General features: G+C 35.9%; 1 protein-coding gene across 3 annotated transcripts; it reads right to left on the minus strand.

The window, feature by feature from the left end:
* Positions 1 to 448: 448 nt before the first annotated feature.
* TMEM161B (transmembrane protein 161B) lies at positions 449 to 56,960 on the minus strand. Of its 3 annotated transcripts, XM_084882022.1 has the most exons (12): positions 56,726 to 56,960; positions 48,905 to 49,008; positions 35,277 to 35,360; positions 32,373 to 32,470; positions 27,901 to 28,057; positions 15,802 to 15,953; positions 15,213 to 15,273; positions 14,624 to 14,764; positions 11,756 to 11,869; positions 7,530 to 7,704; positions 6,180 to 6,276; positions 449 to 5,046 (listed from the first exon to the last, which is right to left on the minus strand). In XM_084882022.1, exons 1-12 carry the CDS (start codon positions 56,726 to 56,728, stop codon positions 4,769 to 4,771), a joined length of 1,464 nt encoding a protein of 487 aa, XP_084738148.1. In that variant the 5' UTR covers positions 56,729 to 56,960; the 3' UTR covers positions 449 to 4,768. The 3 variants fall into 3 exon arrangements, with proteins under 3 accessions (XP_084738148.1, XP_084738149.1, XP_084738150.1); XM_084882023.1 differs by lacking the exons at positions 32,373 to 32,470; positions 35,277 to 35,360; positions 48,905 to 49,008; positions 56,726 to 56,960 and adding an exon at positions 29,839 to 29,914; XM_084882024.1 differs by lacking the exons at positions 32,373 to 32,470; positions 35,277 to 35,360; positions 48,905 to 49,008; positions 56,726 to 56,960 and having other exon boundaries at positions 15,802 to 15,915; positions 27,901 to 28,028.
* Positions 56,961 to 72,089: the final 15,129 nt, after the last annotated feature.

Below are 72,089 nucleotides of genomic sequence, written 5' to 3' on the forward strand. Positions count from 1 at the left end.
TTCTCCTGCCTCCATGTCAGTTGGACATCCCCTGAGGGCTACCGGACTGTGAGAGGGTACAGGCCGGGCTGAGGGACCCTCCACCCCCACTCCCGTCCCCCCACCCCCCGAGAGCACAAATTTCATGCACCAGGCCTCTAGTAGTGATATAAGAGAAGAACAGTATGATGACCCTCATGTCCTTTAAAAATCACCTTCTGAGTGAGGCATTCCTTCAGTGCTCTATTTAAAATTTTAACTTTATCCCTGCCATGCAACTTCCTATTTCCCCTTCCCTCATCCCCCTACCTTCCTCTCATGAGATCCTATCACTATCTAACATCCTATATTTGACTCATATTTATTTTTGTTTATTATCTGCATTACCCCACTAGATTTTTGGCTCTTGGAGGGCAGGGATTTTGATATTTTGTTCATAGTTGTATCAAGGGCAGTCTTTGGAACAGTATAGGTACTTAAATATTTATTGAACAAATAACAAAATGAGTACAAACAAAAATATTCCTAAAGAAAATACTTTTTCCCAATTAAAAATAAGTGAATGCTTCTAACATAATCTATAAACACCCCTGAAGCCAAAAGTAGTAATTTTATTTTTCTCATGCCAACACAAAGCAAAACTCATTGCTAACTTAGAAATATCTAGCCTTACTTTTAATATAAACTCTTTAATTTATCTAACATGGTAAAACTGAGGCAATAGTGATAGTTCAGTTCTATTTAATTAGCATGGGTTGAATACTTAATAAATAACAAAATAGTATCTAATGGGACAAGATGTTTCTTAAATCTTAACATTCTATCTACAAAATTATACTACTTTATTTAAGAAAATCAAACATTTTGCCAAATAGGAGAAAGGAGAGGAATAAGCATGTAGAGGGAAAAACAAACAAACAAATGGAATAGAAAAATACAAATTCTTTGACCCATTAAAGAAAGGCCCATTCAACATGAACAGTTTGTAGCTAAAAGGAGAACCTTAGTAAGAGAAAACAAGCATATGTACAGGCTATATCTGTTTTTTTCTTATAAAGAAAACAATAAATACGTAAAAATGTTTATCATTTTAAAGAAGAGAAAGATTGACATTAGCCTTTTGACCATCCTTAGTGTCCATGTCAAGGTATTCATGGCATATAACCAGCAAAGTTATAAACCAAAGGTACAGACATGAGATGCATGGGAATTAAAAGATGAGACTACGTGACTATTTGAGACATTGGGTTCAAGCTCTAAGATCATAAGTGTGTTTAAGTCTGATTCTTTAAGCCACTTAAAGCACTGTGAATACACAAGATGATCCACATTAAAAAATCACTTGGTTTTATTTTGCTGAATAGAGAGAGCCATAGACCATGATAGACCATTTTCAATTATGAGATGGCTCAGAAAGTATGTATGAATTCAGAGAATGCTGAGACCCTATATTTTGTAGTACTGAGAATTTAATCTTTCATTAGAAAGAATAAAATCTAACCAGTGAATTTCCAATTATAGATTTCATAATGAATTCTAGTTATTGCTTCCCGGACCTATCAATTCCATTAATAGATGAATATCTTTTCTGAATCATAACTCAAAAAGAAATGTCAGTATTGTATCAATGATATTTATATTAAAAATAATAAGACAATGAACCCATTCTACTTGGATGCACTGGTCATTTATACACAATTGGAATTCTGGGGAAAATATCAAAGATAATCAATATGCATATAGATATTAGGATAAAATTATATGCTTTTCATTTCAGACAAGGGTAGGAGTGAGAATAAAGTTCTGATTTTTAAAGAGCAATGGGCAGGGATGGGGAAGAGAAATGAATAAATTATCAAATAAAATTCCACAAATGATACAAAACGAGATTATTAGGATTCCTAATTTGGAAAAATATATAATAAAAGTAACTCTCCACTGAAGCATAGTATGTTGATTAGAGTCTGACATGAAAAATAAAATAATTTTACTAAATTCTAATTTAGGCTATTGAAATATTTAGAATAATTTTGCAATAAATACATAAATCAAATCATTATGTTGTACACCTAAAACGAATACAATGTTATATGTCAATTATATCTCAATTAAAAAATATTATTTGGTTTACATAAAGTACAAACCCTTTTACACGTAAAGAATATAACTCTTGGAACAAAGACATCATGCATAAATAAACCAGTTAGTAGTTACAACCATCATTTCTCTTTGCTTTGAAAGGTTAAAAAAACTAAACCAAATAAATTAGTTAATGTTCAGCTTCTGTAAAATCAGAGTGCTTAGGAAAATTCAAATTTAAAAAGAGTAAATCAATAGTATTTTTAGAAATACATGTTATGCTACCCAATAATGAATTCTATGCCTCCCTCTCCCATAAATCCATAGTACAATCTTTGAAACTAAAAATAATAACTTTAATAATTTTTAAAATGCAGTGTTGTTGTTTTTTTTTTTGGTATTTTTAAAGAGAGAGAAAGAGAAAAACATTGAGGTAAAGGAGAAAATCCATTGGCTGCCTCCTGCACGCTCCCTACGGGAGATCGAGCCCAAAACCTGGGCATGTGCCCTGACCAGTAATTGATCCCGGTTCCCTTTTGGTGCACAGGATGATGCTCAACCAACGGAGCCATACCAACCAGGCCTAAAATATAGTTCTTTAAGAAAATGGTCATACCAGGTGAGATTCTTTTCAAGTCCAATATGGGAAAATTCTTACATACAGTTTTGCTGTAATCAATTTTAGTGATGCTAATATATCTCAATATATATGATATGCTTCTTTGGAAATACACATGAAGTATTATTAGGCTATAGTCACACTTCATTTTCAACCATTTTATCCATCTTAAGCACTATTATTCAGTCTTTTAAAATATCAACTACTTGCAAAACATTTAATCTATACCAAAATGCAGGAATTTGCTGTACTGAGATTATTCAAGTCAAAGTGAATCACAAGCCTTGAAAGTAATTCCAAAAGAAGTTTCAAAATTGCTTTCAATAATAAGTAACAATAGAATTGAAACACAATATATAGCCTCTAGAGACAGTTATATGAAAGAATATTTATTGATAAATTCTACTATTTGTTAGAAAAAACAAACCTGTTTAATTTATACTAATTTCCTTTATAGCTGTAACCCTTCATTTGGGTTTTAGATGTAAAAAGCATGAAAAAGAATTTTATTTTTTCACTAGAGGCCCGATGTACTGGTGGGGTTCCTCAGCCTGGCCTGCAGGGATTGGGCCAAAACTGGCAGCCTGACATCCCCTGAGGGGTCCCAGAGTGCAAGAGGGCTTGGCAGCTCCTGCAATGAGCATCTGCCCCCTGGAGGTCAGTGTACGTCATAGCTACCAGCCAGTTGGCCAGTCAGCCCATCGGCTGGTCACTTGGGCATATCTATCTATCTATCTATCTATCTATCTATCTATCTATCTACCTACCTACCTACCTACCTACCTACCTACCTACCTACCAATTAATCATCTATCTATCTATCTATCTAAATTGTGTTTAAATTTTTCAATTAAATCACCTCAATTTCTGAACTATAAAATAAAAATTTAACATTTCTAATTCTGGATACCAAAAATGTAAAACAAGTCCTATTTAACATGAATTTTTTAGTGTGGGAAAGATTCTGAAAATGACAGAAAAAAATTTTCATTTGGGAGAAACCAACTAAGTATAAAATATGACTATTCTCACACGGGCACCACAAATAAATTGCTTGCTCTAATAAATTCTCAAAATGTATTTTAATCTCATTCCAAAAAGAAAGAAAATTTCTAGACACAAAGACATCTCATTCAATAATGTTTTTACATTCAGCAACTTAAAATATAAGGATCCAGTATTTTCATCTTTTATAATCTCAATATATTATATATTTAATATATAATATATACAATACATACAGGTAGTCAGCAGGATTACAAAGTAATTTCTTTAAAGTCTGATCAATATAGATAAATATTTTTAGATTATTAAAAAGAAATATTTAGGATCATAAAATAAAATAAAATAAAATATGGGAGTTCCAAACCTAATAGCAAGATTGCAAATGTTCATATAGCCAGTCATTTTAAAAGATCCCTCAAGTTGGATAGAATACATTTAAAACAATACTTTTGCTACTTTCAAGCAGCAGTACTTGCAGATATTAAGCATGTACATCTTTATTACATTTAAGATTACTATGCAGCTTACTTTACTGTAATATACAGTAGCTATTTCTTCCTTTCTGTTGGGTTTTTTGTTATTATTGTTTGAAGAGTGACTAATATATTACCAACAGAAACAACTTTAGCTCCTTAACCTCCTCTAAAACATGGCTCAGTTTGAAAAGTGTTCTACAGGCAGCCACATGAATATTAACAGTACCTTAATACCACAAAGAGCAACCAATAGCTGGAGTCATATGAAAAGTTCCAAAGACTGTTTTAGAGGTTTCTGTAAAACCAAGGTAAACAGAAGCATTACCCTTGCAGATAGCCCTCTCTCACATCAGTTAACACAAGGAGTTAAATCTTCCAATGCCACAGTATAGCACTTAATCTATTGAGTAACTTTACATATAATATCATTAATTCACCCTGAGAATACAGAGGAAGCATTTCAAACAAGATATTCTGATATGTTTCTTTTCTCCTTTATATTTGCTTTCTTCTGGGTTTTTTTGTTTTGTTTGTTTTTTGTCAGCCCTTCAAGGGCACAAATACTTGAAACCCAAGTGTGACTTGGATATCCTTTTATGTTAACTGAGATTCATGCCACAGTGAGATACTGGTGGTAGAAAAGCCCAAAAAGGCTTGTAGAAAAGAGACACGCAGCAATCCACCAGGTTAGAAAAGACAGAAGTCCTCGAAAGAGCAGAGGAGTGAAAATGTTTTTTAAGCTGCTCAATGCCACTGTTATCTGTGTAACAGTTACCTTCACCTTCCCATCACCAGATGGTAATTCAGAGTAAACAGAATTGGATGGTAGACTATTATCCACTGGCAAGGTAGAGATAGATTCTGGATAAATGCCCCAGGAATGGTGACCTAGAAAATTCAAGACACAAATAAAACTTGAAGAACAACTAATTCCAAAGCTTTATATGAAAAATAATAAACTGTTTAACTTCTATTTGAAATTAAATTATTTTATGTTAAATATAAAGTAAAATAATCTTTCAACATACCTAGTAAAATATTCATTTAACTTGATCAGACTGTAATCTGGTCTCAGCAGTAAAAGTATGTATAAAAGCTACAAGTATAATTTACTTTTAATAGCTGCACTAAAATCTAAAATAATAAAAAAATTCCTTATGTAATATCTGAATCAACTATCTTTACTAAAGTGACAGAGACAGACGCAATAACTTCTTAGAAATCTTTTCTTCCTCTAGAATATCAGAATAAATTTCTTTCTCAGAAACTATCTGTGATTTCAGTATGAAAGACTATTAATAGCTCCCAGAAATTTTTTCATCATATACTTTTCAATGTTGGATAGGATATGAATCACATAATTTACAATTGAGCTACTCCTTTATGTTCCATAGATTCCTAAAGGACATTTCCATCTATCATCAGCTCTACACTACCTACTAAGTCCACTCAAATTATACTTTGTTCCTTTAGCTTCTTAACCTCCTTCCCACTAGCACCAAGGAAAATGATCAATACAATAATAGATACTTCCTGAATAACAACACACAGGGACATGATACCTTAGTTAATAGACTTTTAGGATAACTGTTTTTCCTTGGAGAAATCTCTACTCTTTTAACATAAGTTATATATAAAGTAGAACTCACAAAAGAATTCTATAATTCATATAAGTTTATAAGTACCTTGCAATAATTTAAATATTAGGCACTAACAAAACTTTAAAAAGTCCTTTTATAACATCAAATAAGATCAACAGTGCTAAGTCAAGTTATTCAATAAATCTGGGAACTAACCTTTGGTAATCAATTTTTATAAATAAAGTATAACATAAAACCATATGGGCTTGAGTTTTCAACATGAGAAATCAACTTCTAAAACTAAAAGTTTTCCATGTTTCCTATTCAAACTTTTCAAGAGAGGAATAATTTTAAGATGCATATTTCCTTGTGGGTAACAAGAAGCATTATTAACCACAGGTGGAAAGTACAACATGTTCCCAGTTGTGAGGGCACACCTACCGAGTGTTTTTAAAAGCAGAGTTGTGTGAAGCAGCATCACCAGAGGTGCCACGTACTGCAGTGCAATGACACAGAGGTAATAAAAGACCCGAGCCACCTACAACCAACAACATTCTTCAGTGTCTAATATGGCTGACATGTTACGAGTGAATTATACTTTCAAATAACTGTCAAACTGAATTGTTTAAGAGATAAGAAATCCTTTCATGGAAACGAAGCTAAATGGTAATAAGTTTGTACTTCATTATAAATGTCCCCAAACTGACTTCAGAAAGGCTCAGTTTGAAGATAAGTTTCTTTAAATGTGAAAATATTAAAACAGTTTTCTTTAAAAAGTTCTTAGTGATTAATATAAATTGGATAAAATAACCACAAAAATTCAAATAGTGTATATTCACTTACATTTCCAATATAAAACAAAATAAGCAATTTTTGTTTTAAAGTCAGACACCTAAAAAAAATAACAAACTAAATAATAGTATCAGGCAAATCTAACAGACCAATCCATGAGCAAAACCCCTTTATAAATAAAAGCATCAAGTCCCCATCCTATATGAACATATTTGACTGAAGTCAAATAATTATAGACTATGAAAATATATAAAATACGGTAACAAACAGAAAAATGTGGAATGTTGATTAATACTCCTGATTTATAAATGAAGTAAAAAACAAGGGCTCTAACACCAAATCTAAAATCAAAACAAAACAAAAAAGATGACCAGGCTAAATTTCCAGTCCACTATAACGCTTGAGGGATTCCTAGCACTTTTCTCCTCTGGAATCCCCATTAAGTTAAATATTTATGTTTCATGGTCAATTTTTGGAATAATGTTAAAAAAAAAAAATGTAGTCACTAAAATTAATATTTCCTACCCTTTAATTCATAAAGGCTTGACAATATATTGTAATGTCTTTCATTTTAGTAACAGTAGACATACCACAGCTTTACAGCACACTACTGTAAGGTGCTTAAAACACTTAAGGCAGGGAAGTGGAATTAAGACCTGTCTTACAAGGAACAGACTAATGAAGCTCAGAGGGAAGGGGGTTGGCAGTGGGAAGAGATTAACCAAAGAGCTTATATGCATTGCCCATGAACACAGACAGAAGGATGGTGAAGGCCTGGGGCAGGGCGGGAACTGGGTGGTGAAGACCATGGGGGAGGAAAAATATTTTTTTTAAAAAACCCTTTCTTCTAACACCAAAATCAGATCAAAGTCTCTTGATGTCTGTATAAAATCAACCCGTTTATTTACAATAAAAATATTATAAAATTACAACCAAATTATTTTTTTCTTATAACACAGTATTTGCTAGTTTTCATTTTAACTACAGTATAAAACTTACCATTTTCTGTAGCTCCACTGTACTTATTCGGCCTGCTTCTTTCTTCATCTGATCCACACACTTCTGGGCTAGGTTTAAGTAAGCTTGCAGGTGACTGCGCATCATGGCCAGCCGTAAAACACACAGCAGGATTATCACCCAGAGTCGCAGAGTATCGAATGTAGCTTCTGTCATTCTACAGATCAAAAAGTTGACACGGTGCTCTCAAAGATCATATTATGCTAGCACATTAGTTATGTGTTAATGTTCACCATAACCTACAGTTAGAAACATACACTTAGCTACAATTGGGAGATACAAAGCAAAAGTATCCCACTCTGCCACAGACTTGCCTACATAACGAAGTACTTTCACTGGCATAACAGAACAAGATAGATGACTGTTTCATGAAACTAAAGTAGGAACAGATATCTACAGGAAGAAAGAAAGTAGAGTAGTACTTAGAATCCTTTTCTCTATCTATCCTTCTCCATGGGAAAAAAAATTGACCGTGAAATAAAAAGAGAAGTTGGGTGCTCTTAACCTGGAGACTAGGAAGAAGAAGAGACTGTGGAACTATTGAGGTCTACAGTTGTCCATGTGGAAAACAACGCAGTATTTAATAAAAAGAACAAGCATAGACTCTGTTTTGTATGCTAACAATTGTAAACCTACTTTTGCTCTGTCCTGTATTGTGGCTAGAAGATGCAAGGCCACCCACAGCCCCGCACCTTCCAGGGGGCCTACAGACAACACTGCTCTCGGAGCTGTGCAACAAGGGGGCTTGGCCGACAGCACCCTGAGGGCAGCTACTACACAGACTTGGAGGGTGACAGATAATGGGAATGAAGGGAATAGAATAAAGAGGTGAATCAAAAAATATTTGCTCAGTTTATCAGTTCAGGATTTATAATAATAGTCATTAAGTAGTACTTCTAACTCAGATTATTTAACTAACCTCATAAAGATTTGGTAAATTGATCTAATGGATTATCTCAAGAAGAAGCCTGAGCTGGGATAAAATACCCAAGTAAAGGACAGGCAGAAGACATTTCTCCATATTCCTGAAGTCATTCTAGGTTACCCTAAATATGTTCTATGTTCACTTTTGGTTTTCTTCTTATGAGGTCACGGACATACACAAATTACCACATTTTATATTTTTGATGCTAAATAAGAACACATGGATGGATTGAAATACATTTCTGGGTTGAAACTTATTATAACCATTTTTGCTTCTGACTACAAATAAAGACCTTTCCATAAACCTTTTAGTGCATGTAATAGGCGAAAAACCTGTCACTTGCTTTCTTCTTCATCACATTTTCTTTGATGGATGGGCAGCCATTCTTTCTCAATCTACCACATGGACTTTGAATTTTAAGCAAAAATTAAAAATCACCTCTGTCTAATCATCCTATGTAATAAAAGACTAGGTGGCGTCACGTGACACCATCACAAGATGGTTGCTACAAGATAAGCTGGCGGGGGGGGGGGGGGGGGGGAGGGGGGGGAGGGGCAATTGGGGGTGAGATCAGGCCGGTAGGGGAGGCCAGCTGGGGGCGGCCAGGCTGGCAGGGCAGTTGGGGGTGAGATCAGGATGGCAGGGGAGGGCAGTTAGGGGCAATCAGGCCAGCAGGGGAGGGAAGTTGGGGGTGAGATCAGGCCTGCAGGGGAGGGAATTGGAGGCAATCAGGCTGGCAGGAGAACAGTTAGATGTTAATCAGGCGGCAAGGGAGCAATTAGGGGGCAATCAGGCTGGCAGGCAGGCGAGTGATTAGAGCCAGTGGTTCCAGATTGCGAGAGTGATGTCCAACTGTCACAGGATCAGGCCTAAACTGGCAGTCGGACACTCTTCAAGGGGTCCCAGATTGGAGAGGGAGCAGGCCGGGCTGAGGGACACCAGCCCCCCTCCCCTCCATGCACGAATTACATGCACCAGGCCTCTAGTTTAATATAATGGTCTAACAAATAGAGAACAAGATGGAGCAGAGACAAGGCTGAAATTTTGTTTGAATTGCTTATGAAATGGATCAGAAATGGGGATGAAACAAAAGAAATTAAGATATAGAAAGGCAATACTAGGTCTTCATATAAAACACATTTTTCTTATAATTTAATATACACACAAGGCAAAATTATTTATCTCCATTTCCTTTAAGCATAGTATTTGCTATTAACGTGCACAAAGTTTAGTTAGGGTAAAAGTGGGAAATGATTGTTGGTAAGTGCTGAGTGCTTTATATATTATATATCAAATCTGACTGAATAACCTTAGCCAAATTATTTAATTTCTGAGTCTATTACTTCATCTATAAAATGAGATGAGATCAGCAATCAGACACAGAATCACTGAAAGAATAAATGAGATAAAATAAGTAAAGTATCAACACATAGCATACTAACTGGTGTATGATGGATACATCATGAATACTGGTTTCCTATTTTCCGAATTAAACTAAAGCAAATATAAAATCAGAGAATATAATAATAGGAGTATAAAATCCAAAGTCTATGACCAAATTTCAAAGAAAGATGGGGAATGCTTTCAGCATCAAAGACATTAGTTAGAAGTATTTCTGAGATTTTGTCTAGAGTCCTAGGATTCTCAGGATATACACTTCCCCACCCCCCAAATACAAACAAAATTTTATTTAGAAAGACACAAAAACAGAAGTGAACTGTGGAAAAAGTGAGTCAGTAGGGCTACATGGGCTCAGGAAACAAGTTCAAAGACAAAAGAAGAGCCCTTGAGTTTAAGTTTAAGAGAAAGAAAGACATAGGCAACTCTAAGAAAGAGGAAAGTTTCGGGCCTGCTAGAGGGAGGGAAGAAGGGAAGGAGGGAAGGAAGGAGAGAAAGAAAGGAGAGGGAGAGAGAGACCCACTTTTAAATACTTATTTACCCTTAAGGCTTAATTGTGTGGGGGGGAAAAACATTCTAACTTTTACTGGTACTTCCCTAATTCAATAAGATTAACTTTTAATAAACGTTGTGGCCCTGGCTGGGGGGCTCTGTTGATTGGAGCATCTTTCCATATAACAAAAGGTTCCAGGTTCGATTCCTTGTCAGGGCACACACCTAGTTTGGGGGTTCAATCCCAGGTCGGGGTGCAGACAAGAGGCAACCAATCAATGTTTCTCGCTCAGATCACATTTCTCTCTCTAAAAATAAAAATAAAAAAAGTTATGCTTATCACTGATTATATACTCTAAGACAAATCCTGGATCTAAAAGTATACATAACATAAAATGCACACTGTGGAGTCAATGACTAGTCAAAATTTTCTATTTTAATTTTGATGAGGCAAAGCACTGAAGGGAATATTTATTAAGCACTTATTTCCAGCTGGTTGCATTACATGTGTTCTTTCATTTAATTCCAATGATAACTTTGTGAGGTGGATACTATTATCTTCATTTTCCAGATGGGGAAACAGAGGCTCAGTGAAGTTAAATAATCTCCCTCAAATGACAGTTTTAGTGAAAATCAGATCTGGGGTTTAAACCAGCTCTGTATGAATCTTTCTATTACTCTAACATCCTTTCACAAGGCTAATGAGTTAACATACCAAATACATTTATTAATGCCCTTTAGTAAATTATTTCTATGTTTCCTTACCATCTTCTTCTGTTAAAATATAGCTAAATGGAGAGATATGACCTAATATTAGATAATAATGTCAAGGCATTATTTAAAATTTTGATATACAGGAAAATGTCCTTATTTTTTAGAGGTACACACTAAAGTACATAGGAATAAAAATGTTATGCCTCTAATATACTTGAAAAACTACATAAAACAAAACAAAACAAAAAAAAGGGTGAAGCAAATATGTAAAATGTTATAACTACTATTGAGGCTTTATATATGAATTTCCATTTATTCTTATTTTTTTCCTCCATAATTTTCACAATCAAAACAATAAAAGAATTGCACAAAGTATCTTTAAAGCAGGCATAATGACAATACAAAAATATAAAATAATTTGACAATAACTGAAAAAGTAGGAAAAACTTGTAAGTATTCAAAATAATGTTAATGCAGGGTAATAATCATCCACATTCATTAATAAAGATCACAAAGAGTTAAATGAGGACTTGAGGCTTCACTTTTATAACACATTTTTAGCATTTCTATTGTTTTAAAAATAGTGTCCTAATATTCTCCTTAAAATTTTTAAATACAGTATATAGCATTTTTTAGTATATAATGAAACAAAAATTAACCCTCAAATACCCATACTTACAAAGGGACACTTTCTTTTCCCAATGGTGGGTTCATAATGTAGTCTCTGGTGATTGGTTTTACCCAGAGCAGAACCATAAATAAAGGTGCCAAGAAGTTGATATGAAGCAATGTTCTGAAAAGTATGTAAGAAATAGACATAAAAATCCAGAAACAAAATAAACTACAGAAACTTGGGACTTACATAACAAAGGTAAAAACTTATTTACAGTATTCTATATATTTAAGGTGCTACTATCACCATTATTTGATATTTATCATTAGCATTTAACACTGATTTGAACCCTTGCAAAACTACTTCATTGCCTTAATTTTTCAGATAAGATCCATGAAAGTTAAAGGACTTGCTCATAACAATTATTACATGTCAACGGCAGATCTAGCATTAAAATCTAAATCTGTTAACTTCTTTTGCAGTGTTAGAAACCCCTCCTATCTCCCTGATTTAATACACAGGTACTTAAATGTTTCTCTAACTTTACATAATCAATGAATTCATAGATTTTTTCAGTATACAGGAGTTATTGTTTGATAATTTTCAGTGTAGCTAAAACAACATGCCTCATTATTTAAAAGTTATATGGACTAGCAAGGTCCATAATATTAGAAGGCATAAAGTAGATGGAACTTATTGCAACAACTTAGGAAACTTTCAATATATAATGATCATGTATATTGTTCTTATTATGTTGTTATAATCATAAATAATTTATAAGTTTTCTTCTTGGATATTATAAAAATACATGAAATAAATTTCCCTATCCTTTACTAACCAAAGAAATTTATATTACTCCTAATAAGGCAATATACTTTAATACAGCAAAAGGTTTCAGGTATGAGCTATACCTTCATTAAGTGTTGTCCCAAATGTGTACCCTACAGAGATACAGGACTAGATTTTTCTTATTTTAGAAAAAAAGAGAAATCCTTCAGATTATTTTATTGCCATGTACTACTTTCATTATCAACCACAGTGAAGGGCTAAACCGGAAGGTTTAAAACACACACACACAGAGCTGGGAACCATGAAGACCACACACACACACACACACACACACACGGCTGGGAACCCATGAACACCTCACACACACACACACACACACACGGCTGGGAACCCATGAATACCTGACACACACACACACACACACACACACACACACACGGCAGGGAACCCATGAACACCTGACACACACACACACACACACACACACACGGCTGGGAACCCATGAACACCTGACACACACACACACACACACACACACACACACACACACACACACACACGGCTGAGAACCATGAACACCCATAGGGAAAGGTGGAACTCTGGTTCTAACTCTGGCATTAAAACAAGTACTAGTGCCTGGCCATGGGGGTGAGGAGAAAGCTGCTCTTTGTGCTAGTCATGCCACTCTCACAACAAAATAGGCTTGCCCACACCCTTGTATCAGGCAGAGTGCTACAACAGAATGTGGGGGCTACAATAAACTGAAAATAAGACTCTAAATGCCTAAAGTGAAAAATCTTAAAAAGAAGCCACGTTTTAAAAGAAAACTAAAATGTGCCTCCACGCCCACTTCAAAACACCACTAGTAAATGTTTTTAATGTTTTTATAAAGTGACTCTCTCATCTCACAGGCTGGTCAAACCTCGGGCGTGGGGAAGAAAGCAGCAGTATTAGGTATGCAGTGTTGCTAGGGAACACTCTAGTATTAAGGAGCAGCCCACAGCGGTTTCAGTAGCTGGTGAAGGACTCCCCTCCACCCACCCTTTCAGCTTATTTAAATCATAACACTGGGGTTAGTGGACTGAAGTGTGTGTGTAGAGAAGTGGGGAGAACCAGGTTTTGTTTTAAAAGAAGCCATTAGACAGATGGAATGGTGGGAGAAAGGCAGGATGTAGCCAAGAGCATGCTGAGTAAAAGGAGGAAAAAGAGGGATGAAGGAGTGTACAATGGTAGGTGAGAATAAGTGAACATACACACATATCTAAAAAAAATGGAGGTAAGGAAAAAGACTGTCAAAAAAAAAAAAAATGACATAGGTAAGAGAGATAGTAATATAAAAACACTACAGAATCAGCAATATTAAAGTATGAGTTTTTAAAGAGCAGAAATGTTAGGAAATGATCATTCAGAAACTTAATGATTATAAATGCATATATCAAAAAGACTATTCTCAACTCAGGCTTCTTTTGCAAAACAAAAAGATAAGGGAACTTGGATGTGGCTATGAGCTGGATCTATAAACCTGTCATTCTGCTAAGGTATCTGCATCAACAAAAAAAAATTTATGGTAACTACAGATTATAGTAAATGGGTTTGAACTATATATATGTTTTCAAATATTATATCTCCATTTTGAGAACTAAAATAAAATTTGATAGTTGAAAGTAGTCTGATATTTGACATTGTACAGTACTAACAATCCCCAAAATAAAACGATGCATCATTCTAACAAGAGTTGTACAAACACCTCTTATGTATACATATTTTACTTTTAAAATTTTTAATTAAAAAAAAATTAAATTTAAATAACAGTTTACATACAATTTTAATAAAATATTCCATAGATCCTCAGTTCAGTTGTAGAAATTACAATTTCAAAAACTGTCCTGGGTTAAAAAGTTAACATAAATAATGACATTTCTATTCTAACAGGTAAAACAATTTAGCAATTGATGTTATATTTTTTAAAGCCAGGACTTAAAATCTGGAAATGATTAAAATAAACTTGCTTATAGTAGAAAGAAGTAGTGTGACATCAAATTAATTTTCAATATAAAAATGTATGATTTCATCACAATAATATACCTTCATTAAGATGGAAAACATATATTTATCTGCATGTGCTTATGTACATTTTCCGCTTACTGTGTAATTTTTTCTGTTGCCAAATTCAGGGCATCCAGATGCATTTGAGCCAGCCGTAATCCGGGAAATGTCAAAAAAGCCCCAATGAGTGAACAGAAAATAGCCAGGAAAAATTTGAAAGTAAGTTTTGAAACAGGACCCCTAAAAATAAAATTTTTAAAAATCTGATAAATTTTTAAAGTTACCTTTCTAGGAATTTTTCTTTCTTCTAATCAATCATTTAAAAAACACAATAGTAATACACAAAGAACGAACTTCTACAAAAGGACTGCACTTATCCAAATATCCATAGCAGGATTTAGTGAACTATAAATTAAATTAGACATCTCTTTAGGCCACATTTGAACAATCCAACCTATTACATATTCAACATAGAATTTCTTATGTAACATGTAAAAATTCTATGAAAGATACTAATTTTATACAAATGTAAAAATTAAAAGAGTATTTCTAAAAGTGACAGTCCTATTTAAAACTCTTTCACTGATTACAAATAAAGAACCACTCATAATAAATCTATTCTACTAAAAATGGAAAAATTTAAGTAATGCTTAATTAAAAAAAAAAAAAAAAAAAAAAAAGAACTTACTGAGATTCTAAACCTTGCTTTTCAAGAAACTGCATCGCACTGTCTGAAAAATTTGTAAATCCTGTAGGGGAAAAATATTATTCTTACCACTGACATAAAATACAGAATCTTTCTTTGGAAATAAAATGCTAGAAAACAGAGCATCTTAAACTTTGAAGTGACTAGTTTAGCTCTTTCATGTGCTAATTAGCATGCCATAATGCAATAAAATTTGGTTATTAGTAGGAACAGTCTTTGAAAACATCCTTTTGATATTTGTTCATTCCATGAATGTGCATAAAATTTGCATTAAGGTTTGCATCTGTGTTTATGTGAGTAAACTTTAGCATTTCAGAAACATTTAATTATAAGGAAGAAGTGGGGAAAGAGTGCATGTCTGAAGAAAGGTAACAAAAAAACTTAGCTAAAACAAAAGAGGAAGGAAGATCTTACTTAATAACAATAAAGGTTAGTTATTTAGAACACTGCAAAATATGCACCTCTAATCTAATTTTAAAAAGTTATCGGATGTAAAACTTACTTGAGTATTGAAGTAAAAAATAGTAACACTAGATAAAGCAGAACTGATTTTTAAAGTTGTATAAATTACCTGTTTCAAGTCCAAATTCCAGATAATTTTCTGTTACAATCAAGACTGCCATTGCTTTCACGAAGAAAAAAAATCCAAAGGTAACACAGACTGATCTTTCACCACCGTCTTTTACTTTAAAATAGTGTGTAGTTAATGAAAATAGAACTTTGCTGCAGAAGGAAAAGTTCAGGAAAAACCACAAATAACTTTGCGGGAGTCAGACACAATCATCTTTACAGGACTTGAATTCCAATAAATTTTTACTACTTTTTTTTTTTTTAAATTCTACAACATGCTTATCTATAAGGTGCTCTTTGGAAGGAAATGGGGGGGGGAAACCCCACAACATAGTGAAAATTTGAAGTTTTATAGGTCATAAAAAAATGAAGCAAATCTAAGTGAAACCCGTAACATTTAAGTGCACATACACAGATTGTTGCAATTAGGAAGAGAATGTATTTCTAGTTTGTCTGACTCAAATTTTACTAGGAGATTAGTAATTTTATGACATAGGTTCTCAGTGACATGAAAAGCCAAAGTAGAGGTTATATTAGGAAACTATTTTTTATTTGGCATGTTTATTAAGTAGTTTAGATTTAGACTGAATGCACAAACACAAGTCACAGGAATCAACTATAAATCACCCAGTAACTCAAAATCTGAGAATTTCTAATACTCACTTGGTAAGCTGTGATACAAAGATATCTGGTTCACCATTTCACAGTATGGTGAACAAAACAAATTCCAATTGAATACTCAAAAACAGCCAAAGGTTCAATTAAAAATATTAAAACATTTTCATTTTATATGAAAATATTAAAGATATCATTTTATCTGAACTCACTCTCACTAACTGATCAAGATCAGATTGATAGGTGATCCAAACTAGAACCCACATTTCTAGTTATACCAAATTGTTCTCCTTGAAGGCATAAACCCACCAAACCAAATAAGGTGCTTGGCAAAAAAAATATAGAAAGCATTTTTTACCTACCACTGTATGTCGAGCATGGAAAATAATGACAACTGTCATGTAGTACTTGCTAAGTATTAGGCATTACCAATTAACTCATTTTATCCCACTAGCCAGCTATTACTACTTTTATAGATTTAAAAAAAATCTGTCACAGACAGTTTAAGTAACTGGCCCATGAACACTTAGCTAGTTTAGAGGCGGTAGGGATTTCTAGGCCATTTGGATGCAGTCTATTCACTTACCAATCCTATATAATAAAAGGCCAGCAACCATAAACATAACGACTAGAACAACTGAACCACTTTTGAGATCTGGCTATTATCTCTCTCAATGCCTGAAGGCTCCAAGTTCAGGTTGGGGGAAAAGTGCTTCATATTTTACTGAAAATGGATACTGGAATCCAGAAGTGAAAAATTTCCCATTCATTTAGTTACACTAAAGAGCAAAATAACATATTTAGCCAAAACTGATATCAAACTACCAAAATGAAATATCTCAAAGATTACACCCACCACCAAGCTTTGTTTCCATACAAATGAATTACAAAATTTGTTAACAATACCCTGGCTACTGTTAGAGCATCAGCCTGTGCACTAAAGGTTCCTAGGTTCGAATCCTGGTCAAGAGCATTTATCTGGGTTGCAGGTTCCGTACCTGGCCCTGGTCTGGGAGCATGCAAGAAGCAATCAAATGATGTGTCTCCCTTACATCAATATATCTCTCTCTCTTTCTCCACCCCTCTCCCTTCCTCCTTTCCACTTTCTCTAAATATCAATAAAAAACTAGCCTCAGGTGAGGGTTAACATAAATGAATATGTCAACACTAAAAGAAAAAAAACCTACAAAATCAGATGCAGCTTTATTCCTGAAGCATGATCTTCCTTATAATCATTAATACTTTAATCTAATATAACCCTACACCACAAACACCTAAAATCTTATAATTCCTGCATCCTCAATTCATTTTGAATACTGGGTATATCTTACAATCAAGAATTTATTGAATCTCATGTTAGAACAGAACCTTCCCATAACCCAAAATGTAAAATACATAAACAATATTCTATTAACTAGAGGCCCAGCCTGTACTCTCTCTAATACGGGACTCCTCACCAGCAGTCGGACATCCCTCTCACAATCTGGGACCTCTTGCTCCTAACTGCTCATCTGCCTGTCGGTCTGATCGCCCCTAACTGCTCCCCACCCATGCCTACCTGGTCACCCCAACTGCCCCCCACCCCCGCTGACCTTGGACAATTTGCATAGTCCTCTATTATTAGTATAGATATTATCTCTTGGCTATGCCCATATGTTCAAGCTTTTATTCATTAGTCCACAAACCTCCACCTAAACCCAAATGGTGTATTTACCATCTCCGAAATGTAACATCTATGTCAGTCATGGGTCATAACTTATCAGAATTACCCTCTTCCTTTCCATCTACCTAATAAGACTGAAGCTCTATATCACGCATGGTAAACTCAAAGGCTAACACGGGCCAAATAAACAAGGCTTAAGTTTATGTGGGCAGCAAAAAAAAAAAAAGCTTTAATTTTCATAGAAACATAGGTTTATTTCAATAAAGGCATGCTGAATACAAAGGGCTGAAATAAATGAGTAATAATCGGTAACATAAAATAATAAAACATTTTAATAAAAGATTAATATTTTTTCTTGAACATTAACGTATCAGACACCTACTAACTGCACAAATTAATAGACATAACACAAATAAACCTATTTTTCTTGTTATCTGAAAGCCAAATATTTCCTGTTGCGTACACCAAACAAGTCAGTCCAAGGCTAATGATGTGGCAATCAGCTGCTAAAATATTCGATGCTAGTATTAGTGGAGAAATGGTGTACCTGAGCGTAAGAGAAATGCATGCAACATGATTATAGTAATCAGCCATTAGCAAACACTGTAGTTTGTTATTTATAATTATATATAGCCCTAACTGGTTTGGCTCAATAAATAGAACACTGGCCTATGGACTGAAAGATCCCAGATTCTATTCCGGTCAAGGGCATGTACCTTTGGTTTTGGGCACATTCCCAATAGGAGGTGTGCAGGAGGGCAGCTGATCGATGTTTCTCTCTCATCAATGTTTCTAACTCTAGCTCTCTCTCTTCCTCTCTGTAAAAAAATCAATAAAATATATATATTTTAAAGAATTATGTATAACAGCATATTGTAAAAATTGTTACAAAATTTTTATTAAAATGTTTCTTACATACTGTTATATTGGCTGGGCCACAAAAATATTCATTGTGGGATGGGCCTCGAGTCTGACATGCTTGCTCTTATAATTACATCCGTCATAAAGCTTACCTTTACCTCTCCAGCCCAGACCATTGTTTTCCTCTTCTAAACTCAAAGCATTTCCTACTATAATTTACTTGCCAAGTACTACATATTGTAGTGTGACAGTTATAAAGAAAGCATTCTCTTGCCCAGCTGGTGTGGCTCAGTGGTTGAGTGTAGACCTACTAACCGGGTCAAATTCGATTCCCGGTCAGGGTTGCACATCTCACACAGGTTGACCCCAGTGGTGGTGATGGGGGAGGCGTGCAGGAGGCAGCCGGTCAATGATTCTCTCTCATCACTGATGTTTTTATCTCCTCTTTCCCTTCTTCTCTGAAATCAATACTAAAAGTATATATATATATTTTTTTTTTTTTTTAAAAAGGAAGAAAGCATTCTCTAGATTTAGACTGCCTGGCTGAATCTTGGTTCAACTCTTACTATGTGATCCTCTGAGTGAAGTTAATTTTTTACCTTCCTTTATTTTCAGTTTCTTCATTTGTAAGAGTACAACTAATACATCCATCACCTCAGGGGGCTGTTCTGAAAATTAAAGATTTCTAGTTTTCAGCAATAGCTTGACGTTTTTGATATAACTGAATAAAACACAAAACTTCAAATATCGAAAAGATGGGAATGTACTCAAAGACAAAAAAGCTAAATTAATTTTTACTATGGATACAATTAATTCTTAATTGTGTTTAAACCTTTAAACTTTCTCATGAAAATGTTAACTATGAGGGTACAAGATTCTACAAAACGCAGCAGTGTGGGTATAAAATGAAAACACATGTGGGAGCTGACCTCTATCCAAGTAGAAATTGTCTCCTAACTCTCCATTATTTTCCTGTGCAGCCAGGTAACAAACTCCACTCTGACTCCAGCAGAAGCCTAAGATTAGCCCCTGAAGAAACTGAATTCGAGGTACAGCAATTTAGATTGAAGCAACTGTACTCAAAACAGAAAAATTAAGAGAAAGTCAACATACTCAAAGGCATGTTCACCTTTGAAGCATGCACACAGGCTTGTTCACTGCGCAGGAGATTACTCTCCTCTACAGACATTAACTTCAGCATCACCAAGTCATTCTTCAGTGAGGCTCACCAAATCCTGCGTGCACAGTTCCCAAACTGTTTTCAGTGTCTGACTCTTAAATATGAAAGGAAAGCCAAGAATCCCCAGACATGATAGCAGGGGTTAGAAAACTTTTCCTGTAAAGGACCAGATAGTCAATATTTTAGGCTTTGTGGGCCACATACAGTTTCTGTATGTGACATACTCTTCTTTTTTAATTTTCCAAAACAACCCTTAAAAATTTTAAAATCCATTCTCAGCTCCACAGTTATAAAAAAACAAACACAGAATGCAGCTCACATACAGAAAGCAGTAAGTTATTCACACAGAAAAGTAAACTACATCTGAAATACTATAGAAATGGATTTCAAAATAAAATTTCTCTAAGACTTATTTCCTTTGAATGTTTCTTCATAAATTGTCCACAATTGCCAAGTAAATTAGACTTATTTTTCCTTTATACATAAATACAACCTTATCATGTAAATAATGTTTGATGATATACCAAAATAAGCCTTCTATATTTACAGATAATGTATAACCAAAAACACTTACTAGGTAAAATCATGGCATTTATCTATTATTGTCTCAGTGGGAATACTGGGCAAGTACCTTCACTATGAATAAACTCCCCCCATCTTTAACCCTCTATTATTATTTTCATAGATCATTCTGTAGGTTTTCATAAAGAACATATTAGCCATAACTGGTTTGGCTCAGTGGATAGAGTGTTGAACTGCGGACTGAAGGGCCCAGGTTCGATTCCGGTCAAGGGCATGTACCTTGGTTGCGGGTTAAACCTGCCACATCTATTTTTCCATAAAAAAGGCAACTAAAATACCAAAAAAAACATACTACGCATTCTCACTGCAAAGAAACCTAAAAACTATACCAAGAATCTGCTTTAGTGTGTACATTGAAAACTAACAATAAATACATTGATCCTATGGCCTGGCAAGTAAAATCCTTTAAACTGTCTTCCAATGTTAAAAAAAAAAAAAAAAAAAAAAGAAAGAAAGAAACAAAACAACCAACTTGGATAATTTTTAACTGAAATATTTTTTCATATTTTGAGATAAAGGTTTAATTAGTATATTTTAGTTAAAAAGAAACCTAAAATTCTCTCAGAGATAAACTAAAAAAGTACTATGCATATGTAAAACTCAGCCCTCAAGAAGCTTATAGCCAGCCAGCCTAAGCCTAGCCAGACTATAGAAGGAAATAATAGCTAAATATTTTAAAAAGGGCAATACACGGGCTTTCTTTAAAAAGGAAGCAAGGAAGCAAACAAGCAAGCAAGCAAACGAACAAAAAACCTATTATCTAATCTCCTGGATAAAGCACAACAACAAAAGTTATTCTTAAACTTTTAGATTCAGAAGGAAAATGATAATGTCCAAGCTGAAATAAAAGTCAAACTCAATTATAAACTAATAAACAGAAATATAGCCCTATCTCCCAAGTAAGTTCCCTATATAATGCTAGGTTTCTGACCTGAAAGGTGAATTAATTTGGCAGCAATGATGTCACATATCTCTAAAAGTTTATAAAAGAAACAAAGCTTTGAGACAAAGCTATACACAAATTTTCAAGACAAGTATCTTGGCTCAGATTCAATAGCTTTGACTCTGCTTCTTTCTCATTAGGAGACCTTGATATCGTATGCAGTTCACTTCAGGGTTTAGTTTTGTGTTTTTCTTTTTATTTTAAAGCAGACTATTTTTGTGAAGTAAGAACCCAGTAATTTAGAATATTTTAAGGAATTTAGAAAAAGTGATTAAGTTTGCTGTTGTTGTCCATTTCCTACTGCAAACAAATAGAACATTTAAATTACAGACCTTCAGTTTACAAATCTACATACAAAATTGAATATTTAACACAGATAACCTTAGAATTTATTTCATTTTAAATCATTCACAACTTTTTGCTTTGTATAAAATTTTCATGTCTGGAAATCAAGAGAAATTAAAATTTTAAAACACACCCTTAAAAACATATATAATAGGGCTTTGTACCTTAAACCATCCACATTGTAAAATACAAGCGTTGTGGAAATGTGACTAATGATCCAGTCCTTTAACCAAATATAATAGGACTACTGAGAAGCTTTATTACTTTGTAGAATAGCTTTCTTCTCACTCAAATTCACGTAATTGATGCAATATTACTCTGCGATACAGCTTATTCATTAGAGAAAGTTCTTTTAAAAAACTGATTGTAGACTATTTTAATTTTTAAAAGTTTTATTTCCACCAGAAAATTTGTTTTCTTTAAAAACCACTTTTACCTTTTTATTTTTCCTTCCTTCATAAATTAAAAATATGCTTCACATTATAATATCAGCAGCATTTCTCCAATGTCTAAGACTTCATGGGCCATCATCCTAAAAAGATAATTATTACAATTGCTCTATCCTCACTGTAAGGCTTTCTTTACTCTTTCTTTACCTTCCCACACCACGTAACTTGGCATAAATGGAATTGGAACACAAAGACTTGGTCAAATAGATGGTTAGAATTATAAATAGGTAGGAGAGTATTTGTTTGGGTTTAGAAGTAAGATTGGAAGCAGTGTGATAAAGCTAAGATACATCAGTTGAAGCAAAAAGCAGAGCTGATGACAAGAGGTGCTCTGTTTTATGTTCCAGGGTTTAAGATTTTAGGGTTATACATTTAAAAAAGTCATTCTCATGATTTTAGAGATTTCAGGATTTTGTAAAAATTTTGTTGTAATATATAAGTATGTCGAATACAACAAATGAGGGAGGGGAATAACCATGAAAATAAAATATACTTTCTCCATCACTTTTAAGTGAGCCAATTATTTAAATTATATATGTCTGATTTGGGGACCACTTTAACAAAGGATATTGTACAGAGAATTTCTGATCTGACCTGAACTCTACAAGTAAGTGGAGCTATTGTCCTATGTAATCAATGGAGACATATGTTTGACTAATAAGTAGGCACATACTACAAGAAAGTAAAGAGAAGCCAGACAGGGGTCACTGCAGCTAGACTGTGTTCATGGGCTATGAAAGGCTTACCAGATAAGGTATAACTAAGATGAAAGATAGGCTATAAACAGACTCCTCCTTGGTGTTAATCTGGATATCTGTCATTTGATTCTGATTTTCTGCATGCCATGGAAGACACTAGGTCATTCTCTCACATGGTACAAGTTGGAAGAAAAATCACATACCCAAGCATAGACATGATTCTACTTTCCTTCTTTCCTAACCTCTTTATGTAGGGTCAAAGTTGGCAGAAAATAGCCTGGATTCTAAAGCCCTTCAGCCTTTTCTGTATTCTCTGTGATGGAGAGACAGGCAGCTACTGGATTCTGGAAGGGATGCTATTGTTTGGTGCCTTTCACAAGCGCATGGCTTAAAACTAAGCAGAGCCAGGTCAGTGCTGAAGATTGTGTGGGACCTTTGCTCTCACATTAGGCATCACTGAGTGAAATGAAAGATGAAATTTATTCACATAAACAATAATTGGAATAACCAATTAAGTATATTTTTTCTAATTTCTTGGTAAGTAGATATTAAGGGCTGAATATACATTAAATAAAACTGAGTATCAAGAATATGCATTTCTATGTAAACATCATAAGACTAAATGGTATTTTCACATATATAATTAAATAGTAATATAATATTTTAAATGCTCCACTTTTAACTTGCCTTGAAATTAGAACAACTGACAACAGCTTAACCAGTATTTCTACCCAGAACAATATATACTTGTCAAGATGTTGACTGTTAAGGCTTTGCTCTGGCTCTTTGGTCTAAATTATACCTAAATCAATTCAAAAGAGTCAAGAAAGAAATAGCACAGATTTGCTGAATGTCAAATCATATCATATAATTTAAATAAAATCCACTTTCAGCTTTAAATCAGGTTAGCAGTCTCTGGTTGAATATAAAAGATATAAGACATGCATTTAGACTGCTTAGTCCCAAATTCTAACTAAATGAACCATATAGATAGGAGAGTATAAATTCCCAAAAGCAAAGAATAGGAAAAAAGGTGACAAGAGAAAAGAGATTTCAACAAAATTTGGAAGACACTAAGTATACAGACAAGCAATAACTTTTTTAGGTTTCAGCTTTCTTTGCTAAGCTGGATCTATAATAGGAGGAACCTAGTAAAAAAGACAATTTATTCAATTACATACCCAGGAAATTGGGAATCAGACATAGTGAGTACCTCTGAAGGCAAGGCTGCAGAATGGATGAAAACAGAATGATTGGCTGATCTGGACTTCCCAGATCTTTTGTCTCACCTAGTTACATAGTTTAGATGATGGTCCTTCCCCAATTCTGTTAGAATCCAAAAGAACTAATGTTAAACCAGAAAAGATTGGGCTTGGGAGTACTAAACAGAACTTGGGGTTACAATGAAGAGCTGAAAACAAGGGAAGGTAGTACAGAGACTCACATTTAAATTACTGCCTGCACACTGAATACTGAGTCTCTAAGTCTTCTTCCCTAATCAGCTACTACAACACTGGCTGTCAGACATTCCCCCAAAGATAAGAAAATGCACAAATATTTTCTGGAAAAAATGATAAGCTCAACAACCTGCAGACACTGATATTTAGAGGTTCCTCCCAAGAATGCTGTCAGGCCCTGGCTGGGTAGCTCAGCTAGTTAAACTCAAGGTTGCTGGTTCGATCCCTGGTCAGGGCACATATAAGAATAAACTAATGAATGCATAATTAAGCGAAAAAATGAACCAATATTTCTCTCTCTCAAACCAATAAATTAAAAAAAAGTTTTTTTAAAAAAAGATTGCTACCAGGTCTCCAATTCATCCAATAAAAATCCCACCAATCAATAAACTCCCGCCACTTACAAAAAACTTCCAATATTTTCATACCACCCTCTTGAAAATAAACAAATACTCAAAGATCATGAGCCTTCTGAGAACAAGCTATAATAATAAGAATGTAATGTGTTAATTAGACTGGATAGCTGAACAACTTCTAGATGAAGCTGTGGTGGTGGGGGCCAAGGCAGAAGTGGTTATGGGCGATCAGGACAGCAGGGGAAGGTGGTTAGAGGCAATCAAGCTGGCAGGGGAGGGCGGTTAAGAGTCAATCAGACAGGCAGGCAGAGGCGGTTAGGGGCAATCAGGCAGGCATGTAGAGTGATTAGGGGCTATCAGGCAGAAACGCAAGTGGTTAGGAGCAATGAGGCAGGCGAGTGGTTAGGGGCAATCAGGCAGGCAAGCGATTAGGAGCCAGTGGTCCCAGATTTCGAGAGGAATGTCTGACTGCCAGTTTAGACATCCCCAAGGGGTCCTGGATTATAAGAGAGTGCAGGCTAAGCTGAGGGAGACCCTCACATCAGTGCACAGATGTTGTGTGCCAGGCCTCTACTCTTTAACGAAAGTGTGATTAAAACAAAAAGGAAGAGAGGGGAACTCAAAATAAACAATGCAAGGCTCAAGTTAAAATGTTAAATATATTAATATCCTATATAATAAAAAGGTAATATGCAAATTGACCGTCACACCCTCACACAAAGATGACTCCCTCCATATGGCCACAAGATGGCCTCCACAGGATGGCCGGCAGGGGAGGGCAGTTGTGGGTGATCAGGCCAGCAGGGGAGGGCAGTTAGGGGCAATCAGGCCAGCAGGACAAGGGAGTTGTGGGCAATCAGGCCAGCAGAGGAGGGCAGTTCAGGGTGACTGGGCCTGCAGGGAAGGGAGGACAGTTAGGGGTGACCGGGCAGGCAGGGGAAGGCAGTTGGGAGCGACCAGGCCTGCAGGGGAGGGTAATCGGGCTGGTAGGGGAGCAGTTAGGCATTGATCAGGCTGGCAGAGGAGTGGATCAGGCTGGCAGAGGAGTGGTTAGGGGGTGATCAGGCTGGCAGGCAGAAGCGGTTAAGCGCAATCAGGCAGGCAGGCAATCAAGCGGTTGGGAGCCAGCAGTACTGGACTATGAGAGAGATCCCAGATTAGAGAGGGTGCAGGCTGAGCTGAGGGGGATCCCCCTCCCCCACAGTGCACGAATTTGTGCACCTGGCCTCTAGTACTTAGAAGTAAAAAGATATTATACATCCATGACACATGAGTGCTATGGAAATGAAACATTCAAAGAAAAAGCTCCTAGTCATTAAAAAGATAAGAGTTGTCACAAAAATTTCAACAGAAGGGTTAAAAGAGAAAATTAAGAGAAAAACAAAAAATACAGGATAAAATAAAAGGGGAGATAAGAAAATTAAAGAATCATTCAAAGAAATCAAACATCTGACTAACAAAGAGTTTCTGAAAACAAACAACAGAAAACAGAGAATCTTACCAAAGAGATAATATAAAGCTATGGATAAAATAGCAGACTAATCACATCTGCTTACTTTTGTCCTCTCTCCAATCCAAACCAAAGTGATGGCAAAAGAATGTTTCTGTTTTTAAGTACATAAATACAGTGAATGAAAGGGGAAAAAAAGCAGTAAAATTTTGGAAACTAGAAAGCTGGCAGATAAGTGGAAAATGACTAGAGAGAATGAAGAAGCTTAATCAGAAAGCCAAGATGCAATCTGATTTTACTTGCAGAATTCCCAGAAAGGATTGAGGAACTGATCAGATCAGGGTAAAAGTGTTAATGCATGTAGGTGTTGTTGGTGGTATTAGGAAAAAAGCACTACTAAAAGTAATTACTTTAAAAAAAGTAATGAGTTAAGATTTCCTCGCCTCAAAGAAGTCTGGAGATTTATGCTTTGGTGAGGATCTCTGGCCTATCCAGATCAGTGGTCGTCAAACTCATTAGTCAACAGAGCCAAAAATATCAACAGTACAATGATTGAAATTTCTTTTGAAACTTCTTCTAATGCCACTTCTTCAAAATAGACTCATCCAGGCCATGGTATTTTGTGGAAGAGCCACACTTTGCCGACCACGGATCCAGGTGATTTAACAAATTGCTTCACATTTGCTCAGTTTCCATTCAGTCTTTTAGTGTCTCACACTTAAACAGGCAAATGTCACCAGATCTCTCTAAGAAGTCTTTAACATGAAAGATAGTAACCAAACCAAACAGGAACAAATTAGAGGGAAAAGATACTTGGCATAAAGAAAATCTTTATAAAATCTATCAGTATCTCAAATAGACAAAAGACAATGTAATCATAAAAATAGACACAAGACAATGTAATCATAAAAAAAACTTCCATAAAGTAGGGGAGGAGAAACAAAAGAAGATCTTGAAAATTAAAAATTATAGTGGAAGTTAAAGCACTGGGAAGGTTGAGAAAATCTCCCAGAAAATTACAAAATATATAAAAACAAAAACATAAACACACATGAGAAAACCAGTCTTAGACAACCAGTGTGGGAGGTAATAGTACACTACATAGGCATAAGTAAAACTGACTACTGATTTAACAACACAAAAAGTCTGTTTACTTTCTGGAAACAGAAGGAAAGAAAAAAAGGAGAAAGGTGCAATAGTATCTAAAATTAAAGAATACCATTATCACTTAACATTTAAACTTATGGAAGAAATCCTAAAAGAGGTAAAGGTGGCTCGACATGAAACTCAGAAAAGGAAAGGCAACTGCCATCTTTTCTTGCATTTCAATTTTTTTTAAACATTTACCTCTACTTTGAATTTTTTCAATTAAACAAAGAGGATTTCAACAAAGAAAACTTCTCTAATGATCTACATTATTTTTTAAATGAGATGAGATTTAATGGTGTTAGCTACAAGAGGAAAACAAATTCATAAGTTGATATTATGTTTTGAAGGATACATTGCAAAAGACAAAACAAGCAGGCACCAGACTAAGCTGATATTCATTTCCTGAGTGGGCTTCATAAAAGTGTAGTAGACTTCAGTTACTAGATACACAACTGTAGCAGCCACAGTGAAATCCACCAGCCACTGATACTCTGGAAAGTAATGCAACGCTGAAAAATAAAGGTTAAAAAAAATAATTTTTACTTAAACTTTCATAAACAGCTTAGAAAGGGTTTATGTATAATTAACTATAATCATACTAGACTTTATTCTATTTGGTGTTTTGCAATGTAAGGATTACAAATTTGAGAATCTAAAAAGAGATCAAGAAGGTTGGTATCCAAAACTAAATTTTAATACCACCTACATGAAATTAAAATAAACCTGAAATGATTACAAAAAATTATTTAAATTGTTAAAAATATGATTGTAAAATGAGTTGGTATTTTCTTAGCTGATTAGCTCTATTTTACAGAAGTTATAAATCAAACTTACTTATAAAGAATCTAATCTATATTTTAGAACAGTGATTTTCAACCTTTTTCATCTCATGGCACATATAAACTAATTACTAAAATTCTGCAGCACATCAAAAAATATATATTTTTTGCTCATCTGACAAAAAATATGTATATAATTTTGATTCATTCACATCGGACAGCTATTGTCATGTTGGCTGTTGTTATTTCCTCATTTGACAATCTAAGGGAAAAGAGGTCAGTGCCCCAGACTAAATAGGTATAGCATGTTTTAAAAATTCTTACAGCACACTATTTGAAAATCACTGCTTTAAAATACAATCTAATGTAGACTACTACAGCTTTACTTATATTAATTTCTGTGAGGAATGCTAAACTTTATGTTATAGTTATTAATTGCACTAATAGAGGAATAGTAATTTTGAGTTACTGAAGGTTAAAATAATAAATTAATCTACTTTTTAATAAGTTATCTGCTCCTGAAAGAAAAGCTGATGAAATAAATGCCTGTCAATTTTCCATGAAACCACACACTTTCAACAAACTATTCCATTCTTAAGGGTTTACATTAAAATTAGCATTCTCTGAAAGTATAAATTATTCCTTCTCCCTTTTCATTTCAAATATTCTGGTTTACTTCTGCCAGAATATAGTCCAAAATATCAACATTTTATAGAAGGCCTCCTAAAAAGGTGGAAATAAAGCACGTACATAAACATTAGTCTGTATGTTCTCACTGGAAGATAATAAAATGACTTACATTGCTTTGGAAAATCTTTAGTTATAAAATGTAATGCCTGAGGCTATTTTAAAATTATACTTTTATAGAAAAAGTATTTCAAAAATAGCACTCAAAGTAAGACTTATTTAAAATATCAAAGTCAAACTAACCAAACTTACATCATCTCTATCAGCTAATAGCAAAAATTACAAATCCTTTTATGATTGAATAAATTTTTTATTTGGTTCAAGTTACTTTAATTGCTTTAGGTTTTTTTTTAGTGTGATGTTTATATTATGAACATCAGTATAAAAAATCTACCCTAAAGTGGTTGCAGGATTCCTGCCCTCTTTCCCTCTCTAAAGTCATGCAGTTAAGCCTTCTGAATTACTTTCTGGAAGAAGAACAAGGAAATGGATGAAACAGACAGACAGTTATCTGTTGTCAATTTTTATTAACAAAAACTGAAGTAAGTCTTCTAATTCTCCATGCCTGCCCACATGCACACAAGGTAAGCTCCAGGGAACTTAACAGCAAACAGCCAAGTGACATTCAAATGATCTTATGCTCCTTAAGAGGAACTTATAATGAATATATGACACAAATTGAGAGATATTTTTAAGATAATTATTCAGGTATCAATAAGATATACATTGAGCAAAAGTACAAATTATGCATATTCTTTACTATCTATTTAATCCAAGTATTATATTCTTCTTTTTGTATCCAATAATATAATTATATACCTCACCTTTTCATATGATATTGAAATCGAAAGAAAATTTAAGGGTTTATCAAGTCCAGTAATTTTCATTAAGCTCTTGAGTACCTAAAGTTCAGGTAAAAAAAAACTTTCTACTTTTACCTACACACACAAACATGCATTCACAAATAAATATTGTATATCAATATAAACATAAATAAAACATCTCCCTTGTTATATTGATGAAGTGAAATGCTCTTGATATTTTGTGGCCAGTTGTTAAACTAGTATTATTTGCAATTAGTTCTCGAAACTGTATAAGTAAACAAATCACTGATAAAACTGTGTGTTGAAGCCCATTACCCTAATTTCAATTTTTAAGTTCATTAATAATCTAGTTCTCACTGTTTCTGCCACATTCAGTGTGTAATCTGGTCCAAGTTATTTAGCCTCTGTATAATGATGGGTTTTTTTATGTGTTGTTTTTTTTTTAACTTTGATAATATATACCTCACAGAATGTAAGGATGTTAATGAGGATGAGTTAATATAGGTAAAGCACTTATAACAATGGCTGATAATATGGAATTTTAAGCTGTTATTAAAGCTAATTAGTTGATAAGTATTTGATAATGTTAGTTATTGGTAAAAGTGATAAAGTATGTACTAGAAACCGGGATATGCATATATATTCTTGCATTTATACATGTGCACGAACATTTTATATAAGTAAGGATACACACAAGATAGTAAAACTAATGTGACAATTAATAAAAGAAGCCAAAGTGCTTTTAAATGTTTTAAATTATGCATGAAAAATAGTGTAAAAGAAAAAAGGATGGCATAACCAGTCTTCATGCTACTAGACAACTGACTTAAATTATTTTTCACTGACATTTTTGGGTCCTAGGACACTCTTTCACATATAGACATAAAATCTTTGTAGATGTAGAATTCACTTTCAAATATATTGAAGCCATTTTAAATCACAAAGTAATTTTATACTTCATAGATGCTAGATGAATCTGAAGGTTTTTCTGGGATGGTAAGATTTAATATAAGCAGCAGGGCCAAATTATATAACGATATTTTTATTCAACAGTACCAAAAAATATATTTTTTAAAAAAATACAGGTTGTCCAGCTGGTATGGCTCAGCAGTTGAGCACTGACCAATGAGCCAGGAGGTCACAGTTTAATTCCTGGTTAGGGCACATGCCTGGATTGCAGGCTCAATTCCCAGTAGGGGGTGTGCAGAAAGCAGCAGATCAATGATTCTTTCTCATCATTGATGTTTTTCTTTCTCCCTCTCCCTTCCTCTCTGAAATCAATAAAAAACATATAAAAAATTCCAAACACATTATTTTAACTCCTCACTACTTCTCAAACCTGCTCAAAAATCAGAACCACTTTGAACATTTAAAAAAAAAAAAACAAATTCCCATGACCCACTTTATCTCTAACTGTAGATATGAGAATTCTTTATTTTTAAAGAGCTGCTCAAGTGATTCTGAGGTACAGTCAGGTTTGAAAGTCAGTGTTCTGATTATCACATTAGACGACTTTCTCTTCTAGGACTGAAATAATTTCATTTTAAATTTAATATCACTATAGTTATTATATATTATAATTACTAGAGGCCCAGTGCATGAATTCATGCACGAGTGGGGTTCCTCAGGGTGGCCTGTGGGATCGGACCCCAGATCACACAACCCTGCCTGGCACCACCCCCTTACCTGCTCCACCATCCTGCCTGCAGGACAATTGATCAGGACCCCCAACCCAGCCTCCTCATGCCTGGGAGTCAGGAGCCCTCCCGCCCCCCCTCACACCTGCCGTGGCCTGGCACCTCACTCTCACCTGCTCCACCATCCCACCACAGTCCCACTCTAGTCGGGGCCCATCGGGGCCAGCAGAGCCTCCACTGCCAGTGCCAAACCTTGCCAATGCCCACCATGTCCCGTGCCGCCCCTAGTGGTCAGCTCATGTCATAGCAAGCAGTCAAACACCCAGTCGAACAATTTGCATATTAGACTTTTATTATGTAGGATATATACTTGACATACATGACTTATTCAGATATACCCAATGGGTAAAAAGTAAATCTTGAAGAAGTAAAATGTTCTATTCCTAATCCAGTTTATTATTCTAAAATCTCTTTTCTACTAAATGTGAGCATAAAGTCGAATTACTGCAAATATAGATAATTCAATATAAATATGCAAATGCATTTCTGCAAGCCACATTATAATAAACAGACTAGGATAGATGGCAAAAAGTCTAGAATTCAAAATAATGAACACTGATCTCAGCATGAACAATGTGTAACAAACTTGTATAAAGTCAGCCTCAGCTAAAAAATGGGAAAGTAATGCTTACTATAAGTTAGGTGAAAAGTGAAATTCAATTCAAATGAAGTCATTTTGAGCTTCTAAGTCCTGAGAAAGATTTCATATTCTGAATAATTAACTTAATGATTAGAAAAAGATACAAAAAGTCTAGCCACAATAGATAAATAAAAGTACTTTTACTAGCATAATATAAACCTGAGATTTACAGAACACTTTACCGAGATTTTCCTTACCAAAGGTATCCACTTCTGTAACTGACTTTGTTTCTAGATGAAGGTCAATATCTTTTGGAATGGTTAGTGGTTTACTTTCAATGTGTCCATTATATTTCCTATAAAAATCAGGCAAGTGAAACAAACAAAAAAAAGTTACCTACCCAAGTTTTGTATCAAACCAATTACAAATGCAGTTTGAAATTTCAGTGAAAAAGAAGAATTTTTAATAAGTCATCAAAATGAAGGTAAGGTACTCAAAATAAGTTTTTAAAAGGGGGACTATAAAATATGGATGTAAATTATTATATGTGAAAATACAGATTGTCAGGAAAAGGCACATTAGTGATGGAAATAAAATCTTAATTGCTAGTTTAGCATTTCACCCCATTTCTCTTACAATCTCCTGGAGATTTAAAGACAACCTAACATCTTTTTTAGGGACAAAGCAAAAGCAATTGAAGACAAAATTCATTCTCTTTATAATTATACATGTATATACACACAGAGACATATAAGCAGATCTGTAGCTATAAACATGTCAGAGCTATAGAAATATATTAAGACTTAGGTGCACGAGAAATTGAGAAACATGAAAGGTCAACTAGGTTGCTTTTACTAAGAATCACAAAAGGAGGGAACCACAGAAATCTTCAGGTGCACGCATGTGTATTATTCCCAAATTTAATTTTTAAAGGTGTGTGTATGTATGTGTATGTATACATAAAAGTAATAAACTAAGTTTCAATAACATTAATTATAATACCAAGAAACAATTTTGCATTTATTCTCAACTAAGTATAAACTGGGGAAATCTCAGTAAAAATATTAATTTATGTCAATAAATTAAATAATTATTACTGCTAGAAACAAAGTGTCATTTGGTGTACTTTTTTGTAAATGTAAAGCATTTTAACATACAAAAACTACTGTAAAAACAATAAAATTATTGAATATAGGCATACAGTAAAAATTAAATGTTTGAAAAATGAATACTATATTACATAATTAAATTTTACAAATGTTGAACATGGTAGCTATGAATAGGTAAAGGTGGTTCCAAATAAATGTAGAGTGTGGGAGGCTGATAACGAGATGAAAAGGGACATATATAACACTTTCAACAATAAAGAATTTAAAAAAAAGAAATGTTGAAACTAAAATAACCTGGATTAATCCTGACTCTTAGTAAGGTTATAGGAACTTGCTTAACTCACTTAACATCTCTGATCAACAACTTACTCATTAGGTACAATTTAAATTAAAATAATAGCATATATTCAGGAATGTGTAGATTAAGTTAAACTGTTTAAAAATTCTTTGGCAATTATAATATTAAGCAGAAATATTAAAAAAAAAAAAAAAAAAAATAGCCGAAACCGGTTTGGTTCAGTGGATAGAGCGTCGACCTGCAGACTGAAGGGTCCCAGGTTCGATTCCAGTCAAGGGCATGTACCTTGGTTGCGGGCATATCCCCAGTGGGGTGTGTGCAGGAGGCAGCTGGTCGATGTTTCTCTCTCATCGATGTTTCTAACTCAATCCCTCTCCCTTCCTCTCTGTAAAAAAATCAATAAAATATATATTTAAAAAATAAATAAATAAAATAACTTGGAATTCAGAGAAGGAGGGTTTACACTTAATCTAAAGAGCCTCAAGGTTTATTTGTAATTCATGTTTAAAGAATTTTTAGCCCGGCTAGTATAACTCAGTGGTTGAATATCGACCCATGAACCAAAAGGTCCCCAATTTGATTCCTGGTTAGTGCACATGACTGGGGTTGTGGGCTTGATCCCTGGTGGGGGGCATGCAGGAAGCAGCCAATCAATGTATCTTTCTCTATCTCTCTCCCTTCCTTTCTCTCTAAAATCAATAAAGATATATTTAAAACATTAATAATAAATAAATTTTTTTGAATTTTTTAAAATGTTCTCATTGACATTTTATAGTATTAGAATAACAACTTCAAGTCCTAAGAAGTCTTCCCCATCCCCAACTGAGGAATCTAAAACTAAGGCCCATTCAGAAAGACTAATTAACAAGCACTTTCATTGAGAATGCTATTTAAATAGAGATATAAAATATTAAAGCTGAAAGGATTCTTCAAAATTAGTTTGGTCCTTCTATTTCACAGATGAGGCTGCTGTGGTCCATTCAGGTTAAGATTTTTCTTTATAAAATTTAAACATCAAAATAATAATTCAGCAGCTGAATGGAACCTAATAAGTTATCTTATCTACTCTTTAATGTAAAAAATGAGGAAACAGAAGTCAAAAGCATATGAATTTCCCAATATCAACAGAGTGGTAGCAAAAGATGGGAAGGCGTCCAAACTGGTATCTTTATTTTTATTTTATTTTATTTATTTTTTAAAATATGTTTTATTGATTTTTTTTACAGAAAGGGAGGGAGAGGGATAGAGAGCCAGAAATACCGATGAGAGAGAAACATTAATCAGCCACCTTCTGCACACCCCCCACAGGGGATGTGCTCACAACCAAGGTACATGCCCTTGACCGGAATCGAACATGGGACCCTTCAGTCTGCAGGCCGACGCTCTATCCACTGAGCCAAACCGGTTTTGACCTAACTGCTATCTTTAACTGACTTATATAAAGACATGGATTATGAGTCTTCCCCATCAATCCCAACACTGAATTTTAATATGATGGCTATTTGTTTTCATTACTGAAACACAAAAAATATAGCTGACTATTCTTAGGTATAATAATCACTTTTGTCCTTACATATTAGATTATCACAAAAGGTATTTTCTTAGAGGGTGAGTCAATATTTTAGATCATGGACTTTGAGCTCAAGCTTATAAACTGTTTACGGTGTAATTAGTAAATGTTCCTTTAACCAATGTACAAAAATGTACTTACATAAACTGTATCAAATATTTACAAATTCAACAATATAACTTACCTATCTTTTTTGCTTTTCCCTTTTTGCTGCTTCCCTGCAAGTATTCTTAATTCTTCTTCTGTAGGATGTTGATACCACCTTAAACTAAGAAAAAGAGGAATCCTTTTAAATAAAGTAATTAAAATCACCAAAATTATTCACTTGTTCTATAAATATTTACTGAGTTTTCTATTTGTGGAGAGTTTTCTATTAGAGTATCAGGTGAAAACTCTAATCTGATACTAACGGATGCTACTGCTTAAGCCTTAAAAGGATTTATTTAGATTCAAATCTAGCAAAAGCCAAGCACTTACTAGATAGATGCCAGACCTGGAAGTGTTGTTTGTTGGTATATTTCTCACAACAATGTATTAACATACATTAAGATGATACTACAGGCTTACTATTGAAAGTAAATGGAATAAACTGCAGGCAAGCTGCAGCAGCACATTGGACTTCTCTACCCACCCCTTCATTTACACAAAAGGAACTGAAAAAAAAGAGAGTCCTTTGAGTGCTCCCCAAAACACAAGTGGTCTTTGCTTTGCTTTCCTTCCTTCAATTTAGTTGGAGAATTATCAAATTTTATGTGTATAGAAATTAGAGTAAATCGCTGTTATTCTTTACACTTTCTCTCTCCACCCGCCACCCAAGATCCGAAAGGAAAGAAGGCTAAGGGGAGAAAGGTTGTGCCAGCCCCTCCTGTCATGAAGCAGGAGGCCAAGAAGGTAGTAAATCCTGGGTTGGGAAAAGACTCAAAGAGTGTTGGCAGTGGACAGGACATCCAGCAACAAAGGGATCGCAACTGCTTTGTCAAATGGCCCCACTACACTCGGCTGCAGGGACAAAAGGCTATTCTCTGTTAAGGGTCTAAAAGTGCTTTCTGCCATTAACCAATTCACTCAGGCCCTGGACCACCAAACAGCTACTCAACTGCTAAAACTGGCCCACAAGTACAGACCAGAGACAAAGCGAGAGAAGCAGCAGAGACTGTTGGCAAGGGCTGAGAAGAAAGCTGCCAGCAAAGGGGCTATCCCCACCAAGAAGCCACCTGCCCTCGAGCAGGGGTTACCACTGTCGCCACACTGGTGGAGAACCAGAAGGCCCGGCCGGTATGATCACACACACTGTGGATCCATCAGATGGTGTCTTCTTGTCTGCCCTGTACCGTCTCTCTGGATACTTTCCTAAGCACATTCTGATCCCACCTTTAGTTATTATATTTTTCCATAATGCAAATCTTACCAAGAAATATGCCTGTTTAAATCCTTTCTAGGACTCTTCACAGGGTGGAGCAGTGAGTAAAACAGCTAGACAAGGACTCTACCCAAGGTTCTATTGTCATAAAAGAGAAACAGTTTTGCAAGAGCTTGCAATTTTTCAATTACAAAAAAATCTAGATTTTTAAAATGAAATATGCCAATTAAAAAAATATTAGCAATTGACTTGCTGTTTTTAAAAACACTGCAGAACTGACAATTTGAATAATGACTGGAAATTTGATGTTAGAAATTTTTTAGGTGTAATAATGCGATAATAGTAATTTTTAAAAAGCTCATATAATTTAGAAATGTATACTGAAATATCTATGAAGTAATATTTGCTACAAATAATATGTTTAGAGGAGAGAAGAGATGAAAAAACTGACAACCAGCTATTAATTGTGATGAGTACATAGGAGCTCATGATATTCATTATATAGTCATTATATTATTGTTTACTCTTTGTATGTTGGAAATTTTCCATTGAAATTAAAACACATAAGGCCCAAATATGTTTAGGTTTTGTGACCTTCTGTTCCACAGCATTTCGTTACCTGCTACTTCACTGGATCCACCTTCAACGATTCCCCTTTTGAACATGACAATCTATCTAGACTAAATGACAATGTATTTCACAGTGTTTCATTCCTGGTATTTTAGCATTCCTGGTTCTACTTTTAAACACCTATGTACCTATCTGGCAAACTCCACTTTTACCTTTTACTGTTTATAAGGCAGTCTCCCTGTGATAAAATAAAGAATGTATCTGATTACTGTCCCCAGTTCTTGGCACAAAGCTTCAAAAGCCCTTGGGGTCACTGTGGTTCAGATAGCTGGGCATCCTCTGTGCACCAAAGGGCTGGAGGCCTGATCTCCAGTGAGGACAATGCAGGAGGCAGCTGATCAATGTTTTGCTCACATATCCATATTTTTCTCTTTCTCTGGAGATTAATGAAAAGTTTTTAAAAAGCCCTTGGAATTTCCTTAGTAATAGGGGGTGTCTTTGTTATGCTAATGAGGGGACTCACAGTTGCATAACAGCTTCAGGTTGGAGGCCATTTACCAGAAATAGCAGCCTTGGAGAAGAAAGGTAGCTAGAGATTTAACTTCAAGTATGAGATTGACACCTATGTGACCAATCATACCTCTACAATTGAACATCAAAAATCTTTAGAAGCTGAAGTTCAGAGGAGTTTCCTGGTAAGTCAACATCATGATGTGCCAGGAGGGTGACATACCCTGGCTCTTTCCCAAATGTAATATATATATATATATATATATATATATATATATATATATATATATATATATATATATATATATATAAATAAAAGCCTAAGCGACCAAACGACCAGCCAACCAGTCGCTATGATGCACACTGACCACCAAGGGGCAGATGCTCAACGCAGGAGCTGCCCCTGGTGGTCAGTGCGCTCCCACAGGGGGAGCACCACTCAGCCAGAAGCTGGGCTCCGGGCTGGTGAGTGCAGCTGCAGTGGCAGGAGCCTCTCCCAACCCCTCGGCAGCACTAATGGCTCCTTCCTGGCTGCCTGCTGCTTGGGGCACTACATCCCCCAAGGGGTCCTGGATTGTGAGGGGGCACAGGTCAGTCTGAGGGGACCTCCCTACCGCCCCCCCCCCGCCCATGCACTAATCCATGCACCAGGTCTCTAGTACTATATGAACTGTAATACTATAGTACAATAGAACTATAATCATAACTACAACACTTTACTAAGCTCTAGTCATTTTAACAAACTACTTAATCCGAGGGGGTTGTAAAATGCACTTATTTGTAGCCAATAGCTGGTTGTCAGAAGTAGGGTAGCCTGGGTATGCCAAGAACTTGCAGCGGACATCTCAAGCCTGCGTATTCTTACAGAGGATTTTGTCTTTGCTAACTACAGTTAGTGAAAAAATTTAATCAGATCATTTGGGTTAAAATGGAATATCTCACTGACTGAAAAATTCTTGGAATGAAGATTTTTATGTACAGTTACTGGCAGTAAATGCCCAAAAAGGATCACTGAACCAAAATGAATTCATTTCTCCTTTTAAAGATTTTAAAACAAAACATATATTCTAACCAAAAAGTCCCTAAACTATAATTAACATGGGTTAGGAGGCACTTCCTGAAATTTCTACTGAAGTCCAGGCAGGCAGGCAGGTGAACAGCCAGCAGTCCCGGATTATGAGAAGGACATCCCCAGAAGGGTCCTGGATTGGAGAGGGTGCAGGGATCCCTGCCCCCCAGTGCATGAATTTCATGCACGGGGCCTCTAGTCAATACATAATCTTATATGTGTGTTTATGTTATATATTGTTAATTCATTAAGTTCACAGCCAAGAGAGATAAAACTCATGCCTCAACAAAGCTTACCTAATAATTGTAATCATAAGTATTGTATTTTCCTGAGTTCTATGAATATTTGTAGCAAATTTTCTCCATAGCACACATCATAGCTTTCTTCTGCTTGGGAACACTAAATGGCATTTCAGTACTATGCTTGGAAGCCATTTTTAATAGTAAAGTCATCAACAAAAAGCAAAAATGAAAAATGTGGCACTAAATAGACTACAAAAAGGACATATCTGTAGGACAAAAAGAACATGTTTATAATATGAGAGGGGAAAGAGTAAGACCTCACTTGCTGGGAACTTGGGCACAGGGCCATTCAAAATTTTCCCACTTTGCATGTCTGTGAACTACCTCCAAAGTATCACAGCTATGGATTTTGTGGTACTTCAATGAATACATTTTACAAATAAACTCTAATAAGTAAGCAAATCACAAATATAGAATACACAAATGATGAGAACTGACTACATAACACTTAAGCAATAATTCAATTTAGAGACTAAACTTAGTTGTTTAGCTCATAATATAAGAAAAGTTAGATTACATTTAATAAAATATTAATAAAATATTTTAAGACCCTTACATTTTCTAATACTCATTTTCCTTTTAAATATACTCGTTTGCTTACTCTTATTTCTGGATTGCATTTATTTTATACTTCTTATTTGACAACTCAGGTCATCTTCATTAGTTCAAAGCTGGAATTTAAGGATGCTCTGTTGGGTACTCTTAGGGTCCCTTCTAGTCTCTTACTCTTCTATTCATTCATTCATTGAATAAATATGGTCAAGTACTCTCCTAGACAATGGAGTATAACCACACACAATAAAGCGTAAGTCCATGCTTTGCTGATACTTATATTCCAGTTGGGGCAGAATTTAACCAATAAAAAATATGACAGCCTGGACTGTGTGGCACGATGGTTGGAGCATCCACCTATGAACCAGGAGGTCATGGTTCGATTCTGGTCAGGGTCCATGCCCAGTTTGTGAGCTCAATTCCTACCTAGCAGGGGTCGTGCAGGAGATAGTCAATCAATGATTCTCATCACTGATGTTTCTATCCCTTCCTCTTCTGAAAATCAGTATTTATTTTTAAAATGTGACAAAAAATCATAAAGTGGGTACCACACAAAAGAACCAAACAAGTGGTGTGAATGAGAGACATACGGCTTAAATATTAGGTTAAAAAAACCTCTTTAAATGACATTTACCCAAAAAGCTAAGGATAAGAAGAATAGAGGGGAAGAGCATTTTAAGCAGAAAACAGCATGCACAAAAGCACAAAAGCATGAGAGAACACTGCAGTAACCAAAAGACCAGGAAGGCAGTAGCACCATGTGCAAGGAGAAACACATGAAGGGGGCTGAAAAGAAGATCATGCAAAACCTCCTGGGTCATGGTATGGAGTTTAGATTTTATGCTAAAGTAATGGTCTCAAGGCAGGAGGAAAGGCTTGATTTGCATTTTAAGATCTCTTTTACTGCTCTGTGAATTGGAGCCTAGGAGAGCAGAGAGAGATATTTTGGATATCGAATCAACAGATCTTGCTGATGGACTTAAAGTCAGGGAGAGAAAAAAGGAATTAAGGATTATGTCTACCATTTCCAATTTGAGAAAGATGGTGGTACATTTTCTGAAATGGAGTAGAGCTGGAAGAAATAAAGAATCTAAGCATGCTAAATTTTTAAGTACCTATAAGATATCAAGTGAAAATAGCAAGAGGGTAATTGTATATTATAGTCTACAACTCAGAGACACTTTGATGTCATTACATAATTGTGGTTTTTAAATCCATAGAAATTAATAAGATAGCTTAAGGAGAAAATAAAACATGATAGAAGCTGAACAGTTAATAAGGAAGTGAGAAAGTAAAGTTTATAGAGACAATAAAGCAACTGACATAGAAGAGAGAAAAGGTCAAAGAAGCAAAGTCTAGGTGAAGGTTAGAAGAAATGGGGCACAGAGTACAAGTGCAGGAACTGAGGCCTGACAGACAGGAACTTCCTTCATAGACAAAATTAAAATATATAACATTAAAGAAAAGAAGGTATACATGTGTAACTACGTTTGTGGGTATGGTGTTGTGAAGATAAGAGTAATTGGCTTTGGTTTTAAGGGCTTAGTGTGAGGCTGAGGCAGACAAGCATCAGGAGAAAGGATTTGGGGTTGAAAAGTTGTCTATGAAGTAGAGCATACAAAGACTGCCTTTGACCTTTTCTCTCTTCTGTGTCAGTTGCTTTATTGTCTCTATAAACTTTACTTTCTCACTTCCTTATTAATTGTTTAGCTTCTACCATGTTTTACTTTCTCCCTAGGCTATCTTATTAATTCCTATGAATTTAAAAACCACAATTATGTAATGACATCAAAGTGTCTGAGTTATAGACTGTAATATAGTTACCCGCTTGCTATTTTCACTTGATATCTCATAGATACTTTAGCCTCAGCCTCAGACTAAGTGGCCATCTAAGGTCTAAGATCATGAATTGAAACTAAAACCTATAAGTATAGCTTCATAATTTTTCCCCAATAGTTAGTACTTCATACACAGTTTAATCTATAGCATATGGTTCCCATCTATTATACTTTAAGTTCAATTTTTAGTCTTCTCCTTTACTGTTAGTTGGTATGTCTATATCAGCAAAATTATTTGCAATATGCTTAGTATTGCCGCACTATGCCTTTCTAACAGGGGCTTGGAAGACAGATACAAAAGTTTATTACTTTATATTATATGTAGCAGATAACAATGGCTACAAAAATATAATTAGAGAAAAATGCTTTATGCTACTATATTAGGCAAAAGGAACATGATGTACCCTGAAGGTAAACTATAAATGGAAAAAATTAGAAATATAACAAAATTTCACAGTGATTATCTTTGGCTGATGAGAATATAGTCTATTACCTCTTCTTTTTCCTTTTATATCAATACTAGAGGCCCAGTGCACAAAATTTGTGCACGGGGGTGTGTGTCCCTTAGGCTAGCCCTCTCCAATCTGGGACCCTTCAAAGGATGTCTGACTGCTCGATTCCAGTAGGCTCGATTCCAGTAGGATCGGGCCTAAATGGGCAGTCAGACATCCCTCTCACAATCCAGAACTGCTGGCTCCCAACTGCTTGCCTGCCTGCCTTCTGGTTGCCCCTAAACGCTTCTGCCTGCCAGCCTAATCACCCCCAAACACTCCCCTGCCAGACTGATTGTTGCCTAACTGCTCCCCTGCCAGTCTGGTCCCCCCCAACTGCTCTCCCCTGCAGGCTTGGGTCTCCCCCAAACTGCCCTTCCCTGCAGGCCCAGTAACCCCCAAATTCCCTCTTCTGCTGGCTTGGTCACCCCTAACTGCCCTCCCCTGCAGGCTTGATTGCCCCCAACTGCCCTCCCTTGCAGGCCTGGTCCCTCCCAATTGCCCTCCCTTGCTGGCCTGATCTCCCACAACTGCCCTCCCTTGTAGACCTGGTCCCTCCCAACTGCCCTCACTTGCTGGCCATCTTGTGGTGGCTATCTTGTGTCCACATGGGGGCAGCCATCTTATATGTTGGAGTGACAGTCAATCTGCATATTACTCTTTTATTAGATAGGAGGCCTGGTGCATGGGTGGGGGCCGGCTGGTTTACCCTGAAAGGTGTCCTGGATCAAGGTAGGAGTTCCCTTGGAGCATGGGGCGGCCTGGGCAAGGAGCTTGTGGTGATTTGCAGGCTGGCCACACCCCTGGGGACCCAAGTGGAGGCTCTGGTATCTGGGATTTATTTATCTTCTATAACTGAAATTTTGTAGCCTTCCGTGGAGGCCAGGGCAGGCCAGGAACGTGGCTTCTTCCATCGCTGGAGAAACCCAAGCCTCCTGCTCGCTCTGTGGCCGCAGCCATTTTTGTTGGATTCATTTATCTTCTATAATTGAAACTTTGTAGCCTTCAGTGGAGGCCTGGGCAGAAAGCTTGGCTTCTTCCATTGCCAGGGAAACACAAGCCTCCTGCTCACTCCATGGCTGCAGCTATTTTGGTTGGTTTAATTGGCATACTCACTCCTGATTGGCTGGTGGGTGTGGCTTGTAGGTATAGTGGTGTGATGGTTAATTTGCATATTACTCTTCTATTAAATAGTATATCCATCATATTCTACATCATAGACATATATTGATTTTACAATAAAAAAATAAAAGTTTTTTAAAAATAAAAAGTATTAGTTTCAGCAGCATATTGGAAAAATACAGAGATTAGCATGGCCCCTGTGCAAAGATGACAGGCAAATTCGTGAGGTGTTCCATATATTTAAAAAAATATATTAATAGGATCTCACTAAAAAAGTGAACCTCTAGCCTTTTAGCTAAGTATGTATTTTATGACAATCACCTTGGTTATTCAGTGGCTTTTTTCACTTATGTTCAGATGGTCAGTGTCTCAGATAATATACAACCACAAACTTATTAAAATGCTTTTTCAATTATTTTCTGGTATAAAACTCTTAGGTAAAATATGACCACAACCTTTCTTACTAAAGAAGTTCAATAACACTGGGGGGAAAAAATGTATCAGAAAATATAGAATATATTGATCTATACCCTTTGAAGACTTTAAGCAACAACGTCATTTAAAGCAAACCACTTTAAAAATATTTCAGAAGTAAAGGTTTGAGAAATTTAGAATGGAAATCTGAACCTGAACAAATAACTTAGTACTCAGAGCAAGCTAAAAAGCTTTCACACATAAATAATCATACAAAATTCTGTTTAAGGGTATACACATAGCTCATTAAATAGCTTTAGTCTCCACTCTAAAATCTCCAAAATTTTGACAATTAAAAAACAAAAAAACAAAAACTTATGAGAAAACAAATAGCGCTTAACACTTAGAAAACCTTTCAATACAAGCAGCTAAAATATTGTTTATTATACATACACAGTCTCCTGTTAATAACTGGAAATTTTAATAGAACACCAATGACATTCTGGAAGTGGAAGTTAATTAAGACAGCTAATGCAAGGAGAGCAAGGACTCAGGCATTCCATAAGGGTAGCAGCTGAAGGTTTAAACCTTTCCCTTAGGTCATAGGTCCCACCTACTGTGCATTTGAATAGCAGGTTTCTCTCACCAAAGGGAACTAGCAGATTTGTGGGTCAGGCAACATGCAAAAGGGAACAGGCAGAAATAATTAGAGCAACTGAATAGGAAGGTGTTGTTACACCCTCTTTACCCAATTTTGGGTGAGACAAAATCAGAATAAATCTGACCATACCATTTTCAATAAGGGACATATGAAGGGAAGGAGCACATCAAAGTGAGAGCCTAGGAAGGCAAACGGGTAGAGAAAAATGCATAAGTTTGAGCTAAAGAATCAGGAAAATGGAGAGCAGGTTCATCAAAGAAGCTATAAAAGAGAAAAAGCAAACCCTACTCCTCATGCAAAACCCACTATTCAAATGTACAAAGAATGTAACCTATCACTTACCTCTCCATGAAAAGAGGGGCCAAGCAAACTTCAAAACAGAAAGGAACTTTAATTACAATAGAAAGTAGAATACTTTGGCTACAAATCAGTGGTATGCTGGACACTATAAAGAACTAACGTCTTTAGGGGATCTGAGCTACTGTTAAAACAAGTGGTCCTTATGTTAGTAGGGAAAGCAGTTTACTCTAAGAGTACAGAAACACCAACTTCCCAGGAGTTTTCTTCTTTGGGGGCAGGGAGTGAGAAATAGGGCAAACTGAGAGCATTAGACTCCTTTGAGTTTTTCAAGATTACAGTTGAGATTTTCACATGTTATTGGGATAAGACAGTGGTCGGCAAACTCATTAGTCAACAGAGCCAAATATCAACAGTGCGATTATTGAAATTTCTTTTGAGAGCCAAACTTTTTAAACTTAAACTTCTTCTAACGCCATTTCTTCAAAATAGACTCACCCAGGCCATGGTATTTTTTGAAAGAGCCTCAATCAAGGGGCCAAAGAACCACATGTGGCTCACGAGCTGCAGTTTGCCGACCACGGGGATAAGCGAACTTACTACTTAAGTTCTCGTATAAAACCAAGATTCTCTTCAACAAAATCAGATAGTCATATAAAAAGGCATGGGGGGGGGGGGGAAAGAACTAATAATATATTCTAGAAGAAGAAATACTTTCCTATTAAAAAAATGGAATACAAAATATTTGTAATTTAATAAATTTAACCTCAAATGGTTAAGAGGTATAATTTGAATAGATATTTCTTAAATTCTATTTCAATATGTCTTTTAATTTAGCTTAGGTGGCTACATAGTCGTAGAGAAGCCATAAGAATACAGTAAGTAAAGAGAAACCATATACTACTTCTAACTTGAAGGATATCTTCTAAAAGCCAAGTACAGCTAGGAAAACGGGTAGAAAAAAAAAATCTTAAATATATTACTCTAAAATCTACCAGCAGAAATCACCGTGGTTGTAGAAAAACTCACCTCCACTAAATATAAAGCTCTTTTCAAATATGTCAGTTCCCAGACAAGGTCTCGAGTGGTTGGGCATCCAAAAATCAAATCCATAGTACACTGTGTTAGACTTCTGGGGTAAAAAGCCTTGATCTGTTTCATTTTTCAATATTTGAACGTGACTAAAGTTAAAATTTGTTTTCTCATTTGTAAAAATTAGACACTCACCAATCCTGCATTTACTTTCTAGGTAAAAATGAAAACCATATTTCCCAGACTCCCTTGTACTTTGGATTGAACTAGCCACAAGGACCTAGCCTATTTGACATGGGCAAAAATAATACATCTACTTCTCAGCTTGGCTCCTAGAATCTCCAGAAAGATCCATAGCCCACTCCCTCTCTCTCGACTTGCCAACTGCCACAGCATCTAACAGAGGACTCTAAGGCAGCAGGAGGACAGTGGCTCCACAAGACAAAAGTTTACAATCCCTAAGTCAGTACTGAAGAATAGCTGAATCCTTAAAACACCATTTTGTGAAGGATCTACCTGGAGAGCTGCCCAACCCGATTCCCTAACTTGACCCTCACTCCTCTCTAAGAAAGCTGAGAAACTTTTATTAAACACTGCGATTTCTGAGGTCATAAAACACCCCAAATACATCTCCTCCTCTCTAACTCAGAGTGTACAAATCCAAATGAGATAGAAGAAATACAAATATTATCAGGATGAAGTTTTATAACATGGCAAAGATAATACTAATGGAATTCAAGCCAGATTAAAGACTACACCGTTTTAAAAAACAAAACAAAAAAAAACTACAGATCTACAGCACTAATAACAAAATATAAACCTTACCTAACAAGAGCCAGAAAACTAGTAATTTTTTTCATATTAAAAATCACCAGGCTGCTAATTTATAAGCAAAAATTGCTTATTTCTTCAAGGTATTTACTTCTTTAGGAAAATGGCAGGCTTACTGATTAAATCAAAATAATAGAGCCAAGTGCCTTCATTCCAAAAGAGAAAGAGGTAGATGAGACATAGACAAAAATTAATTTGTAGGCTATAAAAAGAGAAGCCATAATGGTGAAAAACACATAAACATTTATTTATAATTTGAAGATATTTACTACTGAAATAAATAGTAAGATGATATATATATATATAGAAACTAAAAGAAGTTTCTTCTATCAGACTCAATTAATTGACTCATGTGCTTAATGCACACATAGGCTAAGGTTAATGCACATTTTTTCACTGGAATAGCTCTATTAAACAGTTCTATTCAATATGGTAACTCACAAGCCATCCTATACTATTCATAATTTAAAAGTCTTCACAAGCCTCTTCCCTTAAATTCCTTTAAGCATTTTATAGCCAATAAGAATGGCCTCAGGTATTTATTTCATCAACTGGGCAGCATCATATGGTTTAAAATGCAAACTGTCATCTCTAATCAATAAATATTTATATGAGCAATCTACATAAGGAATTTTAGATTTTCTCAATATTAAGTTTCATAAAATTATCACAAAAGGTTGATAAAACAATAATTATTCCAAAATGGTAAAGTTAATTATCTTATTCAATGGAGTTAGAAAACAACATTTAGCAATTTGTTTTCATAACCCTAAAATTTTCAGAGTTAACATTAAAGAAAGGTAGATGGTCTTAAAAACACAAAACAAAACTGGGAGGAAATGTGACTATAGAAGAAGAGTAACTATTACTAGAAAATTCTGATTGGCACCATTAGAACCTGATTTGGAATTTGAGAAGCATTAATTAAATTTAATGTTTGCAAAAGTAAATAAATATTAAAAAAATCAACTTCATGTTTATTTTTAAAGGTTGAACTTCTCAAATTAGTGTGTATATTTATGACACATACTTGTCAAAAGTGAAGATTTAAAAATACATTAGTCTAATATTAACAAAGAGAAGAGAATCAGATTTTAAGTCTTTCAGTTTCTCCCTGTGAATGTTTTACAGAAATAAATGAAAAAAGCAAGTTATGTACAAACATGGAAGTTGTCTATAGAGTTAAATGAGATAAGACTGCTAAGATCTTTACAGCCAATAGAGAACTAGAAGTTTCACTGGAGGCTCATCATAAACAGTCTAGAAATGTGCAATGTATTTAATCTATTTTATTAATTCAGATTCCATTTATTTAGATTAATAATAATTTGCTCAGCTGATGTTTACTCTTTCATGATTTATGGCAAAGGGTTTTTGCTAAACAAAAAAAAAGTAAATATGATTACACAAGGCATAACAAGTAACCTTATAGATTAGTGGTGGGGAAGGTCTGTCCCACAGGCCATATAAGGCCCTTGAAATCATTTGTTCTGGCCCTACCCAAGGCATTAGGAGTGAGTTGATTAAACGTCTGATCAAACAGAGCAGGCTAATTTTTAAGTTGAGACCCACAAATTATGTTATAAATATCCAAATGGCCCTTGGCAGAAAAAAGGTTCCCCAACCCTGTTATAGATGATTGATTTTTTTCACTTACAAACAGCTTTGATAGATACTTTGAACTTTACTAAAACTTCAGTCATTGTTTGTTTTGCTAATAAAATATATACTTTCAGAGAGCTGATCCCATATTTTACACACACATATCAAAAAACTTTTAAGCAATCTGAATAACATTTTTTATATTTAAACACTAATATGGACAAAGTATAAGCAAACAAAAAAATAATATAAATAATTAAAACTAAAAAATAAATTCTATGGAGAAAATTTAAGGATTTTTTTGATAGAATGGTTCTGAATTGAAGGTTTACTATTTATTTTGCAGAACACAAAATCATTAGAGCTATCCATTGTTTCCTAATTTCAAAAAGTCTAAACAAAAGACTCAATAACAGAATTTGGTTATTTATTGGAAATGAATAATTTAAATAAAATTCTAGTCATGATACCAAAACTATAAATCACCTTTCAAAATTACATAGGATTTTGGCATGTATTTCTGTATGCAAAGTTTTCCTGATTTTGCCACACTATATCTCCTATACTTTTTTACTTTTGATTTTTTTTGTTTTATTGCACAAATTTCAGCAAGGCAACTTAGCTCCTTTGTAAAGGAATGAGGATATAGTAAGCTTATAGTGCTAATAGACAAAATTAAATCCTACAAAATTCTTCACCCCCTCCTTGTTAAATTAAAGTTCAAAACTCTCTGCAATAAAAGAACCCCTAAATCACAGTAAACTCTCAATTGAGTCACTAATAATAGGTCATGTGGAAATATTTAAGCACTGCAATTTATATTCTCATTCTTTTGTTGACAAACCTGTAAAAAAGGTAACTAGAAAAGTTATGTGGTATTTTCAGTGGCCAGGACAAAAAGGGACCCAGGATGGGGGGTGAAGGGGGGAGGGGAAGGTTGAGGTACTGAACTCTTGACCATGACCCTATTACCTGTGTGTTAAACAGATAAACTACTAATATTTCAAGAAAAGTAAGGACGTTAGATTTTTCTCATAACTTTCCTTTGTCATATTTTTAGAAAATAGAAATTAGCATTTAACTATCTAGGAAGTTAATCAGCCTGGTAAATTAAATAGAGATTTGAAAGTGCTACTCACAATAAGTCTATATTTGACTTACCTGCCATTACAGAGTAACCATCGAGCAAGAGAATAGTGAGGTATAATCTTCTGCATGAGGCTGGCCATCACCATGGTAACAACCAGCTGTATACCTATTACACCCTGTGTAAAAAAAAAACAATAAACTTAACAATAATTAAGTTAGATTTGAGAACAAAACGGAAAACTTTCTATCCACTTTGAAAATGATACTCTAAGAAAGAGGAGTTGCTATTAAAATATGTATTATTCTGGCATTTAAGCATTCAAGACCACATATGTTTAAACTTAAAACATGCAATCACATCTTATAATCCTCTATGAGTTACCCAAGTTTCACATCCAAGTAAACAAAAGTTAAATGAATTAGCATATACATTCAAAATCTATTCCCAAGAAATGTCCTCCATTATGTAAGGGTATCAAAATGAAGTAAAATTTGTAATATCTTATTCTCCAAATTCACTGCTCAATACACATAAAATAGCAGCTTGCCATGCTTTAAAAGCAGTATGCCTATTTTTTTATTCTACAGTGGTAGTGAACGATTAGAAAGTATTAATTATATTAAGTGTGATATGTCAAGACTGGCTTGAAAGTCACTAGAAAAAAATTTAATTCATGCTGTCATCACAAACTTCCAGTGTGTGGTCCTTTAACAACATCCAAAAACCCCTTAGTGTGGTCTCATCAGTCCTCTCCTGTTCTCCATGACAGCTAAAATTCAAACCTCCTCCTCTCTTCACACCTCCAACCTGCCCCAAACTTCTAACTCCTCAGTCAGCAGAGGACATGTATTTCACAGAGAAAATACACACCATCAGATGTGAAGCCTCACTTGCCACCAAGCTCACAATCACCTGTTTCTATTCTATTGAATAGATTTTATTTTCCCATACCCAACAGAAATAAGAGCATTCCCACACAAAGCAAATCCCCTACATCTGTGCTTCATATCCCATCCTCTCTTTGATTTTCAAGAACCTCGGCCACTGAATAGCTTCCTCCCTGCATCTTCTTTAACCTCTTCTCTATTTAAATCCTTGCTATCATATTGGCACTGTAACACCTCTAAGTCTTTTAATCTTTCGAAAAAAATAAAAATTTTCCTTTGTAGTCCTCCTGTATCCTCAGATTACAACCACTTTTCAAAAGACTTATTCTCACTGCTTCTACTACATTCTCATACGTCCTCATAGTTACTTCATTCCATTCCATTGAAACACCTACCATCAAAATCACTTCACCTTGCCAAATTATATTTCCTTATCTTAAATCTCAGCAATTTCCCACAAGGTCTTCCACATCCATTGCTTTACTCCCACCTGATGATCAATCTTTATACTCCTTTTGGTGGCTTCTCTATCCTAGCAGTCCAAAAATAAGGTTGAATTCTTACCTCAGACTTAATTTACCAAACAGGTACATAAAAAATATGTTTAAAAAGCAACAGAATAGTATATTTTGAGAGCATAAATTCTGGACCCAAACTACCTGAGCTAGAATTCACCATCTATAAGCTGTTTGATTTTGAACAGGTAATTTAAACATTTTGTACCAGCTTCCTTTTCTATAAAATGAAGCTAATAATTCAATCTATCTAATCAAGCTGTGAATCCTTCTTGCAATCCGGGACCTCTGGCTCCTAACCGCTCATCTGCCTGCCTGCCTAATCATCCCTAACCACTCTGTATGCCAGCCTGCTTGCCCCCAACTGTCCCCCACGCCCCCGTGGGCCTTCTTGCCCCAAACTGCCCTCCCTTGCCGGCCTAATCACCCCCAACTGGCCCCCCCTGCTGGCCTGCTTGCCCTGCTACCATGGCTTTGTCCAGAAGGTCTCCCAGTCTAATCAGCATATTACCCTTTTATTAGTATAGATTTATTAGTATAGATTTTTTTAACATAAAGAATAAAGTCTTTCAAAAATATCAGTCTATCAAAAATATCTTTAAGAATAGATAGATGATAGATAGATAGATGATAGATAGATAGATCAATCTGCCTGGGAAAGCTGGGAATGTCTGGTTCAGAGGTGACATTTGAACTAAGCTTACGAGATTAAAGAAGTAGCCCTCTGACAGACAGAAAAGAAAGATATGTTTAGACATATTTACTCAAAGAGAATAAATGATATAATCCAAAATAATGAGTGATTCCACCTGGCTAGATTTTAGTTGAGTTCCAACCAATGGACTTTTCTGCAGGTACTTAGAAATAAGTGATAATTAATTTCTCTAACACTATGTAAGATGTAACATTATTTATTTACTGGGTTGGGAAAGATTTTCTAGAAATATAATAATCAGAAGCTATATTATTTCTACAGAAAATATATGGTTGCCAGAAGAGGGGTGGGTGGTTAGGGAAATGGGTGAAAAAGGGGAAGGAATTAAGATATACAAATTTCCAATTCTAAAAACAGTCACAAGGCAGTAAAGTACAATCTAAAGAACAGAGTCAATAATATTGTAATAACTATGTATGGTATCAAATGTGTATTAGACTTATCAAGGTGGTCACTTTGTAAGTTATATAAATGACTAATCACTATATTATACACCTGTCATTAATTAATATTGTATGTCAACTGTAATTGAAAACTAAATATTAAAATAAATTTTTTAAAAAAGGTTTAAAAAATTCCAAGATTTAACCACTCATGAAGATTTAAATGAGTTAATATAAGTAGGGCAGATAAATTTTAATCACTAAATAAATGTAGCTATTATTGTTATTGTTATTAATTTGTTCCCTCAATATACATTCAACTAAATGTTGAATATTCACAAATCCACATATTCAAAATCACAGAACAGTGAGTCAAACTATAGAGGTCATCTAGTTCTAGTTCAAGCAGACTATTTATTCAAGGCACATATTTGATGTACTATCCAGTTTAAGCAATATGTTTATTGTACTTTTCCCAAAGTCACTTTTAAAGATACGCTTGTATGAGCAGATTGATTTACATAACATCTAAATACTTTTTATAAATAAAACATTATAATCAGACATCAGGATCTTGAGTCTCAATATCCAAGTATCAAAAGCTGAAACTGTTTCAGGTTTTTGTAAATCTTTTGTTTATGGCCAAAACATGAAAGACATTTAATCTATTTTAACAATAAAGTTATTAAGTCTGTTTTATGTAGGTAAAAGATATGAATGTAACATCAGGATATTCTGAGTGAATGAGTTTTATTCTCTCAAGAAATGTAGTAACTTAAAAAACTAAAAATATATGATACAAAAAAATGCAGTTTATTAAATAAAATATAGGCATATAGGCTGGAGATACACACACACACACACACACACACACACATTTTTTCATATTTGTTCCAATATCACCTTATTCTTGAAGCTTTCTCCAAATGCCTTATTTAAAAGACCGTGCTTTATCTTTCTGTTGCATTAACCATGACTAACATATTATGTCTCATGTGATTACCATCAGATTGTCCCAGTGAAACATAAGCCCCATAAACGAACTGTTTTATAAAGTTATATTTCTGTTGTCAAAAACAATATCTGACATACAGATGGCATTTAACAAATAATGAATAATTGAAGGAATACTTTTTTAGATAAAAGCACAATTTTTAAATGTTTGCTGAAACAAAAGGGACAACCATTGCAATTTAAAGCAAGAGAATGTTCATTTCCAGAACTGGCAATTTACAGACAAATTTATTTCTTCAAAGTTCCTTTGGAGCAAGTTGTATTCATTCCTATTTTGTAGCATGGACAAAACCATAGCACAACAGTAAAAAAAAATAATAAATTCTCTCTTAGAAAGGAACACTTTAGACTATCTTCTGATTTTTCTAAAATTAATTAATTTTGCTTTGAGCTTTTATCTCAGAGCAAATAAAAGAACCAACTTATTTAGAAAGTGGGCCAAAAACCAAAGTATAAACTGGGTCTTAGGAATTAACCCGAATCAACCAAAACCTAACCAAGAGAACTGTCTCTACTATTAGTTGAACTAAGCCTCTTTTGGAAAGTAGTAAATGAGAGAAGTCAGAGGAAAAGCTAGAGAACTAAGAATAACTCTGATCCTCAACCACTATGTGATTAACTGATAAAACCTGACCAAAACCCATCCTTCAAAATACACATGTCCATTCACCAAAATAGACTGCATTCTGGACCAAAATCACACCTTAACCAACTTCAAATAAATCATAGAATGTTTTTTCTCAAATCACAATGGAACTAAAGTGTAAATCAGTAAGATAACTGGAAATCCCAAAATATGTGGAGATCAAATATTTCTAAATAACCCATGGTTCAAAGAGGAATCTCAAGAAAAATTAAAAATATTTTGAACAAAACAAAAAAACCCTCCACAATTTATCAAAATTTATAGGATGCAGCCCAGTCGGTATGGGTCAGTGGTTGCACATTGTTCCAGTCACCAGGAGATGGTCAGTTCAATTCCTGGTCAGGGCACATGCCTGGATTGCAGGCTAGATCCCCAGGAGGCAGCGGATTGATGTTTCTCTCTCTGTCTCTCCCTTCTTCTCTCTGAAATCAATAAAAACATATATTTTTTTAAAGTTTTAAAATTTATGGGATGCAGCAAAAGCAGTGCTTAGTGGGAAATTTATAACATTGAACGCATATATTAGAAAACATTTAGAATAAATCACCTAAGGTTCCACGTTAGAGAATTAGTAAAAGAGCAAATTAAAGCCAAAGTAAGCAGAAGAAAAGAAATAATATGAATTAGAGAAAAATTCAATGAAACTGAAAACAGGACACCTACAGAGAAAAATTAATGAAACCAAAAGCTAGTTTTTCAAAAAGATCAATGAAATCAATCTATTTGAGTAACTAAGATAAAAAGGAAAGACACAAATTACTAATATCAGAAATGAAAGGAGACATCAGAGATCCCATGGACATCATAAGGAACATAAAGAACAACTCTATGCCCACAAATTTTATAACCTAGGTAAAATGGACCAATTTCTTGAAAGATACAATTTGCCAATAATGACAAAAGAAGTAGACAATCTCAATAGGTCTCTATCTATTAAAGAAATTGAATCAATATCAGTAACCTTCCAATGGATTCACTGATGAATTCTACCAAACATTTAAGGAAGATATTATACCAATTCTCTACAATCTCTTTCAGAGGATAGAAGCAGAGGGAATATAATACTTCTTAACCAATTCTATGAGGCCAGCATCGTTTCCATATCATTTCAATCACTGCAAAAGTTTTTAATTCAATCAAGCTGAATCATAAATAAATGCAATCCTTGTCAACTTCCTTTAATGGTTAAATCCTTTCTTATGAAGGATTTCAAGCATTGACCACAAGTACATATACAGATATTATCAATTTCATATCTGGGAAAGCTTAAGTGGAGTTAAGTCATTGATTTAGAAATATAAGCAATACCTGAATGGAGAAAGTGAGCTACCTGGCTGCTGGAGACATTCTCCAGGTGACATTCTCTTAAGTTACATTTTGAGAAACAGCATGAGTTTGTTTACCTTAGCTTAAAACAAAGCTCCTTTTTTTTAACATCACAGACTACTGAGAATAAATTCACGTTCAGCTTCCTGTGATTATTATGAATTCAAGGATTTCATTACACTCTATTTTAACTTTTAAGACCAAGGACTCAAAATAGCTTAAATTTAAGAAATGATCTGAATTTTGCCCTGACCGGTTTGGTTCAGTGGACAGAGCTTCAGCTTGGGGACTGAAGAGTCCCGGGTTCGATTCCAGTCAAGGGCGTGTACCTTGGTTGCAGGCACATCCCCAGTGAGGGGGTGTGCAGGGGCAGCTGATCAATGTTTCTCTCTCATTGATGTTTCTAACTCTCTCTCTCCCTCTCCCTTCCTCTCTGTAAAAAGTCAATAAAACATATTAAAAAAAAAAAAAAGAAATGATCTGAATTTTAATACAGACTATGCCAACTATTGTTAGTTTAGGTAAGTTGTTGCCTATTTCTAAACCTCAGATTCTTCCTTCTGTAAAATTGGTGGTGGTGGTGGTGGTGGGGAGTAATTATTATCTTGGGCTCTTTCCAGTTTGACTGTTCACTTTCACTAATTTCATTGATAATAAAGAAAAGAAAAAATAATACGATATTATTCATTGAGGTTAACACACACACACACACACACACACACACACACTGTCCAAAGAAGTCAGAAGTTAGTAGTCATAGCATAGTAAAGTGTGCTAGGAACCACAACATTTGGAATTTATTTTGTTTCATATTCACTCCAAAAGCCATGCAAGTCAATTATTATATACAATAGCTGAACAATGTCAATATTTAGTCCTGAAAAGCATGGCAAACTAAAACTAAATTCCCAGAAAGAATCCTTTCCAGATGAGGATTTGAAATCTTTTATGTAGTCAAGAAAGTGACAATGTTGAACTTTACTGGACCCCTGTGCCATTGGAAAACAGCAAAGGTTAAGAAATTCACCCACCCTTACCCCACCCTTTTGTATTCTGGACATGACTTACTGTAAAGAACCTCTAGTCCCCATAAGACATGGGTAAAGCCAACAGAAGACGCCCCCTCCTTTAAAAAAAAAAAAAAAAATATATATATATATATATATATATATATATATATATATATATACATATATATATATATTTTATTGATTTTTTACAGAGAGGAAGGGAGAGGGACAGAGTCAGAAACATCTATGAGAGAGAATCATGGATCAGCTGCCACCCATACACCCCCCACTGGGGACGCGCCTGCAACCAACATGCCCTTGACCGGAATCGAACCCAAGACCCTTCAGTCTGAGGCTGACGCTCTATACACTGAGCCAAACCGGTTTCGGCCAGAAGACCCCCTTTTGTACATATGACAAGGCCAGACATAAACCTGCAAATTCACATTCTTTGCTTCGTAAATGACTAGCTGGCCTGCTTGCCCCTGTAGATCAATTGGAATAAAATGTTGATTACCCAAATTCTGCTTAAGAACCTTCCCTCAGTTCCCTGAACTTTGGCCCACCCTCAAACGGAAACAGTATACAACCCGGTTCTTGACTCCTTTACAGATAGGCTGATTTGAGGGTAAAGCAATCTCTGATCTACTACCAGGCCATAAACCCTTTCATCTCACTTCTGCACACCTGGTTCTTTTCAGCCTTGCTTCCTCCTCTCTGTGAAAGAAAAACCCCTCTTGCCTAACTTTGGAAACTCTTGCAGAGTTTAGGCATTCTCCCTATTGTAATAGGCTCTTCCCCCACACCTTTGCAATATTCCTTTCGACTTCGGTCTTTCCTTACTAAGTCCGGATTTTTTTTTTTTTTTTAAATTGTATCTGGCACGTTTTCCAATTCCAACAGGGCTGGGTTGGAAAGGTAAGAGCTGACCTTGCCCGTTTCTTTAAGTGACAGGCGTTCATCCTCTACCTGGGGATCCGTAGTGTCCCCCCTGAAACGATGCTAAGGGCAGGTCTAAGATCTGACGTGTTGGCCCCTGCCCTGCAGCTAAGGAGAGGCCGAGAAGACTGGCCAGCCAAGGTCAACTCCGGGACCACCTGCAACCACTAACCTACCGGGCAAGGTCAACTCTGGGACCCCGCGCCGCAGCCTGGGAATGGGCCCCGGACACTCTGGCTCCTGCTCCTCCGTCCTCCTGGACAGGACTCGCGGTCAGGCGGGGCAGACGGTGTGTTCTCAGGGGCCCAGGCGCTGCCAGGCAGGTGGGTCTTGCCCTGCGGTTCATCCCATGGCTTCCGCCCACTCCATCCTCCGCGGGGCACCCGACCGGCGGCTGCCTTCCCAGGGCCGACCTCCGGGCCCTGCCGTCCCTGCCAGCCCTCCCAGGAGGACTCACCATGACGCTAAGCCCGGGTACCGGCCCTGGAGTCACCGCAGCCGTCCAGAACCTTGCCTTCCCAATCCTGCAGCCGGGAACCTCTCCACTCTACGGGGCAGAGGGTCTTCCGGCTCTCCCGGAAGTCCTGCCCGCGCGGGACAGGAAGTCCCGCCCCTCTCCTGAGCGGCGTCGACCCCACGCCACGCAGAGGTGAGGAGACGGGAGAGACGTCCTCCGCAGCCCCTTCCGCGGCGCCGGGGCAGCGGCGGGGCGGGGCTGACCTTGACAGCGCGCGCGCGGGACGGGGGCGGGGGGAGGCGCAGGCGCAGGCGCAGACGCAGAGCGGGCAGGTGGGTGAGCCGGCGGCTCCCCATTGTGGCGCCTGCGAGGACCCGAGGCAGGTCGGGTGGTGGGGGCGGGAGCGCACCCTTCCTCGGGGAGGGGATGGAGGCGCGGGCTGGGGGATGGGGTAGCAGCCGACCCCAGACCCAGCGGATCGGGCTGAGGCAGCTCAGGAATCAGCTCAGCCACGCCCTTTCTTCTTTGGACCTTCCAGGTTTGGGGCTGGCTCCTCTTGGGGACTGGACGGGTCCGAGGAGACCTGTGCCCCTGTCCTCTTCGCTCCCTGCAGGAGTGGTCCTCCAGCTCTCCCTGTCCTCAGGGCGCTGGCAGGGACCTGAGAAGGTGCCTCACTCACTCTTCAGAGGGACCAGCGGAAGCCAGAAGAACATCTCTAACGACAGCAGAGAAACCAGGAAGAGAATCGTGCCAGTTTAACACATTGCAACATGAACGGTTTCCTTTTGGTTTAATATAGACATACACATGTAGCATCAGTTCAAAGAAAGTAAAATCTCCTATATGCCTCTTAATTTTGTGTGTGCGCTTTTTTTTTCTCTCCCCCAAATCGGTATCCATCAACTCTCTTTTTCTCTTTTTATTATTATTATTTTTTAAAATATTTTATTGATTTTTACAGAGAGGAATTGAGAGGGATAGAGAGTTAGAAATATCGATGAGAGAGAAACATCTATCAGCTGCCTCCTGCACACCTCCCACAGGGGATGTGACCTCAACCAAGGTATGTGCCCTTGACTGGACCCTTCAGTCCGCAGGCCAATGCTCTATCCACTGAGTCAAACCGGTTTTGGCTCTTTTTCTCTTTTTCTTTGGCTCTAAGGAAACAGCTTTGGAGGCATGCTTGAAATGGATATACAGAGGACCTTTATTCCGGAAATTAATCTTACAACTTGGAGATCTTGGCTTAAGTCAAGACTGCCTGCAGTTTCATCTATGGGTCTAGTTTTGTCACAAAGCTGGAATTGAGGGAAGCTAAGAAGCTGCAGAAGTTAAGGAGGTTGGGTAGGCATAGGCGGCTATAGATGTTCTATTTCACCCTCATTAAACTACTTGGAAAGCATGGTATCCAAGCTATAAATAAATGGTCAAAAGACCCTGGGAATCAGAGCTCTGAGCCATCCAAAAGAAGCATGCACAGGGCAGTTGCTTTAAACTAGAAAGGGGGCCGAAACCGGTTTTGCTCAGTGGTAGAGCATCGGTCTGTGGACTGAAAGGTCTGGGGTTCGATTCTGGTCAAGGGCATGTACCTTGGTTGCGGGCACATCCCCCGTGGGGGTGTGCAGGAGGCAGCTGGTCGATGTTTCTCTCTCATCAACGTTTCTAGCTCTCTATCTCTCCCTTCCTCTCTGTAAAAAAAAAATCAATAAAATATATTTAAACAAAGAAAAAGAACATTAAGAGAAAGTTACCTTCTCCTCCAACACCCAAACTCATCTGAACACCCACACCTACCTGAACAATTTCAACCATTAAAATTTAACACTTTCCCAAGTCTTGCTCCATAATCTTGGCAAAATGTTTTTCTGATGAGCTCCTCCTTCTAAGAAATTCCACTACTTTTTCTTACCTTAATATATATGATTATTATATGCTTTCTTATACAATGCTTTTGTAATCTTCCCACTATGTATATTTTCCTAATTAGGCATAAACCTCTAATAAGCTGGAAACTTCTTGTATTATCCATCCCCCCACCACTTAAAAATACCATTTAAATATTTGTTACTTGTAGCAACAATTAGGTAAAAAATTAAGAACAGCCCTAACTGGTTTGGCTCAGTGGATAGAGCATCAGCCTGTGGACTCAAAGGTCCCAGGTTCGATTCCGGTCAAGGGCATGTACCTTGATGGTAGGCGCATCTCCTGTAGGAATTGTGCAGGAGACAGCTGATTGATGTTTCTCTCTCATCAATATTTCTACCTCTCTATTCCTCTCCCTTCCTCTCTGTAAAAAAATCAACAAAACTTTTTTTTTAAAAAAATTTAAGAACAAGTAAAGATTGGTCAAATTGTATCATTTATATATAGTGAAATATACTATAGTTTTTTTTTAAGCCAATAAACTAGTCTTTCTAATGAAAAATGTTTATTTTCTAAATTAAAAGATCAAGATGCAAAATTGTGACCAGTATGATTGCTTTGATATGAAAAAAAAAAAAATCCTAAGCATGGAGCAAAGAGTGAAAAAGGAAGTAACCAAAGTATATCAATTATCACTTCTGGAATTGCCATTTTATAAGAGGGCAATTTTTAAAATTTTTCTTTTCTTTTACTTAAGAATGGTTAAAGAAGCTTTTTTAAAAAAAATTTATGTCTCGTAACATATGTCTATATTACTCTCATATCCCTAATTTGGGACAAGCTATCATGTTCTTCAGAGCATATTGTAACCCTTTAATAATTCAGTAGCATAGCCTTCTTCTAAACCTTTCCTGTTTTGCACACTACCATAGTTTTATCTAGGTATACCATCTATCCGATTAATTGATGTAATAACTCCTGCAATTTACACAAATTATGCAATGCCATTTTGAGATTCAAAAGAAATAAATTGATTTATTCATTTCACACCCTTTAACTTATCTCTCTTCTTATGTTTTACTATAAGAAACAAGAAAATACCAGGTGACATCTTTAACATTCTGGCTGGAAATCTCCTGAGCTAGATCACCCAGTTCATTAAGCATATTTTCATCTTTGCACATAATTGCAGGTGACAAATTTGCTACACTGTATGCCCATTCAGTTTCCAGTAAGACTATTCTAATCTGTTAAGACCTCATATGCAGCCTCTTCAATGTTATCATGCTTCTGCAATTTATTTTAGGCTCTCAAACTCTCTACCACTTTCCTCCACATCCTTCCATCTTCTGCCCTCTGCCATTTCCAAAGCCACTCTTACATTGTAGGTTTTTGTTATGTCACCATATAACTTTTAAGTATCAAAAACTTTATTAACTTCCTATTGCTTTCTAACAAATACAACAGTGGAAAAAATTGCAAGTCCTTGGACATGGATAAATCTCACGATGATAAGCAACAAAGCAATTAACAAAATATTACAGTAGGATTCCTCAAGGCAAGGGCATGTGCCTTGGTTGCAGGCACATCCCCAGTAGGAGGCGTGCAGAAGGCAACTGATCAATGTTGCTCTCTCTTCCATGTTTCTAGCTCTCTATCCCTTTCCCTTTCTCTCTGTAAAAAATCAATAATATATATTCTTTAAAAGAAGAACCTGCTATGAAGACAAAAAAATATCTTGCTTAAAGGTGGGGACATAAGTAAATCTATAAATTAAAGCAAAGGAATGATAATCACAGAATCAAACTAGTGATTTTTTTTTTTTTTAGCTGCAGAAGGAAGGGAATCAAATAAAGAAAAAGCCCACAAGGAACGTAAAAGTAGTATAATTCGACATGTTATTTTAGCTGGAACCATTCCAGTTTGCCTATTTTCCCGGTATAGTAATTGCATTCTTTCACTTTCAAAAGTGTCCCGGTTTGGATAATAAGTTTTATGTTTATTCTTTTTTAAACTTCCCCCCTTTTTAATCTGGATAGAAGACACAGGGATCTTCCTTGTCCAGTTCTTCCTTATATCACACAGGCATTTTCCAAATATTAACTTGAAACTAGCCAATATTTAATACTATAATTTAAAACTTTAGTGACAACACAGTGGAAAAAAAAATCTACTCCGTATACAGGATAAATGTAAATAGGATTTGAATGGAATTCTCATCTGGGTGGATGTGGAGATAGATAAGATACTATACATCTGCCACTATGTTAAGCTTTTTACAAATATCACTTCATCTTCACAGCAAGATTTTTAGATGGGTATATCTCCATTTTACACATGAAGATCCTGAGGCACAAAAAAGTACCTGTAATTTAGCCAAAGTCACACTGTAAGTGACAGAGCAAAATTTGAACTCAAGCAATGTGACACCAGTCTACATGTTCTTAACCATAATTCCAAAGTACATAATAGACATTCTTAATCTTTTTTATGGCATGGATCCCCTTGGAAGTCTGATAAAGCCTAGAAAGCCCCTTTTTATCATGTTTTAAATGCATGAAATATGCATAAGATTATAAATGAAACCAATTATACTAAAATACAGAAATCAAGATATTCTATAAAAGTGTGCTATACATATTCTTCTTTTTAAATTGTTATACATATGCTTCTTTATTTTTATGTATCAAATAAAATATATCAGAGGATTTAATAATATTTTAGTTTTTAAGTGGTAAACATCAATTGTATCATGAGATTTCTACAACTATAGTAATGTGGCAGGAAAATATCTGTGATTGGTGAAAAAGTCAGCAGTACTTCTAACAACACTCTGGCCTATTACTTTTGTTCACAATCAAAAGAAATATTTAATTTCACTCTGAGGTTAGCAAAAATTAAAATTCACAACCCTTTCTTATGACCTTAATTCATAGACTTTCTGACACATATTTTACTTCATAGAGGTTATGTTCTCCACCCCTGCTCCTCCCACTTCCTGGTTTGGAATTACACTCAAAGTGAGGGATACAAATAAGTTAGTTTATTAGAAATAAATATCCATGTGGTGTATTTGAGTGGGGAATGAGAAACAGGAGTGTGTAAGAATGAAGAGGTATGCATATAGATAATGGGAAGCTGCTTTCGAGTGTTTTATTTGGTTCCAAACATTTACATTGCACATGCAATTACTCATAAAAGAATTCATAATTGATACCACAGTGCATTGCAGTATACTATTTGTCAATACCTGTAGCAATGCAACAATCAGAAAAAAAATTCAAATAGCTGAACACCTTTTAAAAGTTTTATTGGGCTAAAGGAAAAATAGCTGACAAGTTTTTTATTTGCATTTCTCATGATTTGATGTCCCAGCAGAGCAACTGGGGAACCTAATTCTGACCAACAAGGAGGAATTGCTTGGTTAATTGGAAGTGACAGAAACCTTGGGAGAAAACAACCACATACCAAGGATAATTATAAGAAGGTAACATGGGCCCTAAAGGATAGTGTCAAGAAATCTGAAGCCCCCAAATGAGGTGAGACTTGCAAAAAAAAAAAAAATTGCTAAGACAGGACAAAGAATGGGCTTTTTAAAATTCTGTTCAGAGTTGGATGATGATCATGAAAGGGAAAAGCCCCCTTGCAGTTTCTAGTCTAAGGTTAGAGCTGACAGAAAGCAGAGCTCCCTAAATATTATATTGCTTCATTCTCTTCAAAGGAAACTTAAATGACGTGACACAGTAGAAAGAAGGACATGTTTTTGTGGGATCAGGCAGACCTGGGTTTAATTCTGTTTTTCAACACTCAGTAGTTATATTGCCCTGGGTCTTCTTCTTCTCATCTGTAAAATGGAAATAACTGTACCTTTCTGAGTAATGGAAGTAACACATTTCAAAACACTGAGCCAGGTTCGCAGTAGTGACTCAATAAATAGCAACTTAATAGCAACTCAAAAGAGTAGTATAGACACTGGCAAGAAGCAATACTCTTGCCCTAACTGGTTTGGTTCAATGGATAGAGCGTAGTCTTGCGGACTGAAGGGTCACAGGTTCAATTATGGTCAAGGGCATGTACCTTGGTTGTAGGCACATCCCTAATAGGAGGTGTGCAGGAGGCAGCTGATGGATGTTTCTCTCCCATCGATGTTTCTAACTCTCTTCCTTTCTTTCTATAAAAAATCAATAAAATAGATATTTTTTTTAAAAAAAGAAGCAATATTCTTTCAAAATAGGAGAAGAAATTCTAAGAAGCCTAACAGTTCTAATTTAGGTTATATCATCTGATGGGAATGGCTTAAATTGGAGGCTTTGGCATGAGAGGAGGGGAGTACAAATGAGGCCTGAGAACAATTGTCCTCATCTCTAAGGAATGATGGGAAACAGAATAGGGGCTAAACGTGGGCAAGTGTCGGTCTTCAGGGTGAAAAGTGGAAATCTAAAACGGCAATGATTTGCTTTTTGACTTAGTGATATTTTCTCCCATTGGTGTAGTATGCATTTGCTCAGGGAAGGGAAAATTAAAAAAAAAAAAAAAAGTAACTGAAATGTATTAGACAAAATTTATCTGTACCCAACAGGCATTGACATTTTTCACCCTATACTTATAAGGTGGGGAGGAAAAAGGGCTGGATGATAGACTGACTCCTGGATGGCAGGCAGCCTCTGCAGAGGTTTCTAGTGTAGAACCACCGTCTGGACTAAAGTCTAGATCGTCATATTTAGAATCATACCATTTTGGGATTCTAACCATGTAAGCAGAGGTCAACAAACTAATACAGATTTTTAAGTTTATTCACTCACTTAGGTGATAATTGTCCTAAGCTGACCACGTGAACACTTCAATCTGCCCGGGTTTGTCAATCAAGACATTATCAACATTGGCAGGAAAGTGAACTGCATGCACAGCTGAGACTAGATTGATCACATGAGGCAGAGAGCCTTGGCTACGCAGATGTCCTGTGAGCCTCTGTATGAAGGTGGTTTTCCCAGACCCCGCCAATCCCAACACCACAGACTCCCTGGGGGCCGAGGACCCCCGGAAACCAGAGGCTTGGCTACAGCCCTGGGCGCTGCCATCTTCCTCCTGGCTCCGCCCACTTTGGCAGGTTTTTTTTTTTTTTTTTAAATAAAGTTAAGTATAACCTTCCATAGAAGCAGTAATGCAATTTCTGGGTATTTACTCTAGAGAAATTAAAACATACGTTAACACAAAAATCTGAACGTGAATGATCATTACAGCTTTATTTGTGGAAGCTAAAAACTTGAAACTACCCAGGTATCTTCCAATGGGTGAATGAATGAACTGTGGTACATCCATATCATGGAATACCACTCAAAAGTAAAAAGGAACACACTTGATACACACAGCAACTTTCATGGATCTCAAAACCATTATGTTGATTGAAAAGTCATTCTCGGCCGAAACCGGTTTGGCTCAATGGATAGAGCTTCGGGGACTGAAAGGTCCTAGGTTCGATTCCGGTCAAGGGCATGTACCTTGGTTGCGGGCACATCCCCGGTGGGGGGTGTGCAAGAGGCAGCTGATCGATGACTCTTTCTCATCGATGTTTCTAACTATCTCTCTCCCTTCCTCTCTGTAAAAAGTCAATAATATATATATATATATATATATATATATATATATATATATATAAAAGAAAAGCCAATCTCAAAATGTTACATATGGTATGATTTCACAGATATAATATCTTTAAAATGGCAAAATTGTAGTGGTGCCAGGTGTTAGAGTTTGGGGACGGTGTAACTATAAGGTAGCATGAAAGGATTACTTTGAAGTGATGGAATAATTCTATATCCTAATTTTGATCACTACATAAATCTATTACATGTGATAAAATTTATAGAACAATACATAAAAGTATTATATTTATCTTCAAGGTTCTAGAAAGCAAGAAAATGTATATCTTTATTCACCTTTTGTTTTCACTGACTTTTCCAGTTTTAGCTGTGAATTGTCTTGCAATTAATAATGTGGAATGTTTTTGTATGAAATATTTTCCTTCCGATAGAGAGAGAAACATCAGTGATGAGAGAGAATCATTGATTGGCTGCCTCCTGCACGCTCCCTACTGGGGATGGAACCTGAAACCCAGGCATGTACCTCCAGCTGTGATCTCCTTGTTTAAATGGTCCACCACGGAGCCCCGCATGCCAGGTGAGGTGCCGACTTTAAACTGACTTTAACTGCAGTGAAAGCCGCGGGACTGTGACTTTTGAACACCGTGTGTTATAAGCCTTTGAAATGATGTCTCTTTATCAGGCAGTGGAAACATTCTTTGTGTTCAGTGCAAAGGCAGCAATGGTTGGGCCTTGTTTAGTTGCTAGTGCTTTTTAGAGAAATTGTGGAGCTGCCATTTTATCATATTTCAGGTCCTCTCACAGACAAGTTTACAAGATGACCTTAATTTGGGCAATAGGTCATAAACAGAAAGGGTTGCTATCGATAAGTGTTGCCAAAGATGCATCCTGTTCTTTGTTTACATCCAACCACAAAAAACAACACTTTGTACTTTCCAGAGAAACTGAGATCACCCAGTCCTTGCAACTTAGGTCGTTTCAGTCTGAGAGGAAGAAGAAGAAAAAAAAAACAAAACCAAAAACCAAAAACCAAACACCACACAACTCTTTTCAACTCTCTGCCAGTTCCTTCTGGCTTTTTGAGAAGGATAAACCTCTGAAAGAAAAGAGATCAAAGTTACATGGGACTAAGGGCAGCTCAGATAGCTACACTTTGTAGTCTGTTGAAACAGAACTAGCTTTACTGGGAAAGAGATCATGTGTTATAGCTGTAAGGAGCAGAGAAAAGGTTAGAGGGAAGGTTACTAGCTTAAAAAATCCAATCTTAATTCCTCTACCTGTTTGTCAGACCTTAAAATGCCACCATTAGAAATTAATTTGTTTGCATTGTAAGAGATTATTTCTTATAGCAGTTCCTGTGTGTAGGTGGGGGGTGGGGGAGGAGGCTGTGAGGTTATAAATTCTCTATAAATTTCTTTTCCTAAAAGTGAGTTTTGAAAAAAGAACAAGAGGTAACACTAACTCCTTAAAGCTGCGATTTGACTATAGGAGTGCTGTGGAGAGAAAAGGTTGGAAGAACACAGACTACAGTTGAAGAGATGCTAGAGGGAAATCTTCCTGACCATAGAAAAAGTGATTTCAATGTGTGATGACTATAAGGAGAAAGAGAAAAAAAAGAAGTGAAGAAACATTTTTTTTTTTCATTTGCTGCTGTGGGCATCTATAACAGAAGAAAGAAAATGTATTACTATGTGATGAGATAGAATGAAAGTGATAGACAAAATAGAAGGGTCATTCCCCTTTCATCTTAGAATGTGAAAGCAACTTAATTTTCTTAAGTATCCTGGTCATTAAGATTTTTCTAGCCATAATCACACTAAATTCATTTTGTTTTTTTGTTTTCCATTTCATTGCTTTCTGGTCTTATTTTTAATTGTTTCTCCCTTTCCACTTATTTTGAATTACTTTGCTTTTCTCTATCTAGCTTCTTAACTCAGAAATTTAAGTTACCAATTTTTATAACTTCTTTCCTAACATATGTGTTTAGAATTGTAACTTTTCCTCTAAGCACCATTGGAGGAAAAAGTTAGCTGCATCCATAACTTTTGACATGTTATATTTTCATTATCAACCAGCTTGAAATATTTTCTAATTTTCATCATAATTTATTTTTTACTTACCAGGTTAATTGAGCATGTAATGTTAATCTCAAATATTTGAGTCTTTGAAAAAAATCTTAATGATTTTAAATTTAATTTTATTGCAATAAGAGAACATACTTTGCAAGACTTCAGTCTTATAAAATTTATAAAGATTTGTTTTAAGGCTCAGGATATGATCTATATTGGTGAGTATAAAATGTGTACATGAAAATAATGGATATTCCTGCAGTTGTCACGTATAGTGTTCTATAAATGTCAGGTCAAGGCAATTGGCTGTGTTCTGATCTATATCTTTACTGATTTTTCCTATCAATTTCTTGGAGAAAGATGTTAACTCTACTATGTTTGCAGAGTCATGAGCTTCTTCATTTAATTGTGAATCTTTATTTTATGTATTTTGCCGATCTTTTATAATTGTCTTCTTAATGAATCTATTTTCTAATTAGTATGAATTATCCCACTCTAGTTTTGTTAATTTCCTTTGTCTTGTAGCCTATATCATCTGATATACCCACCTTATCCTTCTTTGATTTTTGTTTATGTAGTTTATTTAATGTTTCGTCTTATTAGGGGGCCCTAGGAAGGTCACATTTAGGTCATGCCATTTCCTCTGAGTTTGTACCAAGAACTGGCTGGTTCTGAACCTGCCCACTGGTGGTCTGCTAGCTGCTGGGTGGCTCATGGAGAGACATTCTGAAGGCAATTGAATTAACCAATCAAACACAACCTTATTATGAGAAATGATCAATAAGATGTAATCCTTTTATATGGTCTACTAGAGGCCCAGTGCATGTATTTGTGCACCAGTGGTGTCCCTTGGCCTGGCCTGTACCCTCTAGCAATCTGGGACCCCTTGGGGGATGTCAGAGGCTTGGTGCATGGATTTGGCCCAATCCCTGCAGGCCAGGCCAAGGGACCCCACCAGTGCATGAATCTGTGCACCGAGCTTCTACAATAGTATGCATATACGATCTTTGGTTAATCTCTTCCCATCCTTCACCCTCCCCCTTCCCTCTGAGATTCATCAGTTTGTTCCATGTTCCCATACCTGTACATTGAGTGTCTGCTCCCTGGTGGTCAGTGTGCATCATAACTCTCGGTTGAACAGTCGAACAGTCATTTGGTCACTTAGGTTTTTATATATACAGATATATTTATGGCTCAAAATATCATTCACACTAGATGGCTATTGTGCTGGGTGTTGTCATTTTTTAATTTGACAATCTAAGAGCAAAGATGTTGGTGCCCCTGACTAACTAGTCATATACTGCAAGTTTTAAAAATTCTTGCAGCACACTGGTTGAAAATTGCTGATATAATAAACTGAAAAGAACCATCCAAAGACAAAGAAAAGCAAATACTATAATTAAAAACATATAACATTCATTCATTCAATAACATGGTTTCTAAAAACGTTATGTAAGTATCTATCTGAAACACATAAATATAGATATAAAGGCATAAATAGAGCCACTATGCAATCATCAAAAAGTATTTAAGGTAAATTATATACACTATCAAAGTCTGCCATGTATTATATTTCTATTTAATGCATCCAAATGCCCTAATGATTATTGAATGGAAGCAACCTGATAAGCTGCAAACAATGTCTAGAAAATTGGTCACTAAGTCTATATTACAATAGAAATCTTTCAAGAATAGAAGTAAACAGAAAACAAGTAGGTCAAAGTGTTTGCATAGTTGTTGTAAATATTAAATTAAAATATACTACATGCTCTAGCCTAGTAGCTCAGTTGTTGGAGTGTCATCTTGTCTACCAAAAGGTTATGGGTTAGATTCTGGGTCAGGGTACATACTCGGCTTGAGGTTCAGGTTCATTCCCCGCTCTGAGTGTGTATGGGAGACGGCCAGTTGATGTTTCTCTTTCAAACATTGGTTTTTCCCTCTCAATTCAACAAATAAAAATTAAACAAACAAACAAACAAACAAACAGCTGGTGCCATTTTGGGGCTCAACCCATCTGGTTTCAAAGAATCTAATACATTTATAATTCTTTACCATTATGTGGGGAGGGGGAGAGGAACTCCTGATATGTCTCAGTATAGTCCTGAGGCTTCCCTGCACAGTTTTAGGACATTGCCCAACCTAAGTAAAGAGGACTGGGCTAATGATTTCTCCAGTCCTCTATAATCCTTCATCAATGATAAACTAGCCTGGCTTTGTAAGATGTGTCCTTAGATTTTTGCAAATCTCCAAATCAGTCAATTCCACCAAAGTAAATAATTATTTTCACTCCCCCACTCTAATCCTATATAATAAAGGCCTAATATGCTAAGTGTCTGGTCATCCATTTGTCCAACCAATCAAAGTGGAATATGCTAATGATATGTTAAGGCTGCTCAACTGCTTGCTATGATGTGCACTGACTACCAGGGGGGCAGACGCTCCAACTGGTAGATCAGCTTGCTGTTGGGGTCTGGCCGATTGGGACTGAGCGAGACAGGCCAGACATGCCCTGAGCCTTCCTGTGGTCCTTCCCTGGCTGACCAATCTCCCATGTCCTTCTCCGGCCCCAATTGTGCATCCCTAGGGTCCCTCGGCCTGGTCAGTGCCCTCTTGCAATCCAGGACCCCTCAGGGGATGTCGGAGATCCAGTTTCAGCCTGACCCTGCAGGCCAGGCCAAGGGACCTCACTGGTGCACGAATTCGTGCCCCATGCCTCTAGTATATCCATATCATAAGTAGAAAACTACAGAGCCGTTTTTGAAATGACATTGCTGGGTAATCCCCTAGGCTTACTTGTTACCTACATGACTTGTTTCCTCACATCATCAACCTTTCATAATGATGTAACTGTTCAGATACAGCCTTTTGCATATCCTTTATAATATCCCATTTTTGTTTAATCTTGGGTTTAGTATTTTACTCTAAGGTATGCATAAGATTAATAGAAATGAAATACAATCACAATTTCATTTTCAACATTAGAAATTATAATGGAAACAGTGAACGATTTTGTGAAGTTCATCTTTCAATTCTATATGTCCTGTTAAGGTATAATAAAATTCATAAATCAATGAAATAGCAAATTTGAAGAAATTAAGGATATACACTGATAAAAATACACACATTTAAGTACACAAAAGTAAACAAACTAAAGACCCCTAAAGAATTCAAAATGCTTCACAGATGATTCTTATTCATTCATATTAATGAATGGCAAGTGATCTTCATTTTAGTTAATGGATTTAATTTTTTCACATTGCCAAAGTTTTACTGACCCCACTGCTAAATAATTTAAGCTTAATGTCTTAATGTCTGCTTTCCCTCTTTGCATTATCCTTTGAAGGGAGAGCTAGTGAATAATAAAAACACACAATTGGACAACAGGTCTAGAAAAGGCAAAAAAGAATTCTGAATGGTTTATAACTTGTACAATCAATAGGTGACTACCCTATTTAATCTCATAATTCTCTGGTGAGCTAGAATGGAAAAATGCAATTTGCTAATAAGAAAATAGGCAGAGAATATATTCACTATGCAAATTCCACATGATTTATCCAATGTCACCCTGAGCTAAGGCTCAGCATAGAATTGAGTGATTATTGAGATAATCCAAACAGGGCATTGGATTACTACAAAAGCACATGGATCTCCTTCCCAGAAAATTTAAAAATAAGATTGGTGCACATGTTGGCTTTGTATAGTTTTGCCAAAAGATATGACAATTAACTTTAAGGAATAGAATTCCTTTTAAAATAGCATTAGATATTTCCATTCAAGTTAAACATTTTTGTTTTCCCTGCCAGACTCAGGACACTGGGTTGTGCTGGATAGGTGCTCAAGGGCAGCAACACACAGACCTTACCTTCAAGGGCCTTTAAATCTATCAGAGAGTATAGAATATACACCAGTGATTATAAGATGCTTATAGCAACATTAGTGCTGCAAGAAAAACACAGAGGAGGAGGTAATTACACTTAGCTTGGAAAGTTGGGTTGTGGGTAGGGGTACAAATGAAACAAGACTGGACATGAACTGATAATTACTAAAGCTGTATAATGGGTATGTAGGGGTTCATTACATTGTTTGGTCCATTTATTTATTTTTTCATAATAAGAAGTACTTCCTAAAAAGGCTTCGTGGATAAAGTGGCATTTGAGATAGAATTTGGTGAAACAAGAAGTACAGATGGAAACAGCAAGATCCTGGCTTGGAGTTGAAAAAGCCCTGGCCTGTTGAGATTAAAAGTTGTACTACTGCCAAAACTGGTTTGGCTCAGTGGATAGAGTGTTGGTCTGTGGACTGAAAGGTCCCAGGTTTGATTCCGGTCAAGGGCATGTACCTTGGTTGTGGGCACATCCTCAGTAGGGAGTGTGCAAAAGGCAGCTGATGGATGATTCTCTCTCATCAATGTTTCTAACACTCTATCCCTCTCTCTTCCTCTCTGTAAAAAATTAATAAAATATGTTTATATATAAAAAAAGTTGTACTGCTTAACTAGAACATAAGATATATACTGGGTAAAGGAGAATGAAATAAAAGTAAACATTTTCATTATTGTTTTGATGACTCTGAATATTAAATTATGCCATTTTAAATTATTACAGCAGTAAATAGTCATTGGTGACTTCAGCATGATTTGATTGAAGCTTTGGTTATGAAGAAAAGAGACTAGAGTGAAGCTATATGATCCAAATTTCAGTTAGGAGGACATTGTAAAGTTCAGGAGTGGCTGTTCAATCCAGAAAAGAATGGTAGCACTACACATGGAAATGGAAAGGTAAAGTGATAGAAGGAGGATATTAAGATTATTGATTGAACTGGGAGTAAAAAGAGTCAGAGGACAGGGAAAGTCAAAGATAAATTCCAGATTTTGTTCCCAGTCTGGGTGCACAGACGCAGTAATGGCAATATCAACGTAGGTGATAAGACAAATTAGGTTTTGACCAGGACTAGTCTGAAGGGCTGGAAGGAGAGCATCCAGACAGAGGGGACTGAAAATTAGCCTAAGAGAGAGGAATGGGAGAAGAGAGAAACTTGGGGCTTACTCATCTGGAACTAAGCATTGAAGCACACAATTGCTGAGCAGGTGGGTGAGAACACAATCTTGAGGAATTAAGGGCTTTGTTTGATATATATATATATATATATATATATATATATATATATATATATATATATATATATAGAGAGAGAGAGAGAGAGAGAGAGAGAGAGAGAGAGAGAGCGCTGAAGATAAGAGAACTCAGATAGTAATACTACCAATAACATCTTGTTATTCAACATTGGCCAACAATCAACAATGTCAAATTTAAATGACATAAAACAATAAAAGTTTATTTCTCAACCAATCAAGAGTCCAATAAGGATGTTTTTGCTTTGGGAGCTCTTCTCTCAGCAGCAATTCAGGGATTCAGGCTCCTATCTTGTGGCTTTGCCCTCTTCAAGGTACTTGAAGTCTTTCCTGTTCATCCAAAGGATGGGGAATGCGAAAGGAAGATCATGGTGGGACGGTTTTAGGGATCATTCTGCCCACCCATAATTAGCTGGACCTCAAACAACCCAGCTGCACATAGTTTTTGTATCACATTTTTGTATCACACAGATTTAGAGGACTTTCTTATACTTCACTGTATAGTACAATTTCATGGAAGGCAATAAGGCACAGTGGTTAAAAGTATGATCTCTAGAGTTAAAAATCACTTGGATTTGTTTGCTGCCATCACTATTTGTAGTTCAGGTGTCACCTAGGATGAATTCATTGACTTCTCTGTATTTTGCCTGTAGAATTGTGGTAATAATAATAAAAAAAATAACCCAGAGGGTATTTAGACA

This window comes from Pipistrellus hanaki, assembly GCF_964339955.1.
Source record: "Pipistrellus hanaki genome assembly, chromosome: 4".
NCBI lineage: Eukaryota > Metazoa > Chordata > Mammalia > Chiroptera > Vespertilionidae > Pipistrellus > Pipistrellus hanaki.

Bases quoted from the DNA above. Each gene is read 5' to 3' on its own strand.
- TMEM161B (XM_084882022.1), bottom strand. The intron at 28,058-32,372 runs GTAAGGAAAATC...TTTATTTTTCAG, and splicing joins TACAGAAGTGGATACCTTTG to CGTTGCATTACTTTCCAGAG. The intron at 14,765-15,212 runs GTAAGTTCTTTT...TTTTATTTTTAG, and splicing joins AAGCAAGGTTTAGAATCTCA to GGGTCCTGTTTCAAAACTTA.